The sequence below is a fragment of the Nipponia nippon genome, unplaced genomic scaffold (assembly GCF_047370975.1).
Source record: "Nipponia nippon isolate SJK-2023a ecotype South Korea unplaced genomic scaffold, ASM4737097v1 scaffold_9, whole genome shotgun sequence".
Taxonomy (NCBI): Eukaryota; Metazoa; Chordata; class Aves; order Pelecaniformes; family Threskiornithidae; genus Nipponia; species Nipponia nippon.
Window position 1 is genome coordinate 40,098,999 of NW_028262413.1, and position 71,673 is coordinate 40,170,671.

Here is a 71,673-nt window from a genome sequence, read left to right on the forward strand (position 1 = left end):
GGTGTCATGGAAGAAAAATTTGCTGATGGAAATACTAACTGGGGACGAATTATGACCATATTTACATTTGGAGGTCTTCTCACTAAGAAGCTTCAAGAGCATGGAGTTCAGCTGACTGGAGAGGAGAAGGAGCAGATTTCTTATTTCATCACAGAGTACATCATAAACAACAAAGCCGAATGGATAGATGCCAACGGTGGCTGGGTAAGTTTCTCATTTTCCACCAAAGTCTAGATTAGGAGATTTTTTTTAATTACGGAAAACTATTGTTTCAGACACTGTCAAAATCATTTTATTCAGTGTTTTATTTGGTGGTTTAATATTTGATGTCTGGAATGTCTCCTTGAGACTTACAGTGAAAGCTTTGCTTCTTTAAACAGAACAATGTTAAAAGACGACTTTCTTTTTTAAAAGGCACTTTCTGTACCTGTAACAGTCGAAACCCTAGAGTTAGTCTTGAATCATAGGATTATATGATAATGCAGGTCAAGTGAGTCCTTAAGAAACCATCTGGTCCAGCCTTCTGCTCAAAGCAGGTTAAACTAGGCGTGCCATTGATTTTCCTATTACTAAATCTAAAATTAAGTGTCATCCTAAGGTTAGTGCAGCAATTTTGCTTCCATAGAGGAGTTTGTCCAAAAATACTGAAGTTCAAAGTAAAGGGAAGAATACACAGGTGTGATCCCCACAGCTGAAGTCTGTGGATTTCAACAAAACCATTATTTAATCCCCCAAATCAGCTTTACTTAAACAAATTTACAGGTAAGTGCAACTGGGGTTAAATCTTTTCTGTTTGGATGGAGATAATCCTAGAACTTCCATATACCAACGGTCAACCCTGAGAAAAGCATTTGTCAATATGTGGATTATTTTGCCAAGCTGCTGAAATTCCCTTCTGCCAGTGGAGGGGAGGTCCCTTTTGCTTTGCAGAGTTTCATCACGCCAATACCTTTTTCTTTTGCAGTTAGGGGAAGCTGAGAATCAATGACATCAGAGTCAGTTCTTTCCCTGGTACTTTTTTCCTTCACCTATATGTAAATGTTACTTTCTCTTTCCACCCCTCTCTCGTCCCACTTCTCTTATATTTCCTATTTGCTCTTACTTTTTTCCCTCACTTGTTTTCTAGTGTCTTTCTTTTCCTTTATTCTCTTTTCGCTTGTTTTGATCCTTCTCTGTCTGGTAATAGTAAAAAAAGGTGATAGTGAGTCATGGACCCTTGATGCATCAGACTTCTTGTAAAGGCTTCTCTCTCCATCTCTTCCAAATAGAGACAACTTTATTTAAGAGAAGTATTGGCTCCTGGCAAGATTCTGTCATAATACGTGGCTCATCATAGTAGAATAAGGAGGCTTAAAGGAATATATCGTTAAGTACATTAATACAGCAGAAACATAGTACTTGTATCTTCCTTTAAGATGTAGGCTCAGATGATACAGTTCTCATTCATTTTCTGTTCACACAGGGAGGGCAGAGTCTTGACTTGGAGATAACACAAACATTCAGCAAGGTGCAGCTATTTTCAGCTACTGTTTTTAAAGCCCTACTTGTCTTTTGGAGGGGGAGCTGTGAAAACCTGTCCCTCTATGGACAACGCTGTAGCACTCCGTTAATCTGATACTAGCACAGAGGTAAAAATACCTACATGGTATTTTTAAGCTGTCCCTAACTGTGCATGTTCTTTTCCACAGGAAAACGGCTTCCTAACAAAGTTTGAAAGAAGATCACTACTATCTTTCTCCAAAATTACAGCCATGTTCATAGCTGTTTTCTCCTTGTTCAGAGAGTACTACTGAAATAAATGGACCTGCCATTCATGCATAATCTAGATATTGCCACAAGCTTCATTGCTAAGCTTTCCTCCAAGCAATATCAATGAGAAAATCATTTTCTTCCATAATTTGTCTTTAATTTATTTGTATTTATTTTTACTAAATACAATGTTTAACATGCTATCCTAATTGCCAAACGTGAAGATGAGATCCCTCCGAAGAGGAATCGACACAGCATCATACAGCAATGCAAGTCACCCTTTCCAGGCAGGACTGCTTCGAGAGAGAGATCACTCTCCCCATCCAGACAGCTCTTGGAATCTCTGTTGCACCTCCATGAAAGGATATCGTTTTACTGAAATACAATCCAATGGGTTAAGAAATAAGTTTTAACGTCATTTGTTTTGTAAATGAAATACTACTGTAATGCATTTTATTGCAACCTTTGTATAAGCAAAAGGGGGAGTTTCTGTGAAGAAAAAGAAAATGCAAATTCCAGTGTAAAAGTGGGTACAAGTTACTGACACAGACTAGGTAATTTTTATGGGAAGAACAATTTGTGGAAGCTAGCAACTTAAAAATGTGCACTCACCTACTGTTAATGCAATGGTATGTGTTTCTTTGTTGTATTTTTTTAATTGCTTATATCTACAGTGAATGTTCTTTCAAATTTGTGTAATGTAGTCATCTGGCTGAACTTTTTTTAAACTTTGAAATAGGCAAGCACAGAACATTTTTAAAATGAGAAATTTGTGTAAATACACTAATATTTTTGAAAAATACATTAAGACATGTATTTTAAAGTCTTATGATTGGTCTCATTTCTTTCAGAAGAATTGGAGGATGGGAAAAGGTCTACCTCAGTAAGATAACTCTTAGGAAAGCTACCATAATGCTACTGGAGAATCCAGGTAGTATATGGGTTTGACCTGAAGTCCATGGATGTCAAGACTTCAATTTTCTGTAGTACTTCTTAAGTACTATCAGGTAGCTTGTATAAGAAACAGACAGCTTGTGGCAAAATAAACGAACTGGATCAGCTCTGATGACAGCAATTAGTGTTTTGGGATACATTGCAAACTCAGCAAATTCACAAGCAGGACCTAACAGATTTCCAGGCTTTTATAGTCTGGGGCAACCATTGGTTTAACTCAAATTCCATTTGCTTTCAAACCTTGAACAGTAGTTCTTCAAGAATTCATTCTAGAAGGGTTTTCTTTAGCTGTTCTGACTCTCGTACATTAAGGAACTAAGGCTGGGTCTAAACACTCTTGTAGACATGTTGGGAGAGGAACCAAACTGAGGTAGCAGTGGGCCTGTGGCACAAAACAGCATTATATTCTCAGAGACAAATCCTCTAGACAATCAAGGCTTTATGATACCGGGAGAATGAACCAGCCTCCCTCTGGTAATGGGTTCTTCATCTTTCATCTCGATGTAAGAAATTTTTTACACTAAGAACAATCATTTACTGAACCTCCCCAGGGACATGGTAGAGTCCCCATCGCTGGAGGTTTTCAAGATGCAACTGAAGAGAGTGCTAGATAGTGTCATCTAGGCTCCCTTTCCCACCAAAGGTTGAACCAGATGATCTTCCAAGGTCCCTTCCAACCTGGGTTCTTCTACGATTCTCTGCTCTGACTTAGTGGGTTTAACTACAGAACACAAACAGATGTTAACATTTGCTAGAACGTGTATTGGTCCCTCTCCTTCCCCGATGAAAAAAAAGATTCTTTAGCATGTATAGCAGGACTTCTGAGATAAACTTTGCTGCTGTTGAAGAAGAGATGGCAGCTTCTTGAGGGCAGGGGGCTGCTGAAGGAAAATGCCCACCCCCAGAATGCTATGGAAGTTCCTGTCAGAAATGACATTTTAACACATATTTTGATATATATTTATTTATTTGCAGTCTAAGTCTTCATTATAAGAATTGTGATTCTTACTTAGTTCCTTTTTGTGCACTATTGCAAGCGCATACTACAGTGGCTAACACCAGTCTATTAATACTGCATTCACTTCCTTCTACACTAATCTAGTAACCTATTTTATACTGGGGAGTACAATTTTTTAGTTAAATGTAAGAGGTTAACCTAGCCTTTTCAAAATCTAGGTGATGCAATAATTTCAGAACTTGCCTTTGTGGTAAAGCCTGGGTTTAAACAAAAGAAGCCTGGATCATTAATGCTCCAGTGAGCTCCCAATTATCTTCACCAGGACAAAACCTCCATTTGCTGTGCATTTAAGAGCAAGAAAAGGAGTGATGAGATATACCACCCGGATTCTAAACATCACAAAACGTCTGAAAATGCCAGGGCTATTAGCCAAGTCTTATAAAACAGTGTAGACGTGCTTTGTTAACTGTCATGAAGTTATCTATACATAACACTGGTTGAGTAGTGTCCCAGGTCCTGCGGCACTGCGGTTTAAGGGATCTTTACAGCTGTCAGACAATAGCCAGGAGAACACAACACTGTTTCTAGAGCAAAAGATGAGGTCAAAGAGCTGCATAGTGGGACAGCTGATGACTTAATCAATGTGCACAGTAGCTAAATAGAGATGTCACAAAATACCACATACAACAGATTTAGGAAAACTATTCTCCTATAGAAACGTCCCTTTCTGCACTTGAAGGTGGGCTGGATCATTAGATGTGCCAAAGCGAAGCCTCCAGCATCTCCCTTTCGACACGGCTACGCAGCTAGCACACCCTCCCCACAGGCACAGTGCCCGGGCCGTGGGCCTGATGGCGTCCTGGGCTGCAGGGCTGATGGCATCCCGGGCCGCGGGGCCGATGGCGTCTCAGGCCGTGGGGCCAATGGCGTCCTGGGCTGCAGGGCCGATGGCGTCCCGGGCCGTGCGGCTGTGCCACCGCACCCGTCTGCTTCTGTTCACAGCACTGCCCTCACAGCCCAGGCCCACCAGCGGGTGCCATAGGGATATGAAAGCCTTTGGTAAACGGCGATAAAACATCCCGCCGAAATGTGATTTCCCTTTCTACACGAAATTAGGAAAGGGGAAATTCTTCGTCATCTACGACAGACGAAAAAACAAAGATGGGCCTTGCCGGGGGCTGGCCGGGCCCCGGCTGGGCCCCCAGACCCTCACCGCCGGCGGCCGGAGCCGAGTGGAGGTGGCGGCCACCCAGGCCTGGCAGCAGCGACCCCGCGGCCGGCTGACACCCGGCGAGCGCGGCCTGGCGGCGGGCCCTGCCCGGCAGCGCCGCCACCGCCCCCGGGCCCCGCCAGGGCGAGGCCGGCGCCGCGGCCCGGCTCACTCGGTGCATGGAGCCGCCGGGGGAGGGCGACGAGATGGCGGCGGCGGCGCTGCGGGCCGCTAAGCGGGCGCTGCGAGGGGAGCTGCGGCAGCGGCTGCGGGCGCTGGGCGCGGCGGAGAAGCAGCGGCAGTCCCGCCTGCTCAGCCGCAAGGTGGGTGCGGGCCGCGGCCCCGCCGCTGCGCGGCGGCTTCCAGGAAGAGCGGGCGCGGGGGCGGGGGGAGGGCCGAGGAGCCGGGCCCGGCCCCCGCCCTCCGCGGGGAAGCCCGAGGGGGACTTTCCAGGCCCCGCCGGGGACCGAGCGGTGACTCAGGGGGCCCGGGGGCTCCTCGGCCGCTGCCCCGGCCTTCCCGGGCCTGTGCGCCGAGCGGGGCGGGGGGTGCGCTCCGCCTCGGCCCCTGCCTTCGCCCCTCACCGCTCCTGATTAAAGTCGGGGACCGGAGCTGGTGGCTTTGGTGCAGCGGCGGCGACGAGCAGAGAGCGCCGTCATCCAGTCAAAGCAGGGGGTGCTTGTGAAACTGGAGGCAAACTGTCATAAACCCCAAAGCAGCGGGGTTTCTCATGGGTTCGTGGTGGGTGTTTACCTCAAATGTTGCACAGCGGGCTAGCTTTATGGCCAGCTCCTAGCAACGCATATAAAAATGTAGCAACTGTCTCGATTTGGCCTCATGTTTAACTGGATGTCATTTCCTTTCTGTATCTTTCAGTGGCATTTCTTCCGTGCGATTTTATTTCTAATACATTTTTTATACTTTAAAAGATACCAAGCAGGGTTTACCTAACTGGTATCCTAGCGCAGCATGATACCGGTGTGTACTTGTCCTGTTTGCGTTTGGATTACAAAGTTTTTATATAGATGTATTTTATCATTTTACTAAACACAATAAAATTTTATTTTGCAGTTGCTGCATGTAATAGAGCACAGTCCTCCTTTTTTTTGCAGCACCGGCGGGTATTTCTAGGTGATCTACATTTATATTGTTATTTTCATGCCAGAGGATCTCAAATCATTTTATAGACTTCACTTAATACTAATGTGTAGCCACTTCATGAGTGGGACGTGGCAGCACAGAAACTTTAAGTCATAGCAAGTTTAACTGAAACTCACGTAAGCTTTTTTTCATTGGGAATTCTTTTTTTTAAGAAAAAAGTAATGCCTTCCTATCATGATAATGAATTTTAGTGATCACACATCCTAGACTTAAATCTCAATTTTTAGAAAATACTGGCATGCATCCTCTTCAAAAATGCCGAGTGCTCCGCCAACTTTATAAGCACCTAGCCCATAGAGTACCGAATCTTTAGGAGCCCTCAGCCTTTGTCTAACTGCAGCTGATAAACTCAGCAACAGAGCACTCACAGCTTTTGTTTTGCTTAAAAGAAGGCATCGGGAAATATGACATATAAATTGATATTATCTTGCCATTTTTATAATCTGACACAAATTGAAAATGCTGAGCTTGCTTGAGACAGAGTGGCATTGTGCAAGTGGCAGAAAGTAGAGTCAGCTTCCTCACAGGAGGGTAATACAGCAGACATGAAGAAATTTTTGAAAATGCTGAGAAAATATTTGGAACAACATAAGGCCGAAAATGTAGCGTTATAACATATATCAGTGCTTGCAGCTAATAAAAGTGAGTAGCTTATTTTATAACACCTGAACAATATTTTTAGTCATAAAATCTCATCTCAAAAGGATCTTTAAATTCAAAGTAAAATTGCTTCACAGGCTGACCTAGCCACTAGTATTTCATTAGTTTCTGGATGATTAGTCTTTTTTAATGTTTATGTTCATGATTAAAGTCATGCTGTTTGCATGCTCTGATTCTGCAAAAATAGCCATCAGCTGGTGAACAAAGGGTAGATAATATTTGTTAAGTGTGGAAATTTTTTCACTCTTCTCAGAAACTACTCCGAGTCATAGCAGCTTCATCATCACAGTTCTGAAAACATCCGAAATTCTGTCTTCCTGGTAGCATGTGGTTTTGCATCTTCAACCTCATTTTCTTCTATACAGCATAATCGATGTGGACATGTCGGAGCAGGTTGGACCTGTGTGGTGCCCAAAGCACACAGCACCACTTTGAAAGAGGAGAGGTTTTTGTCTCATTTTCTCTCTTCTCCAGACCCATGAGAAGGCTCGGCTCTGGAGGCCCTCAACAACATGAATCACAGGCATTGTCTAGAGTCTGCAATTTGACTAAATAGTCTGTTCTTTCAAACAAAAGCTACCATGGAAATTCAATTGTTTAAGAGGTTAATCACTTAGTTGGAAAAATCCATGTGTAAGCTTGGGCAAATTACAAAAGGAAGTAAAATATGGTTTTGAATTGTTAAGACGTTTCCATGGCCAAGCAGCACATTACCATAATTTGGTCCGGAGTGTTTCTTTTTTTTTTTTTTTTTTCCCTTTCGAAAATATATCCATCTTCTGAATATTTCACCTGGGCTTTTAACTGCTTTGCTGGAAAGAAAAAAAAAAAAGGAGTAAGAACCGTCTCTCAACTCGGATAGCGGCATTTATCTCTCAAAACAGGGCCAGGGCAAAGGCTAAAGCTCAGAAGAGCAAGTTACCCTGCAGTTATGCAAACACAGAGCAGAGGGTTTGGTGCTCTCTGTTCCGTAGATAAGCACAGTTTCTCAAGTGTCTGATATTTTTGACAGATTTTTGCAAGTGTGTAGAATAAGAATAAATCACATTTAAATGAGAAGGGACACATTTGTATTTGTTTTGTCCAGATGTAAGTAGCAAAATAGGTAAGATACTAGAGAACAAGAAGACAAGCTTTTAAAAACCTCCTCTCAAATTTTAATGTGGAATTCAGTCTGCAATGGGGCAGAGACATAGTGAGGTATGAATCTGCTAATGCTTTTTTACCATATAAGCATTTTTATTTTCCTTCCTATATTCAGTCTTTTATAAGCCCAGCACAGAGAGCCTCATGAAAATCAAAAAATGGCAAGGCCATCTTTCCGTCAAGCTCTGAAAAATGTGCAGTAAAAAGATCACCTATTAGAAACAGGTGATGTTTGAAGTCATATATCTAAACTTGCTGTAGGGAAGGCGTTTCAGGTTTAAAAAAGAAAGAGGGACCTGGTCTTGGAAGACTTTGTGCTCTGCAGTTATCTGCTCTGATGCTAATTTTCTTTTGAGTTATTATCATTGACCTGCTTCTCATTCTGCCTAGGCCTGGATGAGAGATGCAGCATGTAAAAAGGATGGAAGAAAAGGAATGCAAAAACCTCATGTCTTGCATAAGCTGGCAGTTCTGGCCTGCAGTATCTTTCTCCAGTGATGTTGAGCATTTGAGGATGTCTGCACTGTGTGGCACAAACATTTAAAGGATCAGGAGATTGTCTCCAAAATTGTTTTTTGCTGGACCAAACCTGTGTTACAATGTTTTCTTCACTGGGTGCAAAAATTTGCCTATTTTGATTTTGCTGATGATAGAAATGTTGGAGTAGGAAACAAAGTCGGTTTATTTTCTTTATGATGTGTGGTAGTTTGTATCTCTACCCTTTCCAATGGATATTTTGCTCCAGTGGTGTGTTTTATTAAAATAAATTAACTCCATCTTTTTTTAAACTTTTCATCAACTGATTATGTCAATTTCCGATGTAGGTGATTGGCCATCCCAAGTACCAGGAATCCAAAAGAATTGCAATCTTTCTGAGCATGCCAGATGAAATCCAGACCGAAGAAATCATTAAGGACATTTTTATGCAAGGCAAAGAATGTTTCATCCCACGTTACAAGCCTCACAGCAATCACATGGACATGCTGAAGTTATCATCAGCTGAAGACATTTCTTCCCTTACTCTGACATCCTGGAATATTCTTCAACCTAGTGATGATGACAGTGTAAGAGAGGAGGCACTTGCTGGTGGTGAGTATTTTCTTCCTACTTGGTGGAGTTGTTGAGCAGGAGTAGCCTTGAGGCCAGTAGGAAATAATGTGATAGCAAGAGTGAAATAAAATGTTACGCTTTGGTTTTATATGTTGTAGAGGTGTTTAAGTCAATTGTAAGCAGATGCTCCTTTCTCTTGCCTGTTTTTCTCTACCCTGTGCCACCCCTGTGATATGACAGCAGGGCAGGAACAAGACTGCACAGTTGATCCAGCTGAAAGAAACTCAGCCCTCCAGATAAATCAGCTTCTTGGTCTGGTTCATGGGCATCCTCAATGCAGTCTTGGCAAGCATAACAGAGGCTCGTGAAGGAGACAGGGGCTTGCCACGAGTGGTTGGGGTATTCACAGTTTCAGGATGCACTCTGAGACCTTTAGTTTCCACTGCCTGAAAGGTAGGGAACTTTTCAGGTGATGCCTGTAGGGTGACACGAGAATTTGCTGAAATCTTTGATCCTGCAAATTGTATTGCATGGGCAAATCACAGGGCTGGTATGGAGCCTGCCCAAACAGAACAGCTCTCCAGACTGAACCCTAGACTGAAAAAAAAAGGACTTTCTTGTAGGCTTGGATGAATATTGGGAAGTCTTTTCCATCATTATTTCATTATGTTTTTATTTTCATCTTATAAAGCCTGGATTCTTCATCAGGTTGAGAAGTTAAAAGTTCATTTAGATCTAGCTAGTGGCATGTGTGTTTTGGTCCCAAAATAACCTCTCACTTTCTTAACCTAAAATTCCCCAACTTGCACAAACTTGTAAACAAATTTACTTTTTTTTGTGTCTGTATTCATTATTTGCATTGTTTTTGTAAACACATTAATATCTCTCTGAAACATGTACAGAAATGTTTAATGTTATTAGTGGAAAACTCATGTTGAACTCATGCTTAAAACCTCAGTCTGAGAAAATTTTTTCTAGGTGGAAATTCACCATGCAGCCAGCTTCCACACCTCACAGACTTACCAGCTTTTTAGTGCTTGACAAAGGACCATAACATTTATATGACTCTGTTTGGTTGAACTTGGGTTTGTATTTGCTTTGGGATGCCAATGTACTTTCCCAGAACACTTCGCTGTGTTTGTTTCTTCTATTATCAATCTCTACCTCTTTCCTAATTCAGAATCCTTTCTGTGTCCACATTTTAGCTAGCGAGCTATTTCACTGCTTCATACAACCATCTTCTTTACATTTAATATTTAGGATTGTTACTTGTTTTCCTAATTTTTGTTAAAAATTTGTGTATATCAGTGGGATTTAGAGGCTTTTGAAGTTAACCCTTAAAATTCCCAGGGTTCTGTTGACTGAGCTTAGTTCAGGCGTTCAGGACAAGCTTTTGTACTACTGATGAGCTGCTGTTAATTGAATTTAACAAGTCTGCTGCAGAGATCACAGAGCACACAACAATTTTAGGTATGATGGGAGCAAGGACTACCTGGTGTAGAGTGCACTGGGATGTACCGGTTGGGGATGGCCCAGGTGCCAGGTGGTGAAGATGGGGGAAGGCAGGAGCAACTTTTAGTACCTGGCTAGTTCTGCAGCTGCTCTTTCGTTCTCTGCACCAGAGTATGGTTATGGGCAGAGAGCAATGCCAAGAGAGCTGCTGCAGTCTACAGAGAGATGCTGAGAGAGCTGCAGCCGGCAGTTGTAACAACTGATGTATGTCCATGTCAGACTTCTTCAGCCTGAAGCTCCATTTCAGTCTGTTTGTACTCAGGAATAATTTGGTTTGGATTCGAAGTCAGAGCTTGCTCCTTTATCCTTGGAAAGTTTTTGTAGATTAGAGAGTAAGTTTAGGTTTTTTTCACTATTGCATAATCAGACTCCCCCCCCCCCCCCGCATTTGTCCCCACAGAAACACACAGTGCACCTCAGTGTGTCTTTAAATTCCTTTTCCTCTATTTTTTGTGTCAGTTATTATATTTTTTGAACTTTGGTACATTTGCAGGAATGCAAATTGCCTTGCTACTACATCCATCCTCAATTGTTGGAATTATGCATGGATGAAACATTTATCTCTGTGATGTTATCAAATACTGTGGTGATCTGAGGCATTTACATTGTTATAAGGAGATAACATGGTGTTGTATTAGTAATGTTCCCATTGCTGGCATAAGTTGCTATGTAATTTCCAAGAAGTACCCTGCAGGTACATAAATAAGTCATGTCACTTCTGAGTATATTCATTTTGCATGACAAAAAGCTTAAATTCACACTGTCCTTAAAACTTCAGGCATGGTTGTTGTGAAGAACAGCTCAAAGATAAGGCTAGGTATAATTTTTGCATAGAGTTTCCCAGTCTTGGTAGTACTCACAAGCTATGATGAATAGACATGAACCCCTCCTTTTGGAGACAGTCCTTCTTCTGTTGGATCAGGGTTTACCCATTTTCATCTTGGCAGTACACCACATTACAACTTGTTGGCATAAACAAAGATCACTGCAGTTTTGGTAGTAGAAAGTCTGTCATCATCTCTACTGTGGGTGGGTGACAGTAATTGTATAAAAAGTTGATTTCTTTAAGCTAAATGGACACAGTAACAGAAAGAAAAAAGGTGGAAGAAGTTCAGATATTCTGTTTGGAGTAGGGGTGTATGTAAGTGCACGACTTAGTTCATTTCCAGCTATACCTGCTGAAAGATTTAGACAACTCTTGGAGCAAGCCAGTGGTACATTTTCTTAATAGGTACCAATTTCCATTTGTATCCTTGCCCATCAGAAGTATAAAGGTGCACCAGTATGGGGTTTTCCCCAAGGTAATACTTTTGGTGAAAGTTCAGGCGGGTTGCAGTAATTGTTTACAGGAATGTAGATACCTTGCACAACTTTGGAAGGAGTAAATCAGATAAAACTATGCTCCCTGTTTGCTTTTTAGCACGACTCCTACAGAAATTTAAAGGACACTTCCCCAGCAGCTCTAATTTCAATGTGGTTTAGGGAGGCGGTGTGATTCAGCGGGCTGGACATGGGTTTCCTCATTTGTAATGTAATTTATCATTACTTAAACCTTCTCTGAGAACTATGGATGAAAAGCTAAGTTATTCCTCTGAAAAAGAGATTATTCTTACTGGGACTCAAAAAAATTGACTGGGTTGAGTATCTCCATACGGTAAAATTCATGGAGGTGGCTTCTTTGAAGAGAGGCAGGTGGCCAACTTTGGACTGAGGGATCTCAGCTGGAAGTCTTGGGCCTGAGCAAATACTATGCTTAAATGTTCATAACTGAACTAAACTACTGACTAGTAGTTGAAGGTGTACAATAAATTATAGACAACTTTTAAAGCATTCACCTGGGTGATGGGGAGAGGGGTTTTGGCCTAGATTTTTTCTTTGTCTGAAAAAGGAAGAGTTATTAGAAACTGTGGCTCTGAATCTGCTTACTCGAGTGGGTTGTGTGGTGCTCTCCTGTGAAATGCAAGAAACGGGATTATGTGTACAAACTTCATTCAGCCTCTTTATCTGTGTAAATTCTGCCCCGATCTTTAAGTACATTATTACATAGTCCTTGCCTGTCAGATCTGGGTTCATTCAAAGATGAACCAGATGCAATGATCTGGGCTCTTTCAAAGATGCAAAAGGTGAACACTGCTTGCTGTTAATGAATGCTGCTAACCAGTATGCGCTCAGTCATTTGTTTTCTCTCTGTTGTTCAAGTTAGAGCTGCAGGCCCTTTTTACTCTGCATTATTCAAACCTTGGTGTGGAGACAGAGGTCTTCATTTCTGTATGGGCTCTTCATCACTACAATGTTCAGTGACTTAAAGATATTAACTGGTATTTGCTGGTGGAGGAGCAGCAGAGGCTCAGGATCCTGGTTCCAGCCTGGGCTGTGCAGAGGAGCTGCCCGCAGTGAACAGAGACTCTTTTGCTTGCTTTTCCAGACATCATGGCATCTTCTCTGTTCCCTCCAAAAAGATCATTTCCCAGGCTTGTCTCATCCTTGGGCTAGACCCCCTTTCCAAGCTTTAATTTCTCTGCCAGCATCATGCCCCTCTCCATCGTTCTGCTCTTTGCCTAACCAATCTGAATCTCCCTCTCTCCGAGTGTCCTTCTCTGGCCCTTCTGGCCATATTCCCCTCTTCCTCCTGCTCTCGGTCCTAGCCTGGCATTTCTGGGGCAGCTGGGCCAACATAAATAACTTGCCCCTGCTGAAAGGGAGGAGATCATGTGCTTTGTCTTCTTTCATTTGTCCGTTTCCAGACGTACAAGATTCCCTGTCTCAATTTACTCATTTCCTTCCCCAGTGTGTTGGCTTCTGTCTTGGTTTCATTGGCTTAGAAAAACTCTGTCTGTGTTAAATAGTACTTTCTGTACTAAACAGTACAAAAGACATAGTTTTGTGATTGTTTCTTTTGGGCAGTGCCTGATTAAATAAGGCGCTCTCTTTCCCCCTCTTTGTCCCCACCCCTCCTCTCCCATGCCAGCACGGATGCCCCTGCAGCCACGTTGGGTGCTGTACTGGGAAACCAGTCTTGGTTACAAGTAACCCAGCACCAATAAAAGGCTCTTCTTCTCTCAGACAGGGCCACCACACAGATTTGGACTGATGCAACTGACGGGCTGGTAGGAAGCTGGTGATGAGGGATTGTGTAAATGGGTGGCATGCCAAGAAAATTCTTTGTGAAACTTCAGTCCTCATTTCCTTCCATGTTTCAGTTCCCAGTCTTGCCCCAGTCAGCAGGACTAGGAGCAGACACTGAAATGAAAGTCCTTCCAAGTCATCACAGTTGGGAGCGGGGCAGGCAGTAGGAGCTGAGCCTGCAGCTCCATGTGCACCAGTAATACTGGCTTAAGGAGTTTTCCCTCCTCATGTTTCCAGCATATTCCTGCCCCTCCGTAGTAACCTGAATCAGTGAGCTGCTCTGGATGAAGGGTGTTTTCCCCCTTTCCTCCACCCTGTTTTGGCTGGGATTTTTTGAACCCAGATGAGTGGATCCAGTTTACCGTGCGGTTGTATCAGTGCAACATGTGTGAGGTGGGAATGAGTAGCCAGGATGGAGGGAATGTCCTCTGTAAACTGGCAGTGGCTCCTAGAGAGGGTCGTGGGGCCACCCATGCTGCTGTGACTCCAGCAGCGGTATGGAAAGGGTGGCATCTTCAGGGAGGGTCAGTATTCGCCCTGACCTGTCTTCCCTAAGCCTGTACAAACGGCAGGTTTTCAAACATCTACAACATTGTATAAGCCCAGCTCAAATGGATTTGAACCGGGCTAAAGCCACATCGCTGGCACAGAGGGTACTACGAGCAAGATTTCAAGTTATTGCCTCAAAGCGTGGAGCAACAGAGCTTTCCCCATTGTTGTTTTTTGCTAGCTTTCATCTTAGAAACCAGTGAACCATTTTGCCTGAAACAAAAGAAACATACCCCTCCCTCAGTTTGGCATAAATACCCAGGCTGAAAAATGGCAGCACTTGATAATACAGCATCTTATATGTAATGGGGAATGCTGAATAATCTGCTACTGCTGTACTAAAGTGTAATGTATTTTTGCTCCCAGAAATGAATGTATTAAGAACTGGACTTGTATTTCGTAATTTGGTTTGGAGACTTCCAGCATTTTCAGTACTGGAAACTTCGGTGTCCTACCAATCACAGTATTTGTGTTGTACCTTCAAGATAGTTAGTGAAATGTTAACTAGATAATCCGTGCTTTAAATGACAGTATAGTTATTATTAATAATAAGGAAAGATCCTAATTTCAAACAAAGTGAGGAAATACTAACATATGTCTAGCAGCAACTTCTTGCTGCTTCATTTTCACATAAGCCTTTGGATGTTGGCTTTTGAGGTTAGGGTAGTTATATCTTTCTGCCCTTAATAACTTCCAGAACATGTTGAGACTTGCTGTTGCATAAATTACAATAACACGCCGGCAGTAGAAACAGAGAGGGACAGCTTACCCACGTGGACTCTATTTGGTTTACGAGGGCTATTTATGCCGGGAAGTGCGACCCTCTTGCAAGGAAAATGCTGGCTGCCTCTCGGCTACAGTTCCACACAACCTCAAGTAGTTTGAAATTATTCCTGAGTGACCATTGGCCCTATTTTAAATGTTACCATTGGGATCTGCCCTGCAGAAACATTTTAGTCCACAGAAGCTCTTTTTCACCTGTCTTTAAACTCCTGCTATTTATTCATACATTCAAAAAGGCTGCACTTGCTGCCAGGACTGATGGCCTCGTGATGCCATCAGTATTCTTAGTTATTCCAAATTTTAGCACAGTCCTGTAGAAGTGTGACTAAAGTGGTGGCAATACAGTCTTAAGAGGAATAGGTTTAACTTACAGCTGCGAAATAAAATGGGATGTAAAAAAAGATAACAGGTTGGACCTGCCCCCTCCTCCCGCAAAAAAATGATGCACCAGAAATTGGAGGATTTTGAAATATGAGGCACATTAGAGTTTAGAAATAAAAAACAGTGTGAAGAGAAAATGCTGTGCCTTGAAACACAGGGAAAGTCTAATATGCTACTTCAGCTCCATTAGATGCTGTATAGCTGTACATGAAGGCATAATGGGACCATACAAAATGATGCTAATCATTCTGAAAAAAGACATGTAGTAAATAATGCTCAGGGTAACTGTGAATATTTAAATGAGATATATGCAGATTGGAATGTATCTGGAATAAATGAAATATGGGTATGTGAAAAGCAGAGATGTGAAATATTACTGCTTAGGAAAAAACAAAAAAAATACCCCCAACAAGATTGTAAAGTGATTGAGGGTACTGTTAGATTTTCTTTTCCTCTGGGAAACTTGATTAAAACTTACAGTACAATATATATCAAGGATAGATTATAATTTAAAATCTTTTTACACTGGTCATAAAAAAGAAAACCTGAGAGCATGGCATGAAACAAAATTGAAAATCAAGGCTTAGCTCTTAATGTAATTTATTTTTTAATGAAATGATTTAAAGTTTGGGATGAACTTCTGCTTGGAGACAATGAGCCATAGTATTTTGATATGCATAAGGAGAACAAATTCAGTGCAAGTGAGGCATTAACATTCTGGTGATGAGTCTTCTTCCGGAGAGAGGATGCATCCCCTCGCGCAGTGCAGCATCACAGCACTGGATGTACAATCCAGCATCATGTGTTTTACAAGGGTCGGGAAATCTCACAACTTGTAGCTATGTAGCAATAACCGGAATTTCTTCCTACCTCCGCAGCTGCAGTCCCCAGCTTATCCCCCTGCAAACAGGTGCTGGTTTTTCTTTACCTGTGGGCATTTGGAGCGTTCCTCTAAGCATCTAATTTTATTTGTATTAAGCCCTTGGCTCCGCTGCCTTCTGACAGCTGTGAGTTATACTGGTTAGTTAGTTGTAATGTGAAATACTATGTTCTTTATTATGTTAATATTATATTATGTTCCTACGCTATGTGAAATATTATGTTCCTTGTATTCATTTTAAATTTGCTGCTCTGAGTTCAAGTGATACCTCATTCTTCTATGATGAGAAGTAAATAAGGATGTTTGATTTTGCTTCCTTTTTATTATTCATTGTTTAGTTAAACCTGTATTATTTCACTTGTAATTTTTTTCTATCAAACTTCATCTGTTTTCTGATTCTCATATAGAAGCTTTTCTAGATCTGTAAGAGTTCCAGCCATTGCTCTTTCAACCTTTGCAATTTCTCTGATGTTATTTTGACGAAAAGATGCCTGAGAGAACATTTTACACCCAGGTAAAGAAATGTTGTGAAATATATGTAATGGCATTGTAGAATTTAATTTTTTCTGTATGTAGCATAACACTGCTCTTCAAATCAGGTCACTGGGCAGATCTTTTTAACTGGTTTCCACACAGGTATCCTACAACGACACGTCATTACAAAAATGCCTGTTCCAGTATTAAAGATCTATAAAATAATTTTACATTATTCTGTGTAACACGTTCCGTAACAGGTAGAGTTAGGAAGATATTTGCTTGGAAGTAAAATATTTCAGGTGTTGGGCCCAGCTGTGATAGCAACTGTTTCCCTCAGGGCTTTTCTGCATCCCAGCCTTCAGTTGAAAGATGTGGGACTCCATCCCCAGCGCTGGAATCGCTCTGGCCTTCCCCTTGATGTCTGCTCCAGCTTCCACAACTCTCTGAAACACCTTAATAACAATCAGCACCCAATATGCTAGGTGAATACAGACACTTGTAGCTGAGCTTCTCCTGGTGCTTCTGTTCAGAAACAGGTATAGCATGATTACAAAGAGTCTCCTTCCTTGAAAGGCTTTTGAAAAAATGCTCTGAAATGCAAAAGTTGATGTGTTTATGTGGCATCACGTTGTAATGCCCTTTGGTGTCCTTATGTCCTGAATTTCCTTGGTGCAAACTAAACCATGAACACTGCGTGGTTTAATTTTAATACCGCCTGTGCCAGGGTATTTTGCAGTGAACCTGGAGGGCTGAGAGCTCTGGGACGCTACAGCTTTTTGCTTTCATAACATTCATTAAGGCGTTAAAAGAGTGCTTTTCCTTGTAATCATCTTAAGTGTCACATCCATGTTTGCCTTCTTGCAGAAAACATTCTCCTTGCACTCAGCAAAACAGCTAAAAAGATTACTTCTGCTGTAATCAATTAAAGTTTAAAGAGAAGTGAAAGCAACATAGGCAAGGGCTTTAAATTCACTGCAAGTGACTCTGAAGTGTTTTGTTTCAAAGAGGGCTAATTTTGCTACAGTGAGTGTGAACAGTAGCATTGTCATTTTCTTCATACTGTTTCCTAGAGACAGGAGTCTCTCCAAAGCAAGTAAGAGGTTAGGTTCATTTCTGGAGTGAGGCATGAGTCTCTACAACAAACTCATACAAGGGAAATGCAAACATGAAAGTATCTCTGGCTGCAGTAAATAATCCAGACAGACATTTTTGTCTCCCTTTATTTCCATTTTTGGAAAGGAAGAGCCGACACCAAACTTGTCTCAGTGCCTTTGTGCACATAATCTGGGCAATCTGGAGAACAGGAGAGGAAGCTTCTTCCTGCTGCCCGCCTGTGTAGGGTAATGTGGATTGAAGATGCGGTTTGGTGAGACAGCCGAGCCCTGCTCGCATCTGGCTGGTGCCAGAAGGGGCAGTCCTGATGCCTCTTTCTTGCTTTCAGCTCTGTGCTCCCTGTGTCCTCCGAGCCCCAGTGCCATCTCCGGTACTCACTGCCGAGCAGATTCAGCTCATGAATCTGGCAGAAAATTATTCCTTTTTTTTCTTTCTTTTTCCTAGGATTGGTTTTCTGCCAGCTTAGTGGGCTATTAAATCAGGTCAGCACTTTTCCAGCTACAAAAGAATTGTCTTCCTGGCACAGTTAATCCCCACTGTCTTTGCTGAGATTCAAAATACGCAGTCATTTGCCCTGTACAGCGGGAAATTCCTTGGACCTGGCCAAGATCCACCGGCTTTCACGGAGCAGGAGACTCATGCTGCTATTTCACGGTGTAAGGATAGCTCTTGGTCTTTATGTTTGGCATCATAACTGGACTCAGTTCCTGCTTGCGCTGGCTTTTGTGCATATGAGATGGGAATCAGCTTTTGGGGTGTAGATGGAGGGCAAATTCCTGTCCAGGAGTGACATGAAGCCCTATGCCGGCAGGTGTCAGTATTCCATAGATTTACTACGGAGCATTGGTGTCATTTAGGCTGTTTTCCTATAATTAAAATCTCATCCAGGCATTGTACTCAGACACACAGGAGAACAAGTGCTCCAGCCTAATGTCTTCAAAAAATCAGGGGCTGGAGTGAGGGAGGTGGAGGATTCCAGGGACGGTCGGGTTTTTTAAGCTGTGCGAGCTTAAAAAGGTAAAAGAAGGTCTTGTGATGCAAGAAGCAGGATTTCTTAGCTGTTATGATGCTAACATGTTGGAAACTAGGAGCAAAGGTGCCATCACCTCCAAACCAGCTGACTCTACATGTTCAATAAACCCTGCCTCTAAGCATGCCTAATGTTCCCATCAAGTGGTGTAACTCCTTACAGGAGTCAGGTTTATAACACTGATTAAGAAGTTGATGTCTTAACAGTTTCTATTTCACAAGCAATTCTGCGTATTTTACAATACGCTATATCTGCTGAGTGAGTCAAAGGGCATTGGAAATATTGGTAGTGATGCATGATGTATTGAAAAAATCCCCAAATGATTCACTTCTGTCATATTTTGATTTAAAAATATCCAGACAGCAGCATGCAAAAGAGGACCAAGAGTGAAGAAACGAAATAGTGCACATGCACATGTATCAAGTGGAAGTATTTAAATAAGTGCTCAGATAAACACTATGGGAGGTGTAGCTGATAAGATCTTAAAGAATTTCACATAAAAACACATAAAGATACACAAAGATCCTTGTATTTTGGGCTGCAGCAGTGTTTTGACAGTCCCGACATACACAGTTCAAGCACCAATGCCTTGTGAGTTTCTCTAAAGGAGTGGATTTGCAGTCAGCATTTGCTGATTTAACAAGATGTGTTGATGTGCTGTAAAGTGGCTCTAATGCCGTTTGTCCTCTCTTTGGAATTGCTCCTTGGTACATCTTGTTTCAGAGTATTTTGGTAGTTTAAAATCACAGGAGAACCAAGGTGCAAGGCTTTGAACCAAACATTTTTCGTTGCCCGTGTTTTCCCAATCAAACTGTTCTAGCTCTGCTCACATATCTGAATATCACGAGCAGATAAGTAATTTTTTACAGACTGATAACTAAAGCATTTCAAAGCAATTATTTCCTTTACTCTGAATTTGCAAAACCAGACATTTTTGTAGGTGGCATTGAGTGATTATGGTTTATTTATGGGGCTTACGCAGACTTGATGAATAATAGTGAAATAGAAGAGTACTTGTTCAAGTTTTCTTTCAGGTAGACATTTGGCAAATTCTGAAAATGAGACACTAGACCTCAGCTGACTGTAAGTTAAACCTCAGGGGAAATGAGTGTGATGGTTATAGCCTCGCACAGTCTTCCCACATGGTGAAACCAGCTAGAATTTGAGCACAAGTCTGAGCCTTATACAGTAGCTTCCCCGATGACACATGAAAGGATATTTATTTGTGGAGCAGGATAGGTTTGTTTGTGCAGGGCTGACATACTACAGCTGATGCTGTGTGGTGCGTTTTACCTTTCAAATGCATTGACATTAAATTGGTAAGATTTTGTTTTAAATGAATTCAGAATAGGAGGGTGTTTGCTTGGTTGCAGCTTAGTAGCACAGGAGCTGATCAAAAGGCTTTATTAGTGTGTTTTGCAGGTTTAATAACAGGAGAGTGGCTGCCACTCCGTTGTTTTAAACCTGTATGACTGATGGCTATCCTGTAGCTTCTCAGGGAGAAGTATAAATATTTTATTACGCTGTAGTTCAGAAGGGCAAGTGTGAACTGTGGAGACCAATGTTTCATGCTGACACAAAGCACTGACATGGATGAGTAGACAGATAAATGCTGAGTTGCTCTGTGCTTGTTTGTAGATTCTGCTGATGGTTCTATTTTCTGCAAAATATTTTACTGAAGTAATAACAGAAGCTGTCTCAGTCATGCTAGTGGACCAGTTACCCGGGGCGCAGAGGAGATGGTCTGCTTGGCATATATAGGTATGTAAAAGGCAGATTGGTGGGTTATGGGTATGCATGGATGTGGGTAAAAAGATTTTTAGAAGACAAAAGGACACAAAACCTTCCTGGTGCCTGCAATTCCCATACAGAAATAGGCATGAAAATAAAGCAAATGATTGCCCCTTGTGTTAAAAGCATTTCTCCCTGGATGGGGTGAGCATTAGGCTTGAGGGCCTCACGGTGTGCCCTGTAACAGGAGACTGTGGATAAAGCCCACGGGATTTGGATGTGATACTTTGATTTTTAATTCCTGTGCCTGGCTAGTGCGTGCTGGATTTAAAGCAAGCATCTCTCTGGCTTTCCTTCTAAAACAGATGTCTATGAAATGTTAGAAAACAGTGAGTCCTGCTGAAGTGCTGTGGTACTGCACAATTAAAGGTGTGCACACAGGGGAAACACCTGGAGGAAAAGCTACTGACTGCAGTTTGAAATGAGCTGATTTTTCAATCTAACGTGAAACACAACTTTTAGTCCTGTTAGGTTGCCGTTTGGGATCATAAGGAGACTACAGAGTGAACACTATAGAAAAGCACTGGAGGAGAGCTGTTTATGAACAACCAACAACAAATATTTGCAAGAGAAAAGAATTGATTTTTCTCAAACTCGTGTCAGTAACTCAGGATATTTTCCATGTAGTTACCAAGGTCAGTGCAGAGGGGAGTCGGTGGGGCAATGCTGATTTACAGTAGCTGAGGGTCTGATCCTTTGCATTGTAACTTAGGTTTCCAAGGAGATGAGGGTTCATGCTGAGCTTCTGATATTGATTTTCAAAGGCTGTATCACGTGAGCAAATAGGAATTACCGGATAAGAGTTTTTGTTCTGTTAAGGGATTGTATTCACATTTTAGCAGACTGGCTGGGGCAAAGTTAAGCAATGTAACTGTTTATGTCTGCAAGTCCCTGTGTTACTGGAAGAAGTCAGCATCATTGGTTTTGGATGAATGACTTTTTTTCAAATGCTTATCAGTCACAGCAAAGGGTAATGTTTTTGTCTCCTTGCTCATTTCGTTGGGGATATAACAGTATCTGGCTTCTCCAAGGATAAGGAGTTGGTTTCCCCTGGAAGCAATCCCAGCCCTTCCAGGAACCACACACCTCGGTAGGGTCTGGATTAGGCCTGTAGTGAACAGCTCTGGCATTTCCCTTTTTGACCTTATACCAAGGCAAGTGTGTAATAGCAGAGATGATGCACTTGAAACCAAGGGCAGGTTTTTTCCAAAGGGCAGAAAACTTTTATCTGGAAGGAAATACCAAGCTGTTAGCAACCTGAGGAGCAGTGCAAGGGGCACTCAGGGCATTCTACAGAGGAAGCTTAGCACTGCTCATAAAAGGGAAGGGATTTGTTTTGCTGCGGCATAATTGAAATATTTACTTCTGTGGAGTTGTTTTCCCCAAGGTCTGGTGATTAACCCAGACCACAGTGTTAGGTGCTTTGTAAATAGAGAAAAAGATGATGATCTGTGCCCTATAGAGTATATGCTGAGAAGCTAACTCCTACCCAAGAGGCCTAACTATGCTGATGCTGACAATAATTAAAGTTACAGTAACGATTCTGTCATTAATTAGAACTTTATGAGTTATTCCAACTCATTGGCTCATACCCTGCATGTCACCAAGACTGATATTTTCAATGTTAGGATCAAGTGATTGAGTTAATTTCTTCCTCTGTGCCAGGGTAGCAGATACAGGGGGAGCAGATGGTTACTGCACCCTTTTCATTCTGAAAAGTAAGATTTTCCTGCCAAAGGGTTTGGTGTTTTTCTCCATTGTGGTCCTTGCTAGATCAGAAAAGGACCAAAGTAAGCTTTCATTCCTTCTAAATGAACAGCTTTCAAATATTTGTCAGCTCCACAGAGGTTGTGCTTAGACTGATATGACATTGTTTATGGTGTGCATAGCACCATAAACACTCCTTTCCTTTAAACAGAAAGCTGTTCTTATCCTGGTTCTTCTGGTCCTGCACCTTATGTCATCATTTACATCTGAGCAAAGCAGGGGGAGTCCCTAGCTACCACCGCAGAGCGAGCTGTGCGTGGAAAAAACCCAACCGCTGAACAGCTCGTTGTTGCCCAAGGTACCAGGCTGGGAGGATCAAGCCATCCTTGTGGGGACGTTGTAAATGATGCACAGACAACTTCTGTGCTTCAAGGAGAAGCTCAAACTGCGCAGCTCAGAAGGCACCTGTGCTGTAAGCGTGATTTTTATGAGCACGTCCATGTTCTTTACAGGGACACAGGAATTGCTGCAGCTCCGTCTCTGCCTCATCCTCTTATAAGTGCTTTGGAGGCAAGGATCAAAAGAGTCCTGGCTCCCACTTTGATGGGTCCCAGGTGCTTTGCTGTGTCCACAAAGCAAGTGGAGGCGAGGGATGAGAAGGTGGGATGACAGAGTATTTCGGTTTCATCTTCCATGAGGACCATCTAGCTGTGCAGGGGGAGATGAATGACCCCACATGGCGGGTGGCAGTGGGGTGATGGAGCCTCTTCAAACCTGGGAGGAGAGGGGCCATGCTGGCTGCTCCTTGTGAGGGCAGGACAAATCCCCAGCAGTCTTGGCATGACCTGTATCTCTGCAGTTTGATGGACTCTTCTATAATTAACCATTGTCAAGAACACTTCTGAAAATGCCGGCTGGCATTTCAAATAGGAACATCAGATTAAGGAGAAGAGAGGTAATGAGGTGCAAGGAGAAAATCCTTCCCTGGGGAACAAATCAAACCTGATATCATCATGAAGGGTAATGAGAAATGCACTACCGAACTGAGGAGATTCACCGCAGCTGCCTAGAGGAAACGAAACCGTGTATTCCTATTTAAAACACCAGAGAGGGGATGCTAACGTTTTGGTCTGCTGGTAAGTCAGGGGATGTGCAGCTTGCACACCTGCCTTTTGCATGTAGTTTTGCCACACGTTTCCTGAGTGCTTGGGCAAGTCATTTCACTTCTCTGTGACATAAGGTATGTCTACATAGATGTATGCAAGTCAGTGCAAACAGACTGTGCCTGTACACCCACATGGCAGGTTCTGAAGCTATGACACTATCTACACTGTTAAATAACACAGGGCTAAATGGCACAGACTAGTCCTATCCACTCTACACAGAACTTGGCCTGTCTCTTCTTTTTGGTCTCACATGATGCCTCTGTGGCCCTAAGGCAATACTGTTTTTTTTTATCTTTTCCCCAGTTCATTATATCTTTAATAATATGAGGCCTTATGGCAGACCATCGCAGCAGTATTTTTGTAGCATCAGTCTGAGGATTTGTGTTGCATATTCTGGCATGTGGCAGGGAAGCCTGTGTCTGTGTCTGGAGGAGCAAAACTGGTTTTGTTGGTGTAGGATTGCCCAGGGTGGAAGGAGCCAGACCTGTACTCTTCTGTCTTTACTGCCCATGGGAATCCTGTCCCCTGGAGCAGGCGTGGATGTCACTTGGACCGGCAGTGCCAGGCAGTGTGCTAACAATTAAACAGTATTGACCACCCGTGATCCTGTAAATCAATTTGTTTTCTGGCCCTGCTGTATTTAGCAGCATAAATGAAACCTGTGTGGCCATGTCAGCAAGGCTGTATGCCCACATTGACAGATGAGTCAGGGTATATTATTTCATGGACGGTGCTGCACAGTTGAAGGAGCTGTAGCCACAAGAGCTCATGTCATAGATACAACAAGTATTAGGTGACTGTTTTCATAATTGCTAACCTTACTGGGATACCCAGTAGCTTAATTAAAGTTTATAACAAGCATTGACGTTCTCTACATAGAAGTCCTGGGCTGGAGTTGCTTGAGTTTTTCCAGCCTTCAGCAATTTGCAGCCACATGCAAGTGTTCTGGGAGACGCATGGATTACCTATAGCAAAAGCCCTCTTGATTGTGGGTGTGCTTCTCTTAGTTTTCTTTCCTGGGCTCCTGGGCCCTCAGGGATCCAAGATCCAACAGTTAATGACTACGGACACACGGGGGACAGTGGCCATTACAAGGAAAGGGATAAAAGTAGATGCAGATCATGAGACCTCTCTTAGACTGTTTTACAAGGCACTGAAAACCGATGTGGTGTCTGATGCCCAAGTACCTGCCCCGTCTTCTCAGGGACAAGGATGGCATTTCACACAGCGGTCTGTGGGAGCAAGGGGAGTAGGATGTGAGAACGGAGCAAGCCGGCAGGGCATCCCGAGTGGCAACTAGTGATCCTGCAGGGCTGCAAGGACCTGGGAGCATGAGGGCCCAGTGCCAAGAGGGGTAAGATGTTCTTACCCTCAACTACCATCCTGTTGATGTACTCTCATTGCTGATAGTAATCTTATGTGTCCGCAATCTTGGTCTCATCTGTGTCTGCAATCTTGGTTTCATCTGTGTGTCACCTCTCATCCTGTGACAGCTCTTCCCCCGCACTGCCGCAGGCACCACAAGAGGTTTTGTTGCTCCCCAAGTTATGTGGCGGGGAAGCGTTTTCTCCATGCTGCTCTCTGCCATTCATTGTAGATGCCAGGGCAGGATTTGGGGCTAATGCTCCTTGAACTGCCCTCGGGCTTCTTGCAGGGTAGGTGTGTCATTTTTCTACTGAAAGTCTTGCTTGGCATTTTACTTAAATCTTGTGCGGTGTGAGTTGCATGGACATCAGACAGCGTGTTGTGAGTCAGAGCAAAGGCATTCAGTATTGCAGTGCTCCAGTGGAAGAAAAATCTAAGGGTAACTATTACAGTATTTACAGCATAATTTTTCATATTGAGATTTGCACAAGCTTGTTTGAGTTATTTGGCATAAAAAATCCATTATTATAGAGGAGCTGACTCATTAAAACAGTCTCTGTTTCTCCAGAGAACCCAGAAGAAAACACAGTGCTTTAATATGTCTAAATTCACTCAAGTGTGCCTGGTGCTATCAGTTAAACTACATAGAAAATATCTTCCTTCCCTGCACTGTTCCTGCCAATTCCCTCCTTCCGTAGTGCTTCCCCTGACTTGTCTTCTTCCTCTCTGTAATACAAATGTAAGGAGAAATGGCACCTTTTTACTCTGCAGATTTGCCCTTGTGTGCATTCTTACCTGCCAGCGGTAGCGATTGCGAATGTTTCCTGCTTTTTGCCATGAGCATCACACGGAGTGAAAACAGCTAAAAAAAAAGAGTAAGGCAGAGCGCGTTTCTTTATGTGCATAGTTAGCGTTTGGTACATACTGGCTTCTGGGCCACCAGAATACCTATGCAGAGCCAATGTGAGGCAAACTATGGAGAGGATAAGTAGTGAGCACAGGAGTAACTTGTGGAGGACTTGACCTGCAGAATCTATTACTGACCATGCTAACGGGGAGAAGATCAGCTGGTTTCTAGGTCCTAGTCCATAAGGTCTGAGAATTGGCAAATACGTATTTTTACTTGCAAACTGAAGAGATGTGACATGGTACATCCAGCATTATGTACATGGTGATACCATAAAAATGGCATCTCTTTTCAGGTGAGACCATACTTCTGCCCTCGTGCCTCTTTTCCTCTTCGTTTGCCATTTGCCATTTGTCTGTCCTATGAGTCAAAAGTTGACTGCAATGTGGTAAAACACTCAGACTCCTTTTTATTTCAACCAGTAATACTCTGTGGTCTGCCCTTTGGCTAATTCCCTCCTCTTACTCCCCTGACCTCTTTAAAAAAGCCATGCTTCTTAACTGTATGATGCTGGATTTGCAAGATCGATCTTCTCTAAGCATTTCACGCTGTCTTGCCTTGCATATTTTATATCTATGTTCTAATTAAGTCATCAGGTCATGGTGGATGGGTGTTCACATCAGTGACTCTTCTCTGAGTGATGAACAGTGGAGGGAAATCTCCAGGAGCCTGGGGAGTGTGTGCAAATGAGTTGGTCTTACGTGAACTGTTAACATGCTCTTCCAGGCTGAGTTGGGAGTTGATACGTGATCTCAGATGGGCTTCCCTGGAAACTGAAAAACTCTGCTTAGCTCTGGCTCTTCCAGTACACGCTCCCACGCATCTCCTTGAATGTTGGGCATCATTCCTCAGCTAGATGTAGCGAGAGCAGCTCAATCCAAAACCGGCAGGAGAGAGTAGGTTTAGACATAGGAAAAGCGGAAAAATACCTGACACATTCTAGCCCTGGTGAAGGAGCAGAAGCTAGTTATAGAAAAGCTGCTCAAGGCTAAGTACCGTTCCTGTAAGAAAGAAGAAGCAGTGGACCGAGACGCAGTATTTGCTTTCTTTCCAGACTCGTGTCAGCTGTGTTTCAGTCTGCGCTGGCTTTCCACTACCTTTCTTGCCCTTCTCTCCTTAAGCGTCTGTCTGCTGCAGCAGCAAGTCATGACAGACTTTCTTTGCATTGCGAAACTAGTAAGTGGGATGTTCCTGGCTTCAGCGATCAGTTCCAGGCCAGCCAAGCTCATTTGTTTAGAGGATGTCCTTGCAGGGCTTCACACACTAAACGAACAAGTCTTGCATAAGTAATGGGAATCTGCACACTGGCTGCCTCCATGCCTGGTGGTTGCCCAGCGTGGCAGCCAGTTTCTTTTACCTATCATCTGGCAGTGGTGTGAATCAACTCCTGAAACAAGTGGGCAGCCGAGTGTAAATTGTAGCTGGCTACCTGGCATGATGCCGGTCCACATCCGTTCACAGAGTATGAACGAAGCAAGAAAAAAGGGCTTAGCTGATCTTGCCTTTTTATTGGGAACTTGTTGGTGGGACCTTTTCTCAGGGTTTCACCAGCCAGTGGGGTCTGTTTTGTCCAGATTATTGGCAGCTTATGCAGCTTGTTTCAGTTTTTTAGCTGATTTTTGAGTTCCAATCAAGTGCAATATCAGAAGAGTCTTGGGGAACCCATACATCCCTCCAGAAGCAGGGATAGTCAGGGCAGGCAAGCAGAATGCCTGTGTGTGCTGCTGGAGCAACAGTGAAAATTGCTGCAGGCTGAGGAAGAACATCCTTTGGGAGAAAAGGAACCCAACATCATGAAGAGACAAGCTTTCAAATCTTGATCTTGATATAAGAGGGCAAATACCCACTTTCAGAATATATTGTATTCAAGGCTCTTTGGTTTTGGGAGGCTGAGTGGAGGTTCATGACATCTTACAGTTGTGTCAAGAGGATGTTCTCTCTCTCTCTCTCTTCGGCATCTTCTTTTCATTCTTTTTTCCTTTCCTATTTTTGTGTCTGATGTTGAAGTTCATTTGATTTTCTCATTCCTCCTGCATTTAATTTCCCTGAGTTCAGTCTTTGCCTGGATTTAGAGTCATAATCATTAGTATATGGAAGTGTGGGGTTAAAATGATAAAATAAATTTGTTATAATGTACGTTTTTTTCCTTCTAGCTTTTCAAGGTCTAATTATTTTGCGGCTGATCTAGTATGCAATTGATAAGATGAAAATGTAAATTTACAGGTTTAGTATTCAAAGCATTTTTCATCTGATCAAAGAGAGGGAAGCATTTTGCAAAACACAAAGCTTGCATTTTTGAAAATGTCTGAAGTTCTGTGGATGTAGTCAAGCCATCAGGAAATCCACCGTGCATCCACTAATGTTTATTTCATTTTTCTGCAGGAGGTCTTGACCTTATCTTCATGCCAGGCCTTGGGTTTGACAAAAAAGGCAACAGACTGGGAAGAGGGAAAGGATATTATGACACCTATCTTGAAAGATGCATGAAACATCCCAGTGGAAAGCCTTACACGATTGCCTTGGCTTTTAGGGAACAGATTTGTGAATCAGTGCCCGTGGCAGAAAATGATGTCCAAATAGATGAAATCCTTTATGAAGACTGCTGAGAGTATCTTGATACCAACCCACCTCCAGAGTGGCCAACCAAAGACATCAGATCCATCAATCATGACTTTTTAATAGTTATATATGACTTTGGGAGCAATAAAATACACTGTTTGTGTTTGAACAAAAAAACCCTCAGTGTAAATGCGGTAATAGTAGTGAGGATTGCATTGATTTGCTTCTAATTAGCAAATATCTGTTGTGAATTCTTATTCTAGAATCAATAGAAACAAGAATGTACGACTGTTTATTACAGTAAGGACCATTTCTTCTCATCAAACATTTGAGGAACAAGCTACTTGGTACTTAACAATTTTATTATTCCAGTTTAAAAGTGAACTGTCTACAAATGACAGTTCTTGATCCATTCTGGAATTAGATACTTGTTATGGTAAAAGTTATTAGTACTTAAATATTATGTATATCCATGAGCAAAACAAGAAACTGCCAGATAAGTCCTATAGTAAGCTGGGCGAAAAATGGTGATGGGAAAAAAGCCTTAGCTGATTTTAGTGTATGCAATAATTTTGACTGTTTACTTGGCTCCTTGAAGTTGTCTTAAAATAAAGGGAGTATTTGTTAATAAAAAAAGGTTCATGTCCATAGCTTTGGTATATGGTTCTTTCCTTTATCTGAATACAAGATTGTCTAAAATGTGGTCAGTGAGTTCTCCATCTGGAGAAAAACAGCTCTTTTTTTTTTTTAAATAATATTCCAAATTACTTTAAGTTCTATAATTTTGTACATGGGCCATTCATAGTTTCCCAAAATATTGTGTGAAGTATGGGTACTATGTTAAAGGATAAAGAAATGCTCAGAATTGCAGTGAGCAGGTTTTATGGATTGAGTAAGTTTTTGGGTGGAAGGTTGGTTGTTCTCCAGTTCTGAAGACCATCCTGGAAATCAGGAAGAAGATCATGAGTTTTCCTCTGAAAAAACTCACTATCCAGAGATTGTGAGTTTTCCTCTGCGCACTGTCCTCGTAGTAATAGGACACAATATTTCCAATCAGCGTCAATCAAACTGTCAAAATTTTGTGTTCCTTCTTCAGTGCAACTTCACTTTTTCTATACATGTTTAACTCCTCCCTCAATCAATAAATCAGTGCATTTATTTTCACCAGGCTACTCTGTGTCATCATTTAAAAATCCATGAATTCTCAAGCACCAGCTGCGGAGCCTTAAGAATTAAGGCTTAAGAATTAAGACCTTAAGAATTCCTCAGCGATAACTGTTTTTGTGAACAAAACCATGCCGACAGTACATACGAACCTTTTCATCTCAGAGTGCTTGTGTTCAGTTTTATTTACATTTTGCTAATACGGTAACTAATTAAACCCTTTTGCTCTGGGGTGAACATAAGCTTAGCAACGGAGGTCTCTCTGGACTGTGCTCCCTGGTGCTTCTCCACCCTGCGTTAACAACGGTCCATCTGGCTGGGGTGAAGATGCCTTCAGTATTGGCCTGCCGGGCTTCCCACCAGTGTGTACAGAAAAGCTGCATCCTGAACAAGACAGCTGGTAGCAGTTTGCAATATGGGCTATTTAGTAAAATGGTGGTGATCAGATTTGGCCTTCCATCGGTTCTTTATCAAACTATTTCACTCCACCAAATGAAAGATGCAGAGTAAGATGTGTTCATGTGTCACACAGGGTTGTGCAAGCCGAAGTTGAGATGACAGCATTGGTGCTGGTGCATGCAGCGGAGCGTCCTTGGGCTCGTCTCAGCTCTGCAGTGCTGCCAGCTGTACTGCCTTACAGGAGGGAGACAGACTCTTACGATTCAAGACCTTTGGGGAATAAACGTGATGAGAAAATTGGACCCTTTTTTTTCACAATGTCTGTCCTGGTGGTATTTTAATCCCTTCTTCATTTCTGAACTTCTGTTGGCATATGGAGAGCAACAAAAAAAAAAAAAAAGATTGGGCAGGCTTTGCGTGGGGCAGACCCATTTCTAGGTTTGTCTGCAAGGCTGTTTGAGTTCACCTATCACATTAGGCTCAGCGCTATGCCATATGGCACGGCCTGCCATGGACATCAACAAAGCTAGGCTGAAGCCAGTATTTTTCACAGCAGAAACCTGGATCCTAAATCCTATAGAAGTGTTAAATGCATAAATTAAATCCGGCCCCATTCAACAAGCTACCTGCTTCCACCCCACCAAAACCAGAGGGTGCTTTTAGTGGTGTCTTGCCGCAAGGTTTAACCACGATGCTTTACCTGGGATCCTGAGGCATGTTTACGTGGTTTTGGTTAGTGTGACACTAAGCCTGACTGCATGAGTGATGCTCCAGTTCTACTTTGGGCACAAAATTCAGAGGCCATGTCAGCATAACAGAACATAATCAGAGGCTAATGACCTCTTGCTGCTACATTCAAGCTGAGGGGAAGCCATGATGTTTCATTTTAAAGCTGAATACTGGTTTTTTGAGCTGTTTTATTAGGATGCCTTGTGCCACATAAGTTAAATGGCTACTATCAAAGCAAACTTTATCCAAAACCTCTGTGCCTTGTGGCTTTGCTTTTCTGAGGTATTCTTTATGTAAGAGGGGTTGTTTATTATTATTATTATTATTATTATTATTATTATTATTATTATTATTATTATTATTATTCTTTGCCCAGTTAGATACGACTTTATTCACAAAACTTTACGGCCGTTTTGGATTAGCTTTTGATCTTGCCGTCTGAGCTTTGATTTATTCATGAGAATAAGGACTAGCTTGACTCATGTATTTCGCTACAGGTGATGCCAGGTGAACAACTGTGTACAAAAAAGGCCAGCATATGATGAGGAGACTTCAGGGCCAGCACTAACAACCGTACAGAAACAAAGTGCTTAGAGAGAGCTGAGGACTTGGTCATATGTTTTGTTGTGTGGGAATTCAAAATAGGGGGAGGAAGTAAAAAGCAAGAGTTTGGATGCAAAATATAGGCTCCCATCCAGCACAGCCACAGATAGATGCCAAGCTTTGTCCTCTCGGGCTCTCTGGAGTTGCTGGAACTAATTGGTATAGGAAAAGCAAGTGAGCTTTGAAGGCTTTTGGGGCTTGAGGCAACAAGCGTCCCCAAACTTCGTATCTCGCAAATCACATTTCAATACATTGTGGAGCCGTTCCCTCCTGCATTCACTCCAGACCGCCCTTTTGGCTACAGCTGCGGCGGGAAGGGATGAGGGAACTATTTAATGTACTGTATCATTGGGAACAAGAGGAGCTGGCGCTTTGTTTCTTGCCAGCCTCTCCTGGGTCAGGCGGAGATCATCACAGGCTCGTCGGCCAGGCTGGGGGAGCCGCAGGACCCTGGCTGATGCAGATAGCTCTTAACATTTGGCTGGTGGGGATAGTAAAATAATATTTATGTACATTGTCTCGAGAATCGCAGAGCTAAATAAATGTGACAGCTTTCGTTTGACATCCCCAACCTTGCTGCTGTCGCTCAGGGTTTTTCTTTTTGCCACATAACGTGAAATCACTGTCAGTTTGACAGTATATAGCTGTGTTTCTGAAGCACAAAGGTTAGGGGGTTGGTAGGTGCGTCACAATTATTTACGTTTGCTATGCATAAAATGGCACTTGGGGAGCAAGGCAGGCTGCCAAGAAGGAGAGGAATCGGGGCTATCTGGTTGCTCTCTTGTATCTCTCCATGCTGGGTTGTCAGGGTAGGATTTATAAAAGTTGCTTCAAAACAGTATCATCTTTCCTCAAATGGACATGCCCCCATCTGTTGCAGTGGATGCCATTATTGCTATTCTCATGACAAAGCGTCTATCAATCTCTACTTTGTTTATAAACAAATCTGCCTGTCCTACATAAGAAATGGATAGGCTAAGAAAAAATACCATTACCAAAGGAATAAGTTAATTATATTTCAGGATCTCAGCAGGGAATGCTATCTCAGAGTATTCAGTAAGATATGACCAGTGGAGTTATAATTAAAAAATGTCCCCAGGGAGGAACTTGTAAATTATTTACTGTAAGGGGCTTTTCCAGGCTCTTTTAGTTTAATTACACACTCTGAAAGAGAAAGGCCTCAGAAACAAATTAACTGAGGGGTTGAAATGGCTTTGTTAAAATCATGTTCACGGCTAAGCAAGTGGAAGACCGTGAGCAAGGTTCAAATATAGGACAAATCTTTGGAAGCTGGCATTACTCATGGTTTAAAAATCATATGGAAAGCACCAAAATGTCCGCGCACAGAAAATGCAATCACTGGTTTTGTCCAGTATTCCCACTGGCCTCAGAAGACTTTGTATGTAGTCCAGATCTGACAATGCCTCATGTCCTCATTGCCATTTGCTTTGTGGGGAGAGGAACCGACTTCTGTGGGCTTTTTGATAGGGTATGGATGAAGTCCTAGCAGAGGGAGATGCAAAATTAGAGGTGATCAAGAGGCAGAATAAGAGGATGCTGGGACAGTATGAGTTTTCCATCGCTTTCACACCAGCTATGTCATTTTAGCTCAAAACAGCCTGGTGAACCCTCAGTGGAAGGTGGGCTGAATGTGGCCCTTGGTGCCGAGAGACAGGCACCCATGCTGTTAGCGGTTGTGTCCTTTTGAAATGCATGGGTGAAACCTGACTTGTTTGCCCTCCCACGTGAAACACAGCTTGAGTATTTGCTACTGAGGTTGGTCCCTGGAGTTGGCCTTTTCTGGAAGACAGCTGGTGTGATCTCTGGTCAGATGTGGAGAATGGAAGTCAGGAGGCCAGCGCTCTTCCCTCATCTCAGCCACTGACTCATTGCTTGGCAGAGAGGGAGGCCTTATCTAATATCTGTTTGCTAAGGAATAAGACAGCCAGTAATACTATATCTGCTTGCCTGTTGATGCCAAATTCTATGTATGTAATGGCCTTTCAGCTGCTGTTGTCCTTGCATTTATTTCTTTCTGAAAAAAACCACATCTGCTGTGGCACCTTAGCAAAGAGCCAAGTGGCTGAGCAGAGCAGACAGCCAGGCACGGCGTCTGGTGTCTACGTGCTGTTAGCCCATATACATGCATATAGCATTTCTCTTTTCCTTGACTCTCCTTTTTGTTTCAAATTTATTGCGCTTACGTATCTTGCTTAGATGGAAACTGCACCAGAGTTAAGTCTCTCTGCCCCCCGCATGTGTACAGTCTTCAACACATGCCATTTGATTATAGCCTGAGGGTACCGTTATCATGTCCTAAACAGTAAGTTCTCCACCTTCAGGCAAACTATCAGAAAATCCGCAGATGAAAGCTGCTTTAGTCATTCATCAGGCAGATGAGATCTCTGCTTTTATTTTGTTATAGTGTAAACCCGCTGCTTAGTTTTCTAGTCTTGCTGAAAACTACTGAATCATAAAAATGCTTGTAGCAAATGCCGGCTCGTCTGTCACCAGAATAATACATTAAATGGCTTATCAACTCCAAGAGGAGACTACAATACTTTTGAGATGATTTGGATACATAGTTAGGGAACAAAATATGTTGACAGCTTTAGAATTGTCTTGATCAGTAGATTTTATTTGGTATTTTACTATAGCGTATCCAGTAGTACTTGGGGAGGAAAGAGAAGACATCCCTAAATTTCTGCAAATGTAGCTTACGGATGGGGAAAAACACAGAAGAAGAGTGGAGTAGAACATTAATGTAAAACAAAGGACTGCTCTTGAAAGGGCAGAACTGTAAGGTTTGAATAGTCTCAGCAGAAGTATTGCTATTTATTAGGAGTGGTGAGTCCATATCAACCTTTATGGAAAAGTACTATAGACTATAATAAAGCTGAATACTTTTCTATAGCCTTTTGTTATCACCTTGTCAAATTTAATAAAAAATGACTAATAAAGAAATTCTATTAGAATGGCTAAAAAAATTACTGGAAAGGATCTTTTACTGTTAAATAGTTTAGATTCATAGAGTGATTGTTATTAGACCATATTAAAACGTATATGACTTTTTCATTCTGGATACAGCTAGAAAACATAATTACAGATAACTATGAAGGGCCTTCGCTATTGTTGCCTTTTCCGTGAGTGAGCTTCCCTGGCTGGTTTGCTCTCTATCTCTGCCACCCTGCGTGCCCGGGGTAAGTCAGAGTGGAGCTAGGGACTGCCTGGGACTGACCCAGGCAAGACAAGGCAGGGATGAAATGGTCACACGTATATACTTTGGCTGGAGTAAGATGGCACGGGGTGTAACAGGGGTAGGGGAGGCAGGTAGCATCTCTGACCACGCTGGTTGAGGGCATCGGTCCAAAAATCTCATCTGACAGAGCAAATTACCTTCAAGGCACACTAGCCGATTGCAAACCCCTGCTTCAGGTGCGCTGATGGTGAAGGACAAGGCTGCCAACCCTTACCAGCTGTGAGGGCTTCGCTTCCCCGGGGCTGGCCCCGGAGAGCAGCTCGCTCCCTCCAGTCCTGCCAGAGAGCAGTGGGAATCTCTTCCCCGGGAGGCCCCTGAGGCTTGTGCAGCTTCGTGTCCAAGGTGGCATGTCAGGCAGGGATGCCAAGAGAGAAGGAAACCGCTCCATTTTCTTTCTTTAAGGTCTGTAGTAGGATCAGGCTGTGCAGAGGCTCTGACAGCTGCAGAGGCCAGACTTTGCTTTTCAGTCCTAAAGGTTTTGCCTCATTTCTGGGGTAGGGATGGTCTGAGGTCCCCTGGGAACATCCCTCTTGGAGCCCACCAGCCCTTTAATACAGACTGGGACAAGAGTAAAAAAATCTCAAGAGAAAGCAGGTAAACTTAACAAGAAGCAAGAGCTGAGGTGAGAATTTGGGGAGGTTTAGATACAACCAAATCACGTTGGAAAAAGGGAAAAAGAGATTACCCTCTGCGAGCTGAAATGTGGCAGGTGGCTTGGTGGGAGGCGAAAGGGCTGAGCTCAGACCTCAGCAGCCACCCTCCTGTGGACGCCTCGCAAGAGCCAGTGGCCAGATGCAAACTGCTCTTTTACAACCGTGATAAACAAGGGCTAAAAAAGCAACTTCGCAGCTTGTTAGCTGGGAGAGACTCACTTCCCGGAGACTTTGGCTTCCTAAACTGGTAGGGCTTTTATAGACTTCATCTGCTGTAATGCTACCGGCGCACTGCTGTCTCCCTAACACGAAACGCTCATGTATGAACACTGTTGTTATAATAAATTAAGAGTAGTGGGAAAGGCCTTGGAAGTTAGCCATAAATCTATCTGGTGGTAAACGCCAGCGAGCAGCAGGGGCTCAGCTGTACATCATTAATAAAGATGTTGAAGAGGTGCAGGCGGCATGTTGCTGTGGATATTGTTACTCAGGTCTCCACCGCAGCAGAGCTGAGATTTGATACGCACAGGACAATCAGTCAAAAACTCTCTGCTGTTGTAAAAATGATGCAGGTTACTGTTGGTAAAAGCTGTTGTTGGAGGCAAGGTTACTGTTTTGCTTTTATTTAAAGAAAGAAAAAGAGTCCAACTCCATTTTTCAACATAATACAAATTGCTGAAGAAATTCCCCAGCTTGCTGAACAGTGCTATGAACACTTTGTTTTACATAATTTGCACCAAAATTAAAGTGAGGTTTAAAGCTCTTTAGGGCACTGGTCTTGGCTTTGTAACCACAGTCTCCAGCACAACGGGTCTCTGGCTGGGGGTAGTACCAGCACAATGCAGATTATTAAAGAGGGAGAATAAAGAGGCAAGAGGAGAGTATTTTAGAGCAAGAGGCTTAAATCTGGTTTTGAGTACGGGCTGTGGAGCAGCAGCAGGACCAGTCAGGCCATTTTCTCACCACTTGAATAGTTCAAAACACAGCCTGGATATATAATTTTATGGCTTTGCCTCTCTTTTTCCCTGATGAGTACCCAAATTTTTGGAATAACGGTATCCTCCTACAATGTTTGTAGGATACTCTATGGTGCATGGACAGAAACTGTGAGGGGTACGGCGGGTGTCCTGCCCAGTGTGGCACCCAGAAATGAGATGTTTTTCTCTCGGGACAGCAGGGAGAGGATTGCAGCCGTCTGGGCATCGCGGCAGGGGAATGAGGAGCTGCAGGGGTGAATGGCCAGGGAGGAGGGAAGGGACCAGCTCTGCATCGGGGGCTGTGACAGACTCATCTCCTGTCAATTGGGAGACTTTATATACAGAGCCATGGGGAACACAAGTATTTGTGGATTTTTGGGGGAAAACAGAATGTCAATTAGATTTTAAAGCTAGCGTTTGGCTAAAATTAGAAGCCATGGGCCTGATATGCTGTAGGCTGTGACAGGAGAAGTGGCTAATTGCAAGCGAGTTTCCACCCAACTTGATTATTGTTGTGACACACAGATCATTAACATGATGGTCTAAACATGAAACAAATTGTTTAAATATTAAACTGTCAAGTCCTTCCTCTGATCTCTAAATCACTACCTAAAGTAGGGGGGATGTGTGTGTAAAAAATGAGGTTTGGGCTCTGCCACTGTCTGATGCCACGTTGCTCCCCGTCAGCATGGCGATTGCTGTCAGGAGCCTGTGAAATGGCATTTTCAATCATCTGCTTTGTTTGCAGATATATTTAATAACTGATCACACACACTCTCTTCTGCAAGCTCTCACACTGCTGCCTCCCACATGCCTCCTTCTCCCTCGGGTCTCCAGCATGACTGGCCCTGCCCAGAGATTTGGGGCATTTGGAGCAAGGGAGATGGGGATATTCTGCTGTGGATCCAAGTGGGAACTGTCCAGCCGTGAATACCGACAGTATCCGACTGCCATACCGGCACAACAGGGCGGCCAGCGAGGAGCAAGTCATGTTGCAGCAGGTCATGCAGGAGCTGGTTGTCCTGGAAGAAGAGCCTTTGGAGCAGCTACAGACAACTTCTGTGCTTCCAGGTAAAACGTCTCCTTTCCTCCTGGATCTGCAAGATCCATGGGTTTGGGAAGATGCCCTAACTGCCAGTTCATGCACTTTCAAACATCTGCCTTCCAGTAGAGGAGGAGGCCACCACAGACAGCCCTCCCTCTGATGCAGGAGGAGCGTCGGAAGGGTGAGCAAGCTCTGCGCTATTTTCCCATTTTCTTAGTCCTTAGCCCACGAAACAACACAAACATCCCCTTGGTGCTCAAAATACAGTAATGCACTTCCCAGAGAGGAAGAATTTGGTTGTATCTATCTGAGCAGCCCGCTTCTTTGCAAGGTCTCCGCAATGCTGTTGCTCCGTAAGGTGGCTTTTGCTCAGTGTCACCTTAAAGATGGGACAAGAGAGGTGTAAGCACACTAAGCTCCCATCATTTACAGTTCTGCCCGGCTGAATTTTATTTCTCAAATAGCTGTTGTGCCATGCAAAAGGCGGTGTGCATAAAAGACCCGGTATAGAAACTGTTTTGCAAGAGAACAATACTCTTGGGAGAAAAATACACGCATATTAATGACATTCAACCAAGGGATTATTAAAGGCAATGAGCGCAGGGCACTTATTTAGGAAACTATTTGTTCAAGGAGGAGGCTCTAACAGCTTTGGCTTCATGGTTTCCTTTCTGCGTAATACATAAGAGTGCAGGCAGCCAGCTCTTGAATTCACGGGTCGTAACCCTATCAGCTGAAGAGCTTGAGTAGGACCGATTTAAAATGAGTCCTAGCACTGTTCTGCCTTTCCCCAAGACCACAGCAAAATTAATCCACCACTAAAGTTTGTCTCTGTCTGGAGCTAGAAAATACAAATAGAAAGTGAAATTTGTGCTGATAATTACTTTGACAGCCGTCACACGTGCATGTTGTAAAGGATCAGCACAGACACAGCTTCCAATATGACGATAGCCCGTGGTAATAGCTATGATTAAGAGGAAGCTAATTGGAATGCATTACACATTCAGTCCCCACAGTTCACTGTTCTTTAAGCGAATTTGCATTTGGGAAGAGAGCCTTATTTTTAATATACATGGGTAGTGTTGCCTGCAGACTTCCATTGATTTACATGATAGCCATTTGTACCAAAGCATTTTCTTCGGTAGCTCAGCAAATACAGCAGCTTTCTTTAACACAGCAACAAAACTTAGAAAAAGATTTGTCCTAGTTCTCCTTACAGGCAAGCATGTACAAAAATACCAAGAAATACTTAGCAGGAACAGAGATTTTAAAGGTTACCTAAGGAATTTTGTCCAATGCTACTTTTTTAGAATTGCCTCGAACACTACCTGCTGTCAGTGTAATACGTAGAATAATGGAATGAGGCTACGTAGGTCTGTTTCTTACACAGACATCCCAAAACCAGGCTCGGAATGAGTTAGATGCTTTTGAATAGTACTTTGATTTCTAAGTCACGTAAGTATTTGCAGTTTTACCCAGTATCGAGTTGCACATGCAAACAGACTAGTTTCAAGCAGCACGAACATATTCAAATTCTTTTCCGCTGGAGGTATTAATCCACATATGGGTATTCAATTACTATTAGAACAAACTGTGCAACTGCACTAGAATCAGATAAAAACATGCAAAGCAGGTAGCTTGAGGCTCATTTATACTAAAATTCCTCTAGGTGTTTGAAGAGACTTTGTAATGTCAGTATACTCCCACCTGAGTGTATTCTTTATTGTGAGCATTGTGAAGTGGCCTTCTTGGATGCAAAAGTTGGATCTGAATATATTCACTTCAAGGATGCAGGGGTTTTTTTCTCTTAAGTAAAAAATGACCAGAGAGGAAAAGTAACCTAATTATTTTCTTTCTTTCAAGAAATTGTGGAATTTATAGAGTGAGAATTTGTGAAAAAATAAATTAAAACCTGTATTATCCCCTTCTTATTTTCTCCTGCTCATCCTTTATCCTTTCTTGTCCTTGTCGTCATTCCCCCCTCTCCCTCTCCACGTTATCATCCTTGCTCTCCTTATCAGCATTATTACTTTTGTTGGCATCCAATTCAAAAGCCTGCCATCCCATCATGGGTTTATATTTTTCAGGGCGGAGGTTTTGGATAGAATCCCACCTTTTGGGGACCCACAGAGATGCATCAAAAAAAAAAGCAGATAAGAACAGTAAGTCTATAAATCTCCACATCTATAAATCTTAAAATGGATTACTGATGACAGTGACTCTTTAATGGAAAGAGTGACAGTCCATGTAGACAAAAGGCAGTGTAATTCATGGAGGCTATTAAATTTGAGAGGCCTTTTCATTCTCATTTGTCTTTCAATGTTATGTGTCGATTCCTGGGAGATTATTCTCTGGGGAGAGATGTGCCCTACTCATCAGAGCCTGAAAAGCGCCTGTGTTTATTTGTCTGGCATTTGCCATGGTGGGTAATATATTTTTTCCTCCTGCACCAGGGTGGAAAACCCGCAGCACTGGTAGGGGCTGGAGAAGAGGGCACCCAACTGGCTGCCCTGCTCGTGACATGTGAGAGCCTCCTGGTTGCACCCACTGTGTTTTTAGGGTTAAAAACGTCTGGAAACCCATCACAGGGCAGTAGGACACCCATGGCCAAGTCTTCCACATCCACAGCTGGGATGTGGCTGTGCACAGACAGCCCCTTCGCAGCATGGCACGACTATCACAGGACAGGGGTCACCTTCGCTGCATGGGATGTTTTCTGGGTGGCTGTTTTCTGGGAGCTCCTCTGCCGCAGCTTTGCAGTGGGACTGAGGTCTTGGCTGAGAGGTCAAGTCCCTACAGAAATAAACACCCAGCAAAAGCAGTTTGTGGTTTATAAATACTAATGCATCAGAGTAAGAGTGCAGAACAGCGAGCGGGCACCGGGGGCATTTACATCTAAAAGCACTCGCTTTGCCAAGGTTGCATTCCTTCATTTTGATCACAGATTACGAAGTTACTGTGCAACGTGTTCCCAGGGGAAACTAAAGGCCATCTGAGTTTCATCAAGAAATGAGTTGCTTCTTTGACTCCGAAGAGGCCGGGAACAGGATGGTTTCACTCCACGGAGCAGGAGGATTTACTGTAACGCGCTCATTTCATGCAGGTGATTGACTGTTACTGCTGCCTGCGACAGCCTGAAATCTGTTGCCTTTGCGTCCTTGCTGTTAGTACAATTGTTCATTCAGGGACTGAGACACCCTCGGCGCATCCAATTCCTCCCTGTACAAGTGGATGCGATCCCCATCAAAATCAATTGACTGAAGTCAGACCCTGCATCTTCAGTTGCTAAGGAAAGAAAAATCAGTGTTGCTCATGAGAAGACCGCTGGTGCAGAAAGTCACTTAGCACTAGCAGCTGCTTTATGGCAGCAGAGCCTGGCAGAGGAGATTCAGAGATGCGATCAGAGGCTGGAGCAGGATCCTATATTACGTAGGAGTCTTGGGGACATGGATGGGAAGAAACCTTGAGTAGAGGGTTGCTTCTTAACAGTGTGTGGAAAATTCCCCTTTGATTCTGAAGGAAAGTCCGTGTGGGTTATTTATTTGTTTCCTTATTTATAAAGTTAGAAAGATCAAGGACCTTGCTGTCAATCTACAGAGATCTGGATCCATACCCTCTCACTGCAGCCAGGGAGCTGACAGGGGCTCCAGTGCTCTAAATTACTTATTACCTAATTAGCTAATTACTATTACTTATTAGCTTATTACTATTAGCTAATTAGCCCCTGGCTGGCCATTGCAGCAGCCTTGTCTTGCCCATGCCCTGCAGAGATGAAGACCTGCTCACCCCCAGATCTGTGTTCAGCCGAGGTCAGTAGTGGCAACCTAAAACTGCTGCCCTTTCCTATAGGAAGCGGGTGGGTTGGTCTCACCCTGCATACTGGTGCATAGTACCTTTGTCACAACGCCCCACTCGTGTTTTGGCAGCCTTGCTGTTGTTTCGGGGATGAGTCACGGGAGACTGCGCTATCTGGTCGGGTCTAGGAGAGGCTCGGTTTCGGTGCTGAGTCACTGGCAAGGCGGTGTGGGCAGCCTGCGGCTGCGTTTGTATTGTGTCTCCTGATTTACAAAAGACTTTTGCTTATTTTTGCCCATCTAAAAGGTCATGCATCCCTGTGCATCCCTTTACTGATGTTCCTCTAGAACATCTAGCCAAGGATGGGTTTGCTGGTTCGTGGTCCTCGCTGTGTAACATGAGGGTTTTGTCACAGCGCATAACCTTCACCCATGTTATGGCTGCCTCCAGCCTGGCTCTGACACCAAGACAGATTCCACTTTTTCCAAATAAAACCAATATTGTTATTGTTATGTATTATTTATACTGTGGAAAAATATTGAGAGGAAGAAGTGGGAAAAATTAGCTCATTCTTTCTAGAATCTGTGAGCAGCTGAAAGACAAAGAATATAGAATTAAAAAAAAAAACCCGCAGCTAATTTTGGAGCATGTTTCATCTTCACAAGAGACACTCATTTTGTAGCTAATTCTTTGTAAACCTTTATTCCTTTTGTTGCGAGTTTGGTATCATTTTTCATTATACCAAGTTCAATGGAAGAAAAAAAGGGAGCGATGGTTTGAATTATTCCTCATCCCCCCCATCCAACAAGAAAAACTTGGGTTTGAAGATCACTTTTTAATATGCAAGGATCCAGCCAAGGACGCCCTTGCTAATCTTTCAAAATGCAGCATTGTGCTCCTTCAAAGTATTAAAAGCTGCTTGGATTTTGACTGAATGTGTAACCCTGTATTACATTTCCAATGGCTAACAAGACAGAACTTAGTTATGAAGACTAAAATATAGAAAATATAAATCAGCAGCCTGGAATGAACATTCATTCTCTTTTACTTTCATTAAATCCGTTTTAAACTAACTTTACCATTTATCTTTCATGAGATTTTCATTACTTTCCCATCCATTGAGGACAAGATGGAACGGTCAGTTTTATTGTTCATTTGTCTAATCTTCTCTTCACTGTGGGTTATGCAGGCATTTGAGTGTGATATTTCACTGCCAGCCCAAGCTAGTGGTTTAGTCTGTGCTGTCCCTTCTCCTCCTTCTGTACTCTGCCTTTCTTGCAGCTGGAAGGAAAAAATATGCAACTTAAAAAAAAAAAAAATCCCTTGCAGTGTTTTTCTAAGCTGGAGCAAATAATGGAAGTAATAAAAATGGCTTTTGTCAGCCCTGTTTCCCTCTAGACATTTGCATCCTTAGTCCATACAGATTTTTCCTAGCTTGAAGTGATCTACTAGTTCTCCTGTCCAAAGATGCAAAGCTACTGCTCTGGATGTCCCTTAGGTTACTGTTTGTGCATAGTTCGTAAGAAAGCTGAAGCTGTGTAGGTCCAGTGGTGTTTCCGGGGCTAAATCCTTCTTACCTCATTTGGGCAAAAAGTTGCGTGAGTTGCGTGGGGATTATCTTGCGTGAATAAAGTAGCAAGGTCTGATTTGGTAATGTCAATGAGATTTCTGACTTTGTCTAAACCATAAATCTTTAATTTTGTTAATGCAGATCTATGAAACCCCTTGCGATGGCTCCTGTTATCTAGAAGATATTTGAAGGACAATAACAGGGTTTATATAAGTCAATTGTACAGTTATTTGTGGGGACTGCACGGTAGCTCTGCTGGAAATAATGGTAATTCTGCAGTTATTCATGTCAACGGAGTGATGTTATTCCCCTATCCCTCTGCAATTAACCTGTGCCACTGCCGTAGCCCAGGAATGGAGTAGGTAGGATACATCGTTAAAGAAAACTATGCATTTTTGGAGGGGTTCCCTTATGGCCGCCAGCCCCCAAATAGTCATTCTGTTTAAGCAAGAGCTGGCTAAGCTTTAGCAGTGAGGATCCATGGGTATTTTTTTGAAACAAAGCTCTGCGTTTGGCTCAGCATTATTGATGGGGTCGCATGTGAGGGAGTCTTACACCGAAGGGAAGAGTAATGGCATAAAGAGAGAGAATGGCAAATTGGCTGGGTGAGAAATTACCTGCATTCAGCCCCGCTGCGTGGAGCGCTTATGGCTGGGTAACCCCTTCATGCTCGGGGCTGGCTGGCAGGGTAAGGCACAGCACCCAGCCCTTCTGTAAAAATACTGGAAAAGCCATTTTTAGTGAAAATCTAAATACTGATATTAGTTAAAAAGGCCAAATCAAGGGGCATAGGCTGTTCCCTACAAGGCAGGGTTGGATTGAGGGTGAAGGTTTGTCATTTGCATCCTTAAGGGATTTTATTAATTTTATTGAAGAACAGGCACCTGTGATTGAAGCGCTAAGAGGCAAAACCCACAGCCGTGAAAAAGGCATGCAGGTCTTGGGAGCCACTCTTCAACCTGAGCACTGGGGGAGAATTTACAGGCGATTAGTCCCTTCAGACGGAGTGAGTTTGGTTAAAACAAAGCATGGCAAGAAGGCTAGATTTGCTGCAGACGTTATTACCAGCAATAATTTCCTCAGCTCCGCTCCTGTTGGCTCCCTCCGCAATAACCAGCTGCCAGAGCGGAGGAGAAGGTGCTGAGCAGTGACATGTGGCAGGGACAGCATGGCAAGCTGGGGGCCTGGGGAACAGAAAGCGGGACAGGCAGCTCCCGGCAGGAGTCTCGGTGGCCTCTTGAAGCCATTTCTGGGCACTGGAGTAGACAGAAATAGGGTTACACAGCTGTGAGGAAAACAGATGATGCTGTTTCTATGAAGACAGATGTGCATTCCCAATGTGTGCTGTTGTTTCTGTCGCAACAGCTGGATTGCGTCCTCATTGCTATTGCTGCACTGAGCTATTGCACATTTAATACGAGGCTTTTAATTCTTTTTATGGAAAGTCTTACCCAGTAATACATCTGCGTGTGTTGGTATTGGGCTGGTTTCCATACAGAGATGCAGTGCTAGATGCTGACGAAGAAAACTGAGATGAAAGGCTCAGTCCCCTCAAGGACACCACACAGGTAGATGGGGTGCAGGCTCTTCAGCCCAGTGAACGAGGAATAAATAACTGTATTTTCAAGCTTGGCAGCTTGTTTCTTATAATTCCTTGAGAGGTAGTAATTAAATATCATCACATTAGAACCAATATGTCCCAAGTAGAGAACAAACTCATACTCGTAATAATGTAGCCATCACATTAAACAAATGAGCTGCTCATTAAAAATAGATGCAAAAGATTCAATTAGATGTAATGCTGTATTAAGGATTTGATGACATGCTGGCTTTATTTCCATTGGTTCTAGGCAATAACAAAACGGGTTTTCATAGTGACCCAAGAGGAATATGTTTCTTTTTTAAATACCCATTTCCTTCTTAATCTTAAAACTACTATTAAGCATGTTTTCCTTTAAGTAAAGGGGGGGGGGGGGGGAAGAAAGAAAAAGAAGCTTTATTGTTTTCTAGCATTCCAGCTGGGTTTAGAGGCATAAAAGAATGAGGGAGCCCAATCTTTATTCTGTGTGCTACCTCTAATATAATTCAGAACGATGTAATAGGGAATCAAATCTCTGTAAGGATGATTATTGAATGTACGGAAAAGGATGATTATTGAATGTACAGAATTTCTTCTAACTGTTATCTGCCTCTCCTATATGTGCACATCATAGCACCAGAATTGCTGTGTGACAGTCGCTTTGATCCAATTCTCCTGACGAAACCCTTGCCTTTGGTCTGTCCTCCCCACCCAGCTGGGCACTGGCTGCAGCTTCAACTTAAACTTAGCAATAGATCTTTCTCTCACAAACTTGTTTTATTTAAACCCTTGTCTGTGGCCCTGCCCCTTGTGTTTTGGAAGCACATTACATTTTGCCAAGCGATCAGGATTACACTTGTTCCATCGCTGCTCTCCTTTCTCCAGAAAGGCTGCCCAGGGGACAGAGCTGTAAATTGCATCCCAGCTCTGTCTTAATCCATCACCTGGACCAAGCAGCAGAGTCCTAGCAAAGACTGAAACAAAATCAACTTTGCTTTTTCCCTGACTCTCTCGCTTAGCTCGCAGTACAGATGCTGTCAACTTTTAATTATGTGTGGGCAGGTTATCCAGTTGCAAATGAACCGTGTTACACCAAAAATAAAACACTCTTATTCCTGTCATTGACCTTTTTCTACATCGTCACTCCAGTTTTCACTAAGACTAATATAGAAAATAAAACAGTTATTGTCACAATCTGATTTACACAATCTGTTCGACTGCGCTTTACTTTATTTGGGTTAGTTCAGCTCCCTCCCCGAGACTGGATAATCACAAGTTGACTGACTATAGTGAGGAAAGGCACATTAAAATTTATAGTTATAAAATAGCCTGATGCAGCGTCTGCTGTAGATGGCAAAATAGATCGGATTGATTGGGCATTTGTCTCTGAAACAGAGGGTGGTTTTGATGTATGTGCATAATTTGTAAGTGAATTTGCTTCTCCCTAGTACTGCTGCGCTTGATGCTGCATAATTAAGAATTTCATCACCAATCTGAAAAGTGCCCTTCGTTTTAGAGTGTGGTTTGATTTCACAGAGAAATCACCTTCTGGGCACAGTGTATTTGGAAACCCCAAGAATCCCAGTTGCTCTGGGATATTTGCTATGATGGAAATTTAAGGGCTGTGTGCTTATGAGTGATGATATCGTAATAATGCCTAATTTCTTGACTCCATCTTGCAAATCAATATATTCTAGCAAAGGGCATAAGCCTGAAAAGTTGTCCACGTAGTATGCTAACCTACAAGAGATATGGTAAAGGGAATATTTTAGGTAGCTTTTCAGTCCAACTTCAGCTCTTGCTTCTGTGTCCAGTCTATAGATAGCAGTGAAATCTCTCTTGCTTTTCAAGGTGTACTGTGATGTGGTAAATAACTTGGCAATGCTGCTAGAGCAGAAGAGGAGATGGTGGTGGTGAGGTGGGATCGTTTTGTCAGCCCAGTGCCTTTTGTGTTTTTACGTTCTCAGAAGATGCAGGCTCCTTCAGAAGTGTCACAGATGCTGATTTGGTCTGCAGTGCATGTAAACTTGTGTTTTCAGGTGAAGAACTGCAGACTGGAAAGAAGTAGACTGTCAGTCTCTGCTGAAACTTGAAGAACGTATTTTTTTCCACCTTTGCCCACATACTTTTCCCTAGCCAGCTCATTTCCCTTTTAAAAGATTTTTTTTTTTTTTTTTTTTCCAAATGAGTAACAATTCCTTATGTGCCATTTTACTGTCATCTCCAGGAAGGAGCTGCCATGAAAGGAGTGGAAGAAGTCTATCTGAGCATTTCTTTTGATAAGGGGAAAATTGTGACCGTCCTTAGCTGAGCCACTCTTGGTGTTTCCCTTCACACCACTCTCTGTTCCGAAAGCTCTTGACTGGAGAGAAAAAAAACATGCAAAAGGTTAGGTTTTCTTTACACTTACAGAGCCTTTCATCCCCCAATGACTGAATTTATTTCATCCATAAAACAAGAGTCTCGAAGGATCCCACCCTCCTGTACATGGGGTGGGTTGATTTGTATTCTGCTGCTGTTTTCTGTAAGATAACAAATACAGGAAGAGAACATCAATCCTGATTTCTTTTCTTTCTTTATCTCCCCTCCTGTTCCCTGTTGTGCCACGACTGCTAATAGCATTCTGGGTTAGTGGGGGATGTAATAAGATATGGATGCTGGATATTGTCTTTTTATACCTGTTGCACCTATACGAATGCTGACTGCAAGCTTCCCTCCTCCTCTCTTGCTTCTCTCTGAACTGAATTAATTTACCTCAAAATTACAGAGCTGTAGTCACAAATCCATTGGGTCAGAGAGATACTTAGAAGAAAGATGTAGTCCACTCACCCCTCCTATATGCTCTTACATTGTTATCACTCCCTCGCCTCTCTTTTTCTTTTTTCTGAAAAAGAGGGACAAATACTCCATTTTTTCACTTAAATTTCAGATCGTTCACTAAAGTCATTGTGTGTAACCAACTTTAATTATTTATAAAGGTGAGACTTTGTGTACTTGTAATAAATTTCTATACTCATAAAAAGACAGGGATTCATAACACCCAGAACTAAATTATTTATCAGTCAGAAAGATGGTTAGATCCACAGTACAGGGTGTTTCTAAGGACCTCAGCTGACTAGAAGGGTCATCTCCTTCAGGCTGAGAAGGGATTTGACCTTGCCCTTTCTGTTCCCCAGGGCTTTCCTGACAGAGGAAAGCAGTGGGCATTATTCAAGCACAGATTAGGCTTTGAAAATTATACATTTACTAGGAAAAATGTAGCATGGAGATATGATGGGAAAGTTAGGAACTGCATGTCTGTCCCTCACCCATCAAATGGGAAGAGCAAAGGTGACCATCAGAGCCACTCAAGGCTGGTGATGAAGGGCAGCACCTTCTGCTGTTGCTCAGGTTTTGCCCAAAAACACAGGCTTTGCTGGTGCTGAGTCACCTGAGCAAGCCTGATGCAATCTGTCCGTGCTCTTGGTACGGCGTGGCTGGGTGGGTGTTGAAAGGCCAGCCCAGGGCCGCTGGATGTGGGCTTGAAAGTGTGGTTTTGGAGAGGGAGGTGGTGCAGATTGGTCCCCATAGTCAACAAACTGGTGTCCCCAGAGGGCCAGGCTCCTCGCCCACCCCTGGTCTCACCCGTCTCACCAGGCAGCTCCAAGGAGACCTGTCCCTGATAACGCTTCATCACCCCGCATGTTTTTTACCAGCCATGTACCCGACGCAGGGCGCATCTGCCTTTGCAGCAGCGACGTTACCTGGAGCTCCAGCCCAGAGCCTTTGCCCATGCAAAACCTGTTTTTTTCATTCTTTGATGAAATTGCAAAATAAGATTTTCCACCTGTGCCCAGGAAAGCAAAATTGAGAAAAAAAAAAAAAAAAACAATCGAGAAAGAAGAAAAAAAATTTCCACTTATCGGAGTTGTTAGATCAACCTCATCGCACATTCATAACTCTGCCTTTCACCAGCAGCAGGGCTTCGGGAAAAAAATCTCCATGGCAGACACCATCACAAGTGATCCAGTGCAGAGAATCAAGGGCAGGAAGTTTTCCCCAGATTTTTATTTTTATAAGTAACTGAGATTTTCAGTTTATTTTCATGATGAAAGAAGTGAGCAGAAAAAAACTCCCAGCTTCTTCCATCATGAAATACATATTGTGGCAGAATGCTGCATGCCTTGTGTCAAAGGATCCATAGTATTGATTTCTTGAAATGAAAAATAAGTTTAAGGTGGAGTGCTTGGAAAAAAAAAAAAATCAATAAAATTTCAAGTGACTGAATAGAACTATCAATTGTAATGACAGCAGTCAAAAAGCCTTATCCAATTCCATAACATTTTGTTGTCTGGACCTTTATTTTCATTAAATTTGTCATTGACAGAATGCTGACCTTACCTTACCAACATGTCTGAAATTAGATTAAAATTAGTGCAGCTCAAAAATGCCTGTTTTCATTCCACAAAATGTTTGTAAGCAAAAAATGGAAAACACGGAGCAGAAGTGCAAATGTCTGCAATGCAAACTGGGATGCTGCAACCCAGTCAACTCGGAAAAATATTCGATAGTATCTCCTGAGATTTAAAAAACAGCCTCAGCCTCCAGGAGCTATCACCAAAACCATCTCCCAGGCTGCTAGCAGGAAGGACAGAACATGAGAACCTGGGTCTCTTCCAAAACCCTTGTTTTTTCAGTTGTTTTTCCCCTTCATTCCCACAAGAATTGAATTACCAACAGTCAATAAATAATCACCCCATGTGGGACTGAGGGCTGTAACTCCTCAGGGAGGTTTCTCCTGGCCCATCTGACTCATGGTGTGGGAGTTGCATCTGAGCCATGCCCATCATCATGGGGCTCCTAGGCGGCTAGCGAGGACTCAAGGCTTGTGCCATCCCTGGACCCTCAACATCCCATGGGAAGGATCTGAAGCAGAGCAGTTTGCTCTGCTTGGTGTTGCCAAGTACCTCCCGCTTGCCTTGGCCCATCCAGCTGAGTGTCTTGGGAGCAGGGTCAAACTCATTTTGACCCCTCTGCAGCACTGAGCACGTTGCCAACATCCAGTAAATAAAAAACGTCATTAAAACTGCAGGAAGGAGGCTGCTGGGGTGCTTGCACGCCTTGCAGAACAAATGCAGAAGACAGCTGAGGTGCACGAGGCAGGAGGGAGGGCTCACGATGGCTCATGGGCTGCTGTAGCGCAGCAGCCACAGCCAGCTGCCCCAGCTCGACCGGTCTCCTGGCACCCTGTGCTGCGTAAATATTAAACGTGAATGAGGGTGCTAACAGGGCAATGCTGGGGAAAGGTGCGCATGGGAGGACAGGGTCAAAGCAAGCACTTTGTTCTTAGGGGGTGTCAAGTTTGTACTGCAGCTCTAGATAATGTGTAGGAATTCATTATTGTAAATCATCTTATCTCGCTATAAATCATGTAAACAGCACCATCCTTTTCCACAGAGGATGCTCCCCGCACGATACATTGCCGTAACCCTTGTGTGACCGAGGCGGTGGCTTTTCTGGGTGCCTCGGGGAAGAGCCGAGGCCAGGCAGGGACTGGCGGGTCTTCTCCCTGCTCGTTGCTTCAGAGCCTCACTCCCTCCTTCATGCTTCTCCCTTCTTGGTTGCTTTCCCTGCTTTTTTCCCCTTTGTTTAGTGAAACGAGGCTGCCATGTGCTGCCAGCTCGGCAGCTCCCAGGGGACGCGCATGGCAGGTCCCCACAGCGAGAAGAGCGACGGCGGCTCCCTCCCCACCACGCACGCATGCCCCCTCCCCTCTCTTGCTGCCCCACTCCCCTTCCTTCCAGAGAGAGTGGGGACAAAGGGAGCCCGTGCTTTATTCTCATACTCTACACCCTCTCTGTTTTCTGTCTTTTTTTCTTCAGATTTCTTTTCTTTCTCTTTTTTTCTCCCTACTTCTTTTTTTTTTTTTTTTTTTTTTTGCTGTTAAGGCTTCCCAAAGCCTTGCAGGTGCCACCTCGTTCTCTGCAGCCCCCAGAGCATCTCTCTCAGAGCAGCCCCTGCAGCCTGGTGCACCCTTCCCGACCCGGTTTTTGACCAGCTGTAGCCAGGTTCCTGTCTGGAGAAGGCACCTCTGCCATCTCAAACAAGTTTCCCTGCTTTGCAGTGAGCTAAGCAGCCATCTAGCAAAAAACATAGGCTAATCCAAATATCATCAGAGCAATGCTTGTCTCTGTCTTCCAGGTATCGAGAGCCCATGTTGGCCGGCATGCGTAGGATTTGCTTGGCCGGCCCCAAACACCTCCTTGCTGCTTGCAGCCCAAGAGGCAGTGAAAATGTGGTTTCTAGCTGACCTTCTGGAGGCTGCAGGGGCTCTGTTGTTTAGATACTGCCTTGCACACCTACAGCAGCCTGAAATGGTTTGAGAACCGGGGTGTTGATATCGCTGTTTTGCACTCTTAGCAAAGCTCTGTATTATTTCTTTCAGTTTCCCCGCCTGTCTGTCCATGCTGACCTGCTATTGCTTGTCTTCTCCTGGGGCAGAGGCGATGGTTTTTTTAGTTTTCTAGCAGTAGGTAGGAGAAGAAGCCATCCTGGGAGGTCTGGGCCTGTTGTGTCCCCTGGGAGAGTCATTCCCAGCAGTGAGGGACAGCAGCATCTGCAAACCTGGCATAGTCCTACGCTGTCCCTGCATTTCTTGGCAAAGAGCTGTTCCTTAATTGTCCCTGAAGTCCAGGGTATACATCTTGCAGCAGCTGGCCAACAGAAGGTGCATCTTTACATATCTTTCAGGATAAAGCATCTTGGCCATCCTGAGTCACTGCATGGTACAGCGGGGTCTGTGCCCATGGCTGGGGCCTCTGCCAGCGATACAAGAGAAAAAAAAAAAAAGCCTACATTTTCCAAACCTCTTTTTTTGATTTGTGGCTCAAAGTTGGATTTTGATATGACTACACAAATGGGTTGAATGCAAAATACTTGGTTTTGCTTTGATTTGTTTCAAGACCGTTCTTACAGGGCATAACCACAAGGAGATGCATCTCTGTGCATGGCAGTGCCTCCGATATGGGATGCATCAGATGCTCTCCTCTTGGCTGTCATCAAAGGCTCCATGCCCTCCAGTATCTAGAGGCTCAGTCCTCCTCTCCGATGGAGAATTTTGGCCTTCTTTTGTTCCAAACAATGACACTGAATTTGTAGCATCTCCCTGGAAATATTTCTTTGTATTTAAAAAAAAAAAAAATCTCTAACAAAAAAAGACTCTAAATAAGAAGCTCAGTGGCAAGTGATTTTATGTTTCTTAAAGCCTTTTGAACTTTTCAAAGCTCCAAGTGTTTGATTTACTTTGCAGTTCAGATGCCAGCTCAGGCTGATTATTTTCAAGACTTTTTCTCTTGTCCTGGGTCATTGAGTTTTGCACTTGATCTTCAAGAGCACCTTGGCTTCCACTATGGGGTTCCTTTGGGAATATACAGGCTTGCATTTGGTTGCAAGGAAAGCAAGTACAACCCACCCCAAAGTACTGGAGTCGATTTACAGGAAAAGGGCCAATTTTTTCCTTTATCGCTTCTACTGTTGCAGAGAGATGAATTCTCCATGGCATAATAGCAGAACAAAAATAGATTGCTTCTGTAATACACTATACAACAGGCTGGAATACATCAGCCTTTTTCCTCAACAGTTCTTTGACAAATGAAACTTTATCTAACCAAGTTCGCCATGTCATTCTTCTCCTTTTTGCTCCCTTTAACCAAGCTCCTGCAAGTGCCAAGACAGTGCTTGTGCAGTAACACAACTGTTAAGGTCGTGCATTGCCAATACCGCTGTGATGCTGCTACCAGAGATATGCAGAGGGACTCAGTGAGATTGTGACACTTAGTTGCTGGCTGGACAGACAGAGGTTTCCATTTATGATACTGCTGCTGAGCAGCAGTGGTCGGGCACTTGGGCTCCAGGTCAGGTACCAGCCAGGTTTCCCTTTATTTTGGGCTGTATTTGTTGTCATGGATAACTTTCAGTAATTTTTGCACTAAGTTTCCCATTCTGTTCAGTCTTGAAGCAGGGAAAGTATTAGGGAAATGCCCTTGTCTATAGACAACCTTCTAATTAAAACAACTGCTCGGCTCTGCGCTATTGAAAGCAAACAACTCTGAAGGGAGCATTTGCTTTATCTGTACGTGGAGAAAAAGCAATAAATGCTCACAATCTGGCTAAAAATGGATGTCAAAGTGAAATCCCTATTTTCAGGTCTATAAAAAGTAAAACGTTTTTAAAAAATTATGCTTTTTGTCAAACACATTTCAGACTCTGGGGAAAAGCCATTCCTTTCAATCTGGGTGAAATGTTCCCTTCAACACAAGCGCTTTATGGCTTCACCCTCCCCCAGCGCCCCAGCCTAGTGTTTCTGTAGAAGAAGATATCAGATGAGACTAGCAGGAAACCAGTTCCTCCACATATTGGGATTTTGTATCAAATATGTATGTTTTGACCTTTTTTTTTTTTAACATGACTTGTCCTCATCTCCGTTACACTTTGGCAAGCCCTTATGGATGCTTCCAGGGCTGCATGCTGAAGGCTACTAGCCCATCCAGCCCCAAGAGAAAACGCCTCTGCTCCTGTCCCACCTCCTTTCTGCTACTGCCCAATAAACTTTGCTATCAAATTCAAATGAATCACCCGTAACTGCACTATTATATAAATGTGTTTGGAGAGTCTGGGTTTGGGGATGTAGGGACTGTTGCTCAGGGTGACAGGCTCTGCACTCCCAGCACGCCTGAGGCCAGCACAGACCAAGGTAATGCATGCAAAATGTTCTAGCAGCCATGTAGGAAAATGGGTAATTTATGATGGGTGAGGCTGACAGTTCAGTGGTACCTCAAATCTCATAAGGTTTCAAGAGATTTCACGCAGAAAGAACAAGCAAAACTTTTCTGCAAGAGCCACTTCAAGCAGACTTTCTTCTTAGGGTAAGAGCTAAAGGGTATCGCAGGGCTGTGTCTCCTGAACGGTGTGTTAAAATATTCCTTGCATCCCTTCATTGTCATCCCTGGGAGTGTTGAAAACACATCCTCAAATTTTTCACAGGCAAATCAAAATGTACCTGCCCAGCCCCATCTGCATTCCCGGAGCAGTGACAGCCCAACTCTGCCCCCATGCTGTGTCAGGGTCCCCAGTGGCCATCCTCATGGTGGCACGTGGGGTTTGCCATGGCACAGGAGGCACATTGTCCCAACCGGGGACAGATGTGCAAAGCTGCTTGCAGGAAACTGGTGGTTTTGTTCAAGGCTGACAACCTGCAAAAAAGTAAATGAGGGGTTTCGGCACCATTGCAGGATGACCTCCCTCTGACTCGTTCTGCCCAGCACCTCAACGCCCCGCGCCTGAGCAATGGCCTCATCAGGCGCTTTGGGCGAGGGCTGCCAGATTTCGGGTGAGGGCGAGTGGGATGCAGATGGCAGGCGCAGTTTGTGAGCTTACTTTTCTACCCCAGGGCCTGCTGGGCAGGATTGATTACGCCGCTCGGAAAGCGGCATTAGCAGATGTTATTGATGTGGGACTGGCATTATCCACAGTGCATGCTGTTGATGTAGAAAAATACCACAGATGGCATCATTTTTTAAAACCCCTCTGCCAAAATCTTTTAAAACAAAACTTGCCATTTCTGTTTGCATTGATCCTTCTTTCCTGCTATTGATTTTTGCTCTTTGCCATTACCGATGGGAGGAATGGGGAGTGGCCGTTGTCACGCCAGCACGTGGATGGAAGGAAATAATTTTCAGAAATCCTGTTAACGGTGGGGGGACCTTGTTTTGATTGGGTTTTGATTTTTGTTTTTGCTCTACTCTTACTGCTCTATTTAACATCAAAATAACAGGGCTGTTAGACTGGCTACCAAGTCCCCAGATGGCCATAAGGAGAACTTGGTGCTGTATTTATGTGACGGCTGTACCATAAAAATGGATCAGTAAATGCTTCAAGCGGAGAGCTTGGCTTGAGCTGAGTCCCGTGACCTGACACGAGCTGGAGCTGAGGAGGGATTTCAGAAGCTGAACAGTGCATTTCCAGGAGGGCAGGGAGGAACAGGACTTAGGGATAATGCAAAAGAAAACCTGAGACCTGCAAGGTGTCAGGAGCATGGCTCAGTCCAACCTTTCCTCCGTGAAGGGGCCCAAGGTAAGTTTAAAATGTTGCAGTGGTTTTGAGCTTGCTTTTCATTTGCATGTTGCAACTTCAGCCCTCTGCTGTTCTCAGTCTTACTTGATAACACACTGCAGAAAATAGACATGATTGGCCTTACAGTTTCCAGGAAGAGAGTTAGTCCTGAAAGGGCATCCCTAAAGTACAGGTTTGTGCAGGATCCTTCAGCAGCAGAGCTGGTCTGAGCCCATCTTCTCCACTGGACCAGCTCACTGCCTTGTCTGGATGTCCCAGTGCAACCAAGGAGGCAGTGACCTACCGTGGGGCAGGTTTTAGGGAGTAAAGAGGGTATAAACTGCTGGACCCTGGTAGTCCTTACCAGAGCCAACGTTACAAAAGTCGTAATGTGAAACTGCACCTTTGGGTAGTACCAGGAGGAGGATCCAGGACCCCATGGCCTCTCCTCACGTGTAGCTAGAAAGAAGCCAGGCCAGAAATGCAAAACCAGACCTCGATCTTCCCAGGCAAGTGTTGCAACCATGAGTCCTGTCCTCTCACTGCAATCCAACAGCCTTTCCCTGCTTTGCAAGCCGTGACAACACCATGTTGAGTAGAGAGAAGAGCATGGGATGGGTTCACCCCTGCTATGAGTCTCATTTGGAACCTGTCCTTTATGTAAATCTGAATTACAGAAAAATTTGTGCTGTCTTTTGTACCAAGAAGGCTAATTTGTGCTCAGTGCATTCTCCACTGGCCAAGCACAGCTGAGAGAAAGGCCTGATGTGCTTCTGTGGGATGCTGCTTATTACTGCCTTTAGCCTGCCAGCTCAAAAGACACTCATTCCTAACTAGTTAGCCAGTAATTGTGTACTGCTTGGTCAAGGACTGGGGTGGGACCCCCACCAACGGAAATGTTTGAAGGTAGATGGGGTGTTTTTCTCGGTGATCTGTTCAGGATCTGCTTCGAAGAAGACCTACAGATGGCACTACACCAGAGGCTGGACACAGGATCCCTTCCGCATACTCCGGTCCCTGTAGCAAAAATCACGCACAGACATAAAGACATCCACGTCTCATCTGCCTGGTGGTAATCAGCTCAGGAGATCTGGAGGGAACGCTAAAAACAATCCATCTGATTTTATTCTTACTTGCTTCATTCATTCGTTCTTATGAATAATAAAATAGCTCAGCTCATCTAGGATGTAGACCTCATACTTCCAAATGAGGGGACAGTGGAGCAAGCTGCTAAAATACAGGCAGCTGTAACTGCACCAGAAGTAAACAGTTTTGCTGAGAGCTCCCATATTTCAGCCCTCAGCTACCTGGACCCTGACCCCTGAATCGGGGCCAAAAGGCCAAGGTCCCTTTTTTTTCCTGGAAAAAGTTTCAGGATTAAAAAATAGGACAATCCAGGAAACGCAGATGCCTGGGAGTCCCAGCATTAAATGCAGAGCATAAAGATTGTCTATGTTTTCAGCACCATTACATTTGCAGGAACAGACCTTTTCTTGCAAAGTATTCACATAAAGTTTTGTGTCATACAGCAGATAATAAAAATCATCCTGGTTCCCATTACTTTGATGGCAGCCTGCCTTGAGTACAGCATTCAGTGCTGGGCCACCTCATTACCAGGAAAAAAACAGACAAATTGGAGACAATTCAAAGAGCAGCTAAAATGATTTTGGGGTTGAAAAGATTGATTTATGAGAAAAGATGATGAACTAAATATATATAGCTTCACTGAGTAATGACTAGGGTTATAGTTACTGTGTTCAGGCAGACAGAAAAGAATTATTTTGTGCGTACAAAAATGACAGAAGGGAAAGTTTGAGCTAAGAAACAGGACAAAATCTCTGTGAAATAGTCTCCTAAAGGGCATGGAAAAAACTCCCATCTTCTTATTGACGTTTTAAAGAAGACAGGGAAAAAAATAGATGATACAGTTATTCATCCAATTTATCAAATCCAAAATTGCTTTTTTATCAAGCTATAACCCCAAAATAAATAAAAAAATTAAAAATGGATTAGCTTCTCCTATCCTCAGTATCCCTTAAAAATATCAACTGAACTTTCTTGGTAAAACTATGGTGGAGGAGAAATTTGTTCAGACTATGTAACTCCCTGTGGGAGATCTGGATTTTGTAACCTTGGCAGTTCTCAGAACCCAACACATACTCCCTCACACTGGGGACAACATTTCTAACCTAATTAGTCTGTGGGTTTGGGGGGTTTCTTTTGTTTATTGCACACTGCAGGACCCAGAGTCTGTGGGCGGCACGTCCCCGTGCCTGCTCCCGTGCTCACAGCCGTGCGTGGAACCCAGCCGGTGCTGGAGCTGCCACCGCCACCAGCCAGTTTCTCACCAGGTCCGGGACCCTTGCAAGGGAATAGCCATAAAGAAACCCAAGTCCTGCCTCCAGCCTGCTCTTTTGATGTCAAATGTCTCCGTCCACTTGCCAGCAGTGCAGAAATTCTTGCCTAGCCCCAGTATATATGGGAGGTGTAGGCAGAATGGAGGCTGTTAACTGGATGACGTTGACAAAATGGACAAAATCCTTTTATCTGCTGTCCACAGCGAATGTCCGAAGCTGTGGAGAAGATGCATGGTGGGTGGGATGAAGTGTTTTCATTGGATCCATTTTCTATACAGAAGTGGTCTAGTTCGAGAAAAACGACTTTGGTCTGGCCCCTCTGAATTCATTATTATTGCTGACCTTGGAGGTCATGGTCATGGGCCGCTGTGCTTGGAGCTGCACAGAAGACTCTTGTCAATGCTTTGTCCAGCATCTTCCAGCAGAACTTCGTGAAGAAAATCTGCACTTTTAAAATTAGCTAGTCAGCAGAATAGCTAAGGAAGTAGTTATTTCCTTTGGATTGCAACAATGCCGACAATGTGCACAGCAACACTTGTAAAAGAAGTAGCATGCAACATTAAGTGATATAAGTGAATGTGTCATTAAAGAACCAAAGGGCTAATTTTTTCTAAATATGTCATTTAAAAAAAAAAAAGACGCCTCATTTAAACTCATCCAAAAGCTGTTAAACCAATTTAACACATTGCTGTTTACTTCTGAAAGCTGTTGAGAGCTTATCTTATCTCCTCCTACAAATGTTCAAGGCTAATCACAATATATTAATGCATTCATAGTATGAAAATCTCTTTTCCGTTGCAATAAACCAGTAGAATGAACTTCAAGATTTCTACAAACTCTGGTTACCAAAGACCTATTCTTTTTCTCATCCGAAGTGCAGAAAGCGGCTAAGAGATTGGAAGTGATGAAGGAACAGTGAAGCACTGGATGACACAGGCTCCTATTCATGGAAGTGAGCTACAAAAAAGCTTAATGGGAAAATAGTGGGAGCTGAAAACAAGCTTAAATGACTCAGGCTGTCCCAAATAAGGAGGCTTTCTAAAATCTGGCCATCAAAAGGCTAGGGAAAGATTTCCCCCCCTAAAATCAATCCTGTTTCCCAAAGGGGAAAAATATCAGCCCAGTAATAAAAATATCAGTTATCTGCTACCAGTGTAGCAGCCCTGGGGTTACCTCCTCCCTGCAGAGCTCCGGATCAAGGGCAGTGCATGATACAGGCAGTGAATGAACCTGCATTGATGAAATGCTTTGATATATGGCACACATAGGGACTTGGCTTTACTTTGTTTGCTCTCCCTGCTTAGAGAGGGATAAAGAAACCCAGGTGTGTTTCCATCCATGGCTTTCCTTATGCAAGAGGCTAGGGAGAAAATTTAGGGGAGGGCAGGAGGGACTGTAGAAAGCTTTGGGAGATACAAACAAATGGGAAACAGCAAAAGGAGGTCACAGCGTAGTCCAAAGGATCTGGAGATTTGCTTGATGCATATAGCTGGAAAATTGGTTTCTTTTTCTCAGCACCGAACAGATCCATGTTTTCCCCCTTAAAAAAAAAAAAAAAAAGAAAAAGCATAGTTTACCAAGGGTCAACAGATTTATGGTTAGCTTTAAATCAGTGCAACTTCACCTGCGAGGTTTAGTTTTGGATGTATTCAGGATGGGGAATAAACATATGAATTATTCTGGTATAGTGGTAGTAAATAGTCCGGCAGTCTCAGACCAATTTCTGTGGTGCCATATCTCATAAAGTCTGATAAATCCAGCATGTGCAGCTGCTGAGGAGTTTTGGCAGTAGAAAAAGGTCTATATAACAGTGAGTGTCTATATACCAGAGATTCACTGACCATGTAGCAACCCTGGGAACTTGCTTTTGTGATGCTGAGGTTTAGTTACAGCCTCGGTCTCCTGTGTTTTGGGTAAGGGATGACAGTAAAGCTGGGGAGTGCAGAGCAGCCACAGATGAACCTGCTGGACTGTGTCCTACTGAATTCCCCAGACTTGCATGTCTGGGTCTCTCATTTACGGGTTCATCACATTTATAGCAGGTCCAGAGATTTTGGTGTTCGTTGCTAACAGACCTCTCAAAGTCTTCTTTCCTATCCAGGTGCAGTGGTTTGAATTCCCTGGACCAAAGAAGGGGGTCTACCCAAGAGGAAAATGATCTCCAACTTACTAGATTTGGGGAATTTTAGATATCCCTCACCTGCTTCCCAAAAAACTTCTCCACTCCATCACTCCCAAACATTAGTATAAACATCTTAGCTAAATGCTGATTTTTTTATTCCTTACTATTTGTAAATGAGATTCAGCTTTACATGCACAACACCCCACAACTTTTTACTATGAAACATAAATATGATCCTTTTCATACAAAGCTGAATTTTATCTCAGGAGGAAAAAAAAATCCCAATCATTATCTCATTCTCAATATTGGAAAAAACTATTACCATGTTAGATAATGAGAAAAGCTATCTATGCAGCTGGAACAGTGACTCTTGTGCCCACTACTATAAATTAAAAACAGAATTATAAAAATATTGTTGTGGATAATTTCAGCCCAGAAATACTGAGCAGCTCTTGTGAATGATCATGTTTTCACTAATGCTTCCTGGCAGAGCCGCATCCTTATTCATCCTGAAATCACTGGGAGCTACTCAGCAGGGAGAGGGTGGTTTAACGTGTTTAGGAGGCTCGGAGAGCTATCTGAAAGCAGTCAACTGGTCTGCACCGTGATAGTCTGGTTCTGACTGCATTTTGTTTAAAAAGCAGAGGTAAATGTTGCCTGAGGAAATAAGAAGATTTGAGAGAAAAACGTGACTATGGAAGGCCAGCTGTCAGTTATCCAAAAGCGTATTAAATCCTGGCAAACAAGTCTCCAAAATCACCTCCAACCAATTTTCTCCTTATTTTCTTTTCCACTGGCCACACACAATCTTTATTCCATCAGGGCACTGACAGAGAGCTGAAGGTCTCGGTTCCCTGAACACCACCACCATGAGGTTGAATAGACCAGCCCCAATGTCAAACAAAAGCCCACCAGGAGCAAACCTTGCATGGCACATATTGGTGCTGAAAATTTGGTGTCTCAGATAGCACTGGATACTGCACCATGCCGCAGCGGAGCAAAACCACAACACATTTGGAAAACCAGCCCTGGAGGCCTCCCTCTCAGTTATCTTGAATCATCCTGCACACTAGAGAGGTGTGAGGCCTGCACCAGTGTACAGCCACTTGCCTTTGAATTTACAAGGTGGAAAGCCATGGAAAATTGCCCTGCAAATCCAAACCTAACTTTCCTTAGATGGGTAAAATAGCAGGATTATCCTGTCTGCGGTATCTTCTACAGCTGAGGTTTTACTTGCTGAATGCATTTCTGAGGTGCTCTCCTCTTCAGGGCTGCTGGTTGCTGTATATATTTATGTGGTGGTGGCTTTTTGCCAGAGCATTTTGGTTTCAGCAGCAGAGGTTGTCAGTTCAGCGTTTGCTTGATATTGCTCTTTGCTCAGGAGAACTCCTCTGTTTCCTCCTTTCCCTCGCAGCTATCACTGTGCCTCTCCATGGTGCTCTTAGCACCATTTAAACCATGCCAGCACATCCTATTTTTACACACTGAGAAATGGCAAACCTATAATGAAATACGGGCAAGAAGGAGAGCAGTACAATAGGTGGTGCACAGTGTTCACCATGCAGATGAGTATATAAAACGGCTATGTGTATAACATCCCTGAGCCCTGCTATATTTTGGCAGCCTATTTCCTTCTGGTTACAATTCAAGCCCTAGTGCAGTCTAGAGAGACTTGTATAGATTCACTTTGGGGGCTGCTTGTCTGAAACACATACCTCTGCATCTCTAGATTTTTAGAGCAGTCAACATCAGATGGAATTTTTTAGGCATCTGATCTGGGAGAGAGCTCTCCAGGGCTGATGTCACTGTACGCCACATGATATATATGCTTATTTCCCTGGCAGTCAGTCCTAGCGGGTGTTTGATGTGCAAAACTTCTTTTTTCAAGCTGTGGACTTGATGAAGGCAACAGCCAAAGGACCAGGGGGCTCCTGGCCCCAGCCAGAGAAAATGACCCTCCTGCATGGAGAATTGTGTGTTGGAAGAGAAATACGAGATGCCTGATTGCCTGCTGATGGGCAACATTTCCAGGTCCCTCTGAAATTATTGCACATCAGCCATTACAGGCAATGAGAAACCATCTCAAATTCGTGGTCAACCAGCGATCTGGCTTTTGGGCTTTTTTTTATCCTCTGTCACTGTCCTTTATTCCCCTCAGTACTGTAAAACGTTGTTCACCAAGTGCATCCAAGTCACCTTAAGCCTCAGATTGGCTGCACATGAAGGTCTGAAAGCCTGCATGAGACAAGTCCCTCAGGGAAGGAAGAAATGCCCATCCCATGGGCTTGTTTGGAAGTTGGGGTCCCCCCCACAGCAGCTGGGGCAGTACTGAGGAGTCATGGGCATGTGCTATGTGGGCAGCAAGAGAAAAATAAAATGTTCTGGGAGGAGAAGAGTGGCAGTACAGCCACTGTCCCTCCATCCATCCCTACAGATGCCCTTGTAGGTTGTGGTACATCTGCTGTGCACCCAAAGAGACATAGTCCTGGGAGGTCTAGGAGTGATGGCATTACAAGGAGAATCACACTCTTGCTTTTGCAACCAGGAGGTAGAGAAGCAGAGCTCCCAATGCCTTTCCCTGCTTCCAGCCCGCACCTGCTAAGTAATTGGGAGCAGATCGCTTGGGCCAGTTTTAGGTCACGGCCAGCTTCCATACGCCAGAATTTGGAACTGCCCAGCTGGAGGTGCAGAGGCCAGCTCCCAGCACAGACCTGTGACCACCACAGCCCAGTGATCCCAGGACCAGCAGCAGCACAAAGCCCTCAGTGAAACGGGCCAAGCACGGCCAGGTCTGGCCAAAGTCCGTGGGATCTATGGAGGCACAATGCCTGCGTAGATCAGCTCCAGCGAGAATAACAAAGGCAATTTTCCTTAAATTTATCCACTTCACACTTCTGCTTTCCCCACCTGATGATGGGAACAGGCAGCATTAAAAGCGCCTGTAGTTTTCAACTTGAAATGTTTGCAAAACATTCTCCGACCTGGTCAGAGCAGCTGAGACCCGAGCACAAAGTGCAGTTCATGTTTCTGCTTTTATGACCCAGATTTGCCCGCTCCGAAGGCTGGATCTTGTGCTGGGTTAGGGTTGGTGAGCGCCTTCGCTTTTCCTCATCAGTGCTCAACAGCCTGTGAAGAGGAAAGGCTTTGTTTTAGTGGGAGCAGGTGTTTGATTGCCTCGCCTTTCTCTTTTCATATTAAACATATCCCCGGTTCACCTCTCTAGGAGGGATAAACTTGTGTTTGCAAAAGCAACGAGGGAAATCACTTGAAAGGCGACACCAGAGGTAGGCTGGCTGCGCTGATAGTTTGATGAAACAAAAGAGCAAACGAATGAAAGAAAAGCATTTAAAGTATTTTTTTGTCTGTGGAGCACAGCTCAGAGCAATGCTGCAGGCCAGCCCATCCCTGCGGCAGGGCTACCTGCCTCTCAGCGAGCCCCTTCCCCGGGGGGCCGCCCTAGGCTGGACCCTTGGAGTTTTACCCAGAAAAGGGGAGAAATTCAGCCCTCTTCCCCCATCCCTGGTGCTGTCTCTCTGCTCGAAGGCTGCACCGGTGGCAGGTGCTCTCCCACTCCCGAAAAAGGACCTGTGGCAACCCCTCGCAGGACAGCATCCAAGGACAGCAAAGGCATCCCCAGAGGGAACATAAGATCCATTACTGCCCACGCCAGGCTGCAATCACACAGCGGTGCCATGCCCAGGCACAGCGGCTGAGCACTTGGCACCTGAGCTGCCCTTGGCCTGAGCACCAGGCTCAAGGTGCCAGCGCCAAAAGGGATGGTGGGCTGGAAACGGAGAGTAGCTCAGGGGATGGACACACAGACCAACATTTTTGGGTGTAGAGGAAGAACTGTTGGGGACCCTGCCTGGTTTCAGTGCACCCCATGCGAACATCCATCCCCTCGACTTGGATCTGAATAAGCGAACAGGCTGAGAACTGTTATCCAGGTTACATCTTTGTTTCAAACAGAAATAGAAGGCAGCCATGCCTCGGTGAATAAAAGCCCATTGCTCCACTCTAACCATCTGTCAGGCTCCCTGCCACGGTGTCTGTGTGTTTGCTCAGGCGTTGATAGGGAATTACCCACCTTATATCACAGCAGATTGTCTTTCGCCTTCTCACTGCTCCGTTCCCCTTGTGAATATTTTGGATCTTTGCCTCCAGTGGCTCAAATGCAGGTGCTGGATTATAGCCATGGAGAGCCAGGGACAGAGAATAAAGAAATTCTTGGGTGTCTTTGGATGAAGATGAGGTTGGAAGGAACTTGAGTCGTCTCTCCCGGAGTTCGCAGATACCAGGGCAGCACTGGGATCAAAAGAGCCATTGTTCCCCTTGGCACGATGCTGGAGGATGTTACCTAGAGACTGGTCCAGAGTACAGACTCATGGCCAAAATGGAAATGTTTGCCTGTTGGAAACATCTGCTGTTCTTCTCTGCTTCTCATATGATTTGCCAAAATGTATTTCTTATACATTCCCAGCTCAGAACAGCTTGTTATGAGGTTTAATTCGTGATGTGTAATCTTGTGACACATTGCTGCCTGATGATGTAGGACATGGAGATGATGAAGGAGGACGACCGGAGTGTAAATGCACCAGAAAGAGTGCAGTGCCCAGCTTGGAAGCTGTACAAAGTATTTTCATAAACGTTAGCTAGCTTTGCTGTTATTAGTTCTAAGAGCCAGAGACAAAGTTACTGCAGCCAAAGATAAAAGACCTTTCAATGAATATGCCAGGGAATTGAATGTCCTGCTGAAATTTCCAAGGTTCTTCCGACCTCCTGATGTGATAAAGATGAGTGTCCTACACTGGTATCTAAGCTCCTCACTCCATTTGTGGACATCTAAATACCCTCAGCCACTGTGCAAGCTTAGATGCCCTGTAAACCACTCTGCTCCCTTAAGAATTCCCCCCTGCATGGTGTGGCGTACCTCCTCTGCCCAAGCTAAATACTACAGCTCCATCCAGCCCTTCGGTTTGAGCATATCCTGAAGCACTTTGCTGAATCAGAGCAGGCATTCAGCGCCAGGAGCGGCGGGGATGCTCTCACTACACCCCAGCTCTTTGGTGTTTCTCCAGGTTGGCCATCTCCAGAGTGAGAGAGTGATTTGACCCATCCTGAGCCCGCAACCTGAAATAAATGGGTTCAATCTATCTTGCTCTGATAATGCCATGGTCTCTCCTCTAACACGAGAGGGAACACAGGAGAAGAACTTTGGCAAGACACACACACAGTCTTTAGACAGAGAAAGTCCCCCCTGTCCAGATAAATCTAGGACTAAGTGCTGATGTTTGGCTCTTTCAGCCAAAAAGATGCAAATGCTCCAAAAACTTGTTTCTTACTGATTTTTGGATTGGCTGAATTTAAAGATCGAATACTAGGCTTTAACATTACAGTCATGATTTATATGAAAGATGAGTATATAAATACTTTATAAAGTGCTAATGAACAATTAATAGTTATTTGAAGAAATGGATAATCAAATGTTATGGATTGTTATACAGTCGAACAGGTCAATATGTTGCTTATGACCATAGCTGATTGCTACCAATAACACCCTGAGTGGTGTGATTACAAACAGCTTTAACACAAGATGTTTGTGTCTGTGCAACACCTATTAACCCTCTCTCCACTATTCTAGAAATAGAAACCTCCTATGAAACATGCCCAGAATTAATGGGTTATGATACGAACATAAGGTTGTGGCTTGTTGAGTAGCTCATTTGTAGCTCAAGAACTTGATTATAGATGAGCAGAAAGAAGTAGAGACAGATGAATGCAGACTGCAAACAACGAACAACATCTGCTAACTGAACAGGGAAAGCTCCGAGTGCCAGAATTGTACATCCAGAAATCCACGAGCGATGGGGCTTTTAAATGTGTGCTGGGGGGCTTTCAGGAGGAAATTCCTTCAAGGTTTAGTCGCATGCCTAGCTGTCTATCCTACTGTTTTAGAATTACAGCTCACAGAGCAGGTCATCTAACTATCTCAGATGGGTCTGTGCAAGAGAAATTGCTCCTTTGTGATCTCAGCCTCGCTGGTATACAATCAATTCGGCTTTTAAGTAGTAAAGAAGCTCACTGGAAGTTGCCAGTTCTGATTACAGCGTGAAACATCTAACCTTGGTTTACAGCAACTAAAACAGTGTTCCTTGCAGCCTGAGATTTCCTTGGGCTGAGACAGTGTTGGGCGAAGGGGGAAAAAACATCCGTGCTGAAACCTCCTGGAAGGCACAGACCATTTGCATGAGACTGAAACGCAGCTGATGGAAGAGCAGCGAGGACTCACACCGCAACCGGCCTCCCAAAATGCAGCTGCTAGCACCAAACGCTGCAAAGAGCATTAGCGCAGATGCTGCTTATTTGTCCTTGGAGCTGCGAGGATCGCTTGAGTGATGGCCGAGACATTTCACACATCAGTAAGCGCATTCTCCCCAGGTATTTCTGATTGCTGTACATTTAGTTTGCTGACAGGTTTGTGGCAATATGCTCACTCCAGCTAAAAATTACACACTGGCTAACAGAACAGACCTAATTTTCCTCACTTTTACACTGGTTTTGCAATCAGTGTAACTTCAATGACCCTCTACTTTTATACCAGAAATAGCACTGAGGAAATTGGATTTAACAGAGTAAAGAGCCGTTCAGTGTAGCTATTGTAGGAAAGCAAAGGTAGTCAGAGACATTTTTCCACTCCTCCTGATCCTGGCACGAGTCAAAGGCCAAATCTGCCACCGGTACAGAGTAGAGCAACCTTCAGGCTGCTTTAAAGGGCCTTGGCTTGTAAAAGCTGCTAGAGAGACTTATGGTACCCGTTGTTTCCGCATCACCACGTGCATCCCCCTCCAAAACACTAGCAGAGCTGCTGCCCCAGTGGGGTATGAGCTGGTTGTGTTCCCTGTATGGCTGGTTTAAAGTCACTCCCATACGGCTGGTTTAAAGCCCATCCATGCCAGCCCCACTACAAAAAATCTTTAACATGAGCCAGACTGGCCCAGAGGACAGCAAAGGAAAGACTCAGTTTTGAGGTTGCTGAATCAATTTTTTCTGTCTTCTCTCATTTCTCCCACCTGCTGAGTGTTAGATACTTGATCAGCCTGGTAGAACATGCAAATATTAACATTTTTCTCCAGAAGTGCTGATGGCCACATGCATATCTCGCCAATGGATGCAGCAAGCAGGAGATGCTGTTGAACCTGTGCCCAGAGACTGTCCTGGGGAGCCGGCACGAATCCCTCATGTCTGTGACCTTCGGAAGCAGCAGAAGCAGCTTCCCCTCCCTTTGCATTTCTTCCCTGGAAGGACAGCCCACAGGGAAAGGACAAGGCAGGGGGGAGCTGAAGGTGGGGAACTGGCTGTGTTCCTGAAGGCATTTCAGACCATCTCCAGCACAGAGGAGAAAATGCTTTTCAGCAAATGAAGACCTCCCCAAGGGTTTACGCACAGAAAAACCATCCTTCCCTCAGTACTTGTGGCCAAGTGGCCAAGTCATCGTTTTTCTTTTTTTTTTTTAATTTTATAGCAATCTCATCCTTGCCTATTTTGCTGCAGACATTTGAGGTTTGTCCCCTTCTTTCCTATGAATGTAGGTAGGAATGGGCTAGGAAAGGAAACCTTTTCACTTGTGTGGGTGATACAGAAGTGTCCACATCTTTGCCATGTCAGGATGTCCATGGGAAGCTTTTGGCTTCCTTATTGCCTGCAGGTGTGTCTCAGGTCAAGGGTGGGTGGCTGCTGTGGGTTCCCACCCTCACTCTTTGCTCTCGCTCGCTCCATTCCAAGGACATCTTCCCAACTGGCTGAAGCTTATCTGATGGGGGAAGGTGAAAAATAAACCCTGCTAGCTGGCCAGTACCTCCTGGATGGGATGTGCAGCCTAGAGAGCACAAGGTGTCCGCCACGCTTGTCCTGGACAATGAAAGAAATAAATCAATTCATGTCTGAAAGTGGGAACTTCCGAGTTGATGGATGGCACTTGGTGAATATTAAACTGCCTTTTTCATGAGATGGATGTTCTTCAGCCAGACAAATTTTGTCCCTCCACACTTCAGGTGAGGGAGCTGCAGCGAGCTATGGCAGTTGCTGAGGACTGGAAGAGATAGCACCTGCCTGAGGCAAGTTTCTGTAGCACTTCCAGAAGCAGCAATCTCTGTTTTAAAAGAAGCTTCAATACAACTTAAGGCTGAAATCAGTAACTCAAAGATCTGAAAACGGCTGCATTCAGCGGGGATCTCACTATGGGTTTTTTTTTATCCATTGAAATTCATAAAAAAGGGAAATAAAATTAGTCTGTTGGATCCACCTGTCTAACAGCTCATGTGGTGCAGGTTCTCTTATTGTATTTCCCAGGAGACCGTGTTCCAGTCCTCCTCCTCTTTTCCTATGACAGGTGATAATATTAGCTTTTCGCTCTTAATAAGATAGCATAGGGATTCTTGTACAGTTTTTAAATAGAGAGAAACATGTGGTTTGTTTCACCCCCTCAGCTTACGCTGTTGCCTCTCAGTTGTGAAGAGAACAAGTTCTTCTCCAGGGCAGGATGAACCATGTGTCTGCCTGGTCCAAAGGCTTGCAGGACCACTCATGCAGCAATGGGGGATCCCAAAGACACCGCGGGATCAGACACTTGTTTCTAATAACTGGCACGGATGGGAAGCAGAAAACACTAAGCCAACGTGACCAAGGCAAGAAAGAAAAGGTGAACAGTGGAAAGGAGGATGGGCCTTCTCAGAGGTCATCTAGTCCAGCGGGCTGCCCCACGACAGAAGCAGCTCTACCAAAACGACTCCAACAAAAATGCCTCTAGCCTTCTCCTAAAAATTTCCCTGGGCAATCAGTACCAGCATTTAGTTACCCAAATGGCCAGAAAACTTTTGCTGGTGTCTCACCTCCAAAAGCGGCAAGCGTTAGCAGATTAGAGCTGAGGACTTAGCCTTTCAAGTATGAAATTGAAGAAAATCTTAAATATCGGTGTGTTATACACTCCATGCAGCAGGCCTGGAAAGGCTCTGGGAAGGATGGAGCATTTATAGTTTCCACAGAAAGAACTTAAAGGAGATAAAGACAAGTATTAACTTCTAAAATAAGGGCTGTATTTCATATAATAACTTTCATTATCTGGTGCTGCTGGCCTGAGCTGTGTTAGTCAAGTGGATTTGTGGACTTCTAATCTGAATTGTTCTGCTTGTTATTACCCTGCCATTACCAAACGACTCTTCCGTCAGCTGTGAAATGGGAAAGGCTCATTCCTGTTGTTATTTCCTTTCTGAGCCTCCAGGAGCCTTTGCGACTCCAGAGAGGTCTGACCCAAAGAGAGATGGAGTCCAAGGGAAGTTTTCCGGCAGAGAAAAACCCTGCGGAGAAGACACCACAGCTTCACTTCCTCAGTAGCAGCTGGTTTTGTGGCTGACGTTGACACAAGGGGAGAACACCAGGACAGGGCTGGACTTTCGATACTCAGAAACAGTACTTTTCGACTTACTTCCACTTCTGTATATTTTCAGCATAGGAGAATCTGCAGAGAGGAAAAAATGCTGTTCCAAACCTCAGTTTCCTTAGTTTGCTTATTTGTGTCATTCTTGGAAGAGAGGGGCTTTTTTTGGTCTGTGGGGAGCCGTACGGACACTTTCACAAAATGGTACTAATTATACCCCAGAACTCTTGTTTAAGTTTTGTTACTTCTTACAGGCAAACACTGCTGCTTCGTTGTAGTCATGTCAGGCAGGGCATCACTGGGTCCTCAGCTAGCTTCACTGGAAAGACAAGGGATAACGACTTTCCACATTCATTACCTTCTTCTCAGGCAGTTCACAACACACCACTGACTGCATCTCTTGGTAGACTTTGGGGTTTGTAATGCAATGAATTGCACCGCGATGCATTTTTCGAGAGCCTCATTTTTAGCACTTACTCAAATGAGAGATTCTTCTTCTACTAATACATTAGTAGCAGCATAAGAGAAAAGAAATAAAGTTTAGAGAGCACGCTGTAGTGCCTTCGTTTTCTTTCTTTCCTGAAAAGATGCCATAACATACAATAGTGCAAGAGCTAGCTTGCACAGTTTTAAGTCTTTGTAATGCAACAGATCTTCACTGAGGTTTGCCACGTTGTTTCTAGGTGGCCTTGTTGTTATGCTGTCTGAGTACCAAGGTTGTGTTACTACCATGCGGAATTTGGGAAGTTATCAATATTTAATCTGCGTTTTGATACTACACATTTGTTTTCGCTGATACCTGATTCCTTCTGTGAAATAGGTTTGGCCTGTTTAAATTTTGCAACTTTCTGTAAACTAGAGTTTCATAACTTATCCAGGTGGTGCTTGTAAGGATCTTATGCAGAAAAAAAGAGCATTTCACTATGAATATAGTACAGCACTACAGAAAGCTTATACAAAACACTGCAACAGAATAAAAATATGTTTTTTCAAAGGAAATAATTTGGATTATTTCAGTGTGCCCATAGCCTAGCTGGGTTACTTTATTTCTGTCTAGGATATCATCGCTGGTGTTTTTTATGTGATCTACTTGAATGACAGCTGTGTGTTCTCACAAGTGTTGGCTTTATACTGTCAGTTGAGCATTACAACAATCTAATCCTAATCCGCATTACCTCTCTCGCTTCAAGAAAAAGAACATTTGGAGACAGTGTTGTTTAGATTCTTAGATTCTTACTGTCTGTTTAAAGAAATCCTTTTGTTCTGTCAACTTATTCCATCATTACAGTGCCTGAGGCCCTCAAAAATATTAATGCTCTTGTTGAGCCTGTGAGCTCAGGAATTTAGGGCTAGGAGGATCTTGCAGGTCACACAGGCGAGTTCCCTCTTACTGCAATGGTCTCACACAACCCTTCCCATGGACTGTGTCAAGGCACTTTTACTTCCTCAGCTGTAAAATGCAGATTATTACATAAAGATTGCTCAAGCACACACAATCTGCAATCAGAGCCGCACAGTTAACCCCGGATGTGCAGACACTTAACCAGAAACCAAGCTTTCCTCCCATGCATTTGGATATGGAGAACTGGTTTAGGTGCATACCTGGTACAAGATGAAGACAGTTCTAAGAAGAAAATTTTCTAATTTATTATTCTCTTGTTTAAAGGAAAATACAAATTACTTCATTGTAAAAGTCTGCATGGTTCAACTTTCCCTCTGCTGCCTACCTTCTTAGTCTTAATGCAGAGGAGTATCTGAGAAGCATATGCTTTTTTATTAGCAGAAGAGACAGGCTAAATTGGGATATGATTCATGCTTCCAATTTATGCCTTCTCTTCCTTTATTGTCAATGGCTAATGAGAGGTAATTGCAAAAGGTTGCAGAGGGAGACACTTTTGGAAGGAGAGAGAATTAGAGAAGGTGTGAGTAAGGTTGTTTACCGTTCAGAGGCTTTTCATTCCACTATTGGTCTGTTTGTGACTTTCCAAAGTTGCTTCTGTCAGAGCTGAATATAATTTCCAAGAGTTAGAAATTGCTGGGGTGGATCAATACTAGTAACAGCACCCTGGCCATTGCTCAGGACAAGTCAGGAAAGAGTCCAGTGATGCCATGAGTTGTTGTTGATTCCTCATACCAGCCTGATTTTCGGATGAGATCTCTGCTTTGGGGTAGGAGCAACACATTTTGGTGCTCCCTTAAGATTTTCCCAATCAAATTACATAGGCACAGCTCACTGTAGGCACAAAATGGCATCTATAGATGAAAGCCCTGCACCTCTTGTTTTCACGGAAGAACTAGCAGGATTGGGTATCCAAAAAAAGCTTGGAAGTCAACAGCCATTTCCCAGCATTAGGCTCTGGATTTCATTGTGTTACACTTTTCCTTGTTTGATAATATTTATTATTGAAAGGCTTTTGCCGAGAACAGAGGCTGGGTTCAGTACACATCTCTGAGGCAGACTGAGATCACTCGCCAAGAGTCATTAGAGGAGAGTGCTGACTGAGATCATTTGTCATCCTTTATCATTCATTTTACCCAGAGACCTCCCTAAGAGGGAGCTGGGGACCCCTGTGCAGGGGTAGCCCCTGTGCAGACCTTTCCCAGGCAACACTGCTTAAGTCTTCAGACAGCTCACAGGACCGTTGGCCCGTGAAATCTCAGTATTCATCAGCTCCCTCTGCCAGTATCACTCCTCGCTCCTTGGCTGAGAAAGGAGGTAATAAATGCCGAGGACAGGCTCCGATTCCCCAAATTCCTCACTGCAGTGCAATGTTGTGTTCAGTTATGTAAAAGAACTGAGTTAAAGGATACTGCTGTGTCCTGGTTGTTTCTGGCAATTTAAATGACGGAATACCATCACTGCAGAAAAAAAAAGTTACATGACCGGTCCCAGTCAGCTTGCAGCTTCAGAAGTTCATACGGCCATGCTGTGATACCTCATCCTGTGAAAAGCAGCAGCTCCATGTTGTGTTATAGCTGCACAAAGGGCTGATGTCTCCTTTGACATGTGATAAGCCAACCTTTAGTCTGATAAACCATGGATACCTCAACCGAGAACTAAGTACTGTAAAGAACAGCCACTGATCAGTGATAAAAATAACTCACTCTGCAGTCAAATTCTCTGATTAAAATGATCTTCCTTAGTTGCCTGGTATCAAAGGTAATATTTTGGCATAGTATGTCACATGCATCTCACAAGACTCTCCTTAAACACTCTTCTGCCACAACCCTTTGCCACAACGTTAGTGCACAAAGACCATGGCCAGTTGCATTGATGGATTTGGTCTAATTATCTCCTCGTACTTCTTTGTCTCTCTGGCTCCATCTATCGTCTCTCATCTCAGGCTTAAATTGCCAGCTCTGGGACACGGACTGCCCATTGACTACCCATCAAGCCTGATGCATCACGGTAGGAACTTCAGGCACTGGAGAGATGTGAATAATAAATAAATGGAAGGTGAAATACAGCTTTCATCCAGTATAATCCAGCATAGCAAGATCGGGTTCCCAGGGAACGGCAATATATTTGTTTTCCAGATCGTTAGCTGATGCAAAGGAAAGCGAGAACATTTATTAGGCTCCCTCAGAATCACCTTTAACAAGAATGAATATTTGCCACTATAAATAAGACTGTTTCAATTAAGTCTGCACATAAAAACGCTCCA

General features: G+C 43.8%; 2 protein-coding genes across 2 annotated transcripts in view; both read left to right on the forward strand.

Moving 5' to 3' along the window:
• BCL2A1 (BCL2 related protein A1) overlaps positions 1–2,507 on the forward strand; it is a 2,826-nt gene extending 319 nt beyond the window's left edge. Inside the window, exons 1-2 of the mRNA XM_009470083.2 lie at positions 1–204; positions 1,689–2,507. The exon at positions 1–204 is cut by the window's left edge and continues 319 nt beyond it. Of these exons, the coding sequence (XP_009468358.1) occupies positions 1–204; positions 1,689–1,793 (309 nt within the window). The 3' untranslated portion in view covers positions 1,794–2,507. The remainder of the gene's footprint in view (positions 205–1,688) is intronic.
• A 2,478-nt stretch (positions 2,508–4,985) lies between these two features.
• MTHFS (methenyltetrahydrofolate synthetase) lies at positions 4,986–29,376 on the forward strand. Its single transcript, XM_087744331.1, has 3 exons — positions 4,986–5,194; positions 8,663–8,927; positions 28,058–29,376. Exons 1-3 carry the CDS (start codon positions 5,051–5,053, stop codon positions 28,279–28,281), a joined length of 633 nt encoding a protein of 210 aa, XP_087600457.1. The 5' UTR covers positions 4,986–5,050; the 3' UTR covers positions 28,282–29,376.
• The last annotated feature ends 42,297 nt before the right edge of the window (positions 29,377–71,673 follow it).

What these genes read in the sequence shown, in the direction of transcription:
- MTHFS (XM_087744331.1), top strand. Translation starts at nt 5,051, where the DNA reads ATGGAGCCGCCGGGGGAGGGCGACGAGATGGCGGCGGCGGCGCTGCGG. An exon ending in CCCGCCTGCTCAGCCGCAAG is followed by an intron (nt 5,195 to 8,662) that starts GTGGGTGCGGGC and finishes TTTCCGATGTAG; the next exon opens with GTGATTGGCCATCCCAAGTA. An exon ending in AGAGGAGGCACTTGCTGGTG is followed by an intron (nt 8,928 to 28,057) that starts GTGAGTATTTTC and finishes ATTTTTCTGCAG; the next exon opens with GAGGTCTTGACCTTATCTTC.